Source organism: Thermobia domestica, chromosome 12, assembly GCF_964235325.1.
Source record: "Thermobia domestica chromosome 12, izTheDome1.hap1.1, whole genome shotgun sequence".
In the NCBI taxonomy this organism is placed as follows: domain Eukaryota; kingdom Metazoa; phylum Arthropoda; class Insecta; order Zygentoma; family Lepismatidae; genus Thermobia; species Thermobia domestica.
In genome coordinates this window covers 211,200,952-211,273,040 of record NC_137465.1, presented here as the reverse complement: position 1 = coordinate 211,273,040, position 72,089 = coordinate 211,200,952, and the positions used below count along the sequence as shown (strand labels likewise).

Here is a 72,089-nt window from a genome sequence, read left to right as displayed (position 1 = left end):
TTCGTGGCTGTCTCGTCTCGAAAATGTGCTATACAAATGATGTCTCGACTCGAAAAATGTATATTTCACTATTGGAAGAGCAGTGTCTCGACTCGAATTTTGTCAGGAAAATCCTGTCCCGACTCGTCTCGTGCGCATCCCTAATCCGGACTGTGGGTTATCGAGTGCTGAATTTTAGGGACTCTACAGTATTAGAATAATTTATTGAAATAAAACATCAATTGTTTGATTATTATAAAAATGAACTGAATTTTCCAGTTTTAAGCCCCATGGTTATCTCCTTTAGGCTAAAGAGATGTATAATTAAAGTAAATGAGTTAGTGAAACGAGAATGTATGAGGAAACGGGAGAGCCCGTCGTCTGCCACAAAGTCGCATGACATTGGATTGAACTAGGGACCCCTCATACGAGAAATGAGTACTCTGCCACTGAGCCATCGCCTCCCTCGATTACAAAAATAGTTCTATCAACATTAGTAACTATATTTCTTTTAACAAATAGGAATAAATTTAAAAAAAAAAAACTGTAATTTAAAGATGATATTTTGAATCGCTGGACAATTATAATAATAGCAGTATTTCATATTCGAAACAAAAATTGAGCTGAGTTGATTAAATTATATTTAAATGTAATTAGGCCTATTAATTTCTCAGAATCACATCAAATTTTCTCGCGCTCAAAAACGGTAGTCTCGTTGTCGATATAAAATCCCACAATATATAGTCCCAAAATGAGTTTTTGTAAAGAGAAGACACAGTAAATTCGCTTTCCACACCTGAAATACCTGTACGTAGTAGACTGATTAATTTAGGTTGTTCTATAACACCTACGTTATGAAGGATAAGTATAGTAGAGAAGATCTGCATTGTTGAAGCAAGCGATTCTCCTTCTCATCAGTGGCGTGCCGTGGGGAAGGCGAGCGGGACGACGGCCCCAGGCACCGAAGTAAGGGGGCGCAAAATTCGGGAGAAAAAGAAAAGAAAAGAAGGAAAGAAAAAAGAGAGGAAAAATTACTTGAAATATTAGTAGAATGTAGGCCTACTTAAATCCTCTCCCTGCTTTAGGAAGTAGTCCTATAATGTTACTCATGTTAGGAAAATACATGTGCCTATATACGAAATGCAAGGAAAAAGTAATAAAAAGTGCTCAAAATAAAGGAATAACAGGGTTTATTTTTGAAAATTTACTTGCGCTTTGCGCCAACCATGGTGGCGCTTCGCGCCTGGTCTGTCGACCTCGCTCATATCTACGAGAGCGCCGTCGTATATTCTCTCTTATTCCTCTTCGGTCCGAATATCCGCCTCAGGATTTTGCTCTTAAATACTTTCAATCCGGCTCCCGCCAAGTGAACTTTGTGGTGGACAAACACCGTGTGCGTGGGTTTTCTCGGGATTCTCCCGTTTCCTTTCACTTTCTTCATTCCACCATTTCATTCATTTCTCATAATCACCGTCTCCTTTAGCCTAACCGGCATAACCGTGGGACGTAAAACTCAAAGATTTCATTTCATTCTTTTTTGTCTTATCATAGTGTCAGGAAACACCATCCAAATGTTGTCGGTGTTGTTTTGAAACACCCTGTATACGTATATTATGTCAAAATCGTATACTGCCACGTATACTATGTATAATATTACTGATTTGTCAAAATCGAATATTTCCGTAAGTTAGCATAGAATCTTATGAAAGATACAAGGGATCATACGTATCTTCTTAAACGGTGGAAAAGGGGGAAGAAGGAAATAATTCATAACACGTTAGGAGGCTAAATCCTTAGCTGATTTTATAATTCCATCTACCAGAATTAAGGAAAGAGCCAAAGGAAATATATATTAATACAGGGCTAGCTCTAATGATCTCCCTGATTTCGTTCGCATGTCGTGGTGAAAGTATAAGGCGTAGGATATTGAAACATACAGTATGAAAAGAAAAACTAACTCGCTGAGTTTCGTTTCAGATATTATCAGATGTCTTAGTACACCAGGTTGATACTTAAGAGAAATGGCGGTGACAGGATAAAGAGCGTGCAGATTGCGTTCTTCAATGAAATACAACAAGATTAGTAATCACTGTCCAAAGACATTTCCGTACACAATTTCACAAGGAAGCATCAACTGAATAGATAGCGCTGACTGATATTCCAAATGTACAACAACTGGGTGTCTCTGTAAGAAGAAATTCAGGGAAATCCCATCTGTTTCCGACGAAACCGTTGAGTGTGTAAGAGAATCTTATGTGCGAAGCCCAAGTAAATCGACTGTACAGACATATAGAGAGTTTGGTATACCACAGCGGGCAGTATGAAACATTCTGTGAAAAACACCCTTAATTTTGATAACCTGAAGAATCAGATCCGAGGGGTTATGGGCAGGACTGGATCCAGGATTTTCTGAGGGGGTGCACCAATAACTATCAGTACATTTGAATCAAATTTATTATTTTTAAAAATGCCTTTAGGCATCTGTGATGTGCTTGAGGAACTGACTTAAACTATTGTGTTTAGCAAAACCGCTTTCTTCTAAACCCGAAATGGAAACATGACATTAAATTTTAGGAAAGTATTGCTATTTCCACTGCCAGTTTCTCACTTTAGATAGTGTATATTCAGAGGGGGTGCATCCCCTTAAAGCCGGCCCTGGTTATGGGTATATTTAATGTTTATTTATTTACACACACACACACACACACACACACACACACACACTATATATATATATATATATATATATATATATATATATATATATATATATATGCACTGTATTTTTTTCTTAATTAATAATTCTTTCTCAGTTTCTTTCTCAACTAATATCGATCGTTCTCGATTATTTTTTACAAACCAATCTACTACCAATTTCCCATAAAAGAGAAATGTAAAAAATGCTAGGACATGTTCTGATTGTTTTTAGTAAAGAGTTAATGTACTGAATTTCAGCTCCCTAAGTTGAACGGCTCTTGAGATATTTAATTTTTCGCAAAAATTTGGACCCCCGTTTCCACATTACCTGAAAGCGATATGATAATATCCCAATTGGGATTAAAGCCTAACTATATACCAAAAGTCATTTTATTTGATTGCCCGTGATGATCACGCACACATAGTTACATTAAAATTTTTATGTAATAATTCATATATTACAGGTGATTCAAAAAATATTTTTTTCTCGTAGTTAGCTCTTCTAAAAACTAACAGGCTGTATCTCGAAAGCCAGAAAGTAACTCCTATTGCTATTATTACAATTACAAATATCAATATACAAAGGTACATGAAGCTCTTTTTTTTCACTTAGATATTCTAATCTCAGGTAAGTAAACAGAAACAAATGAGAAAAATGGAGGCCTTGATAGTGAAACGTAGACAAATTCACCAGCGTTCAGAAGATGCTGTCAATAATGCACTGAGTAGAGTGCGTGGATGGGTGCGAGTGAGTCAGTGGATCAGTGGATTAGAATGGGTCACGGTGGGTGGCAGTAGGTTACGTTCTGCTGACTCACTCACAAATCTTGACCCACCGACCCACTTCCCCACTCCATCTCTCCTGACGAATTCAATTTATCTTCTAACACCGTGTGCGTGGGTTTTCTCGGGGTTCTCCCGTTTCCTCCCACTTTCTTCATTCCACCATTTCATTCATTACTCATCATCACCGTCTCCTTTAGCCTAACCGGCATAACCGTGGGACGTAAAACTCAAAGATTTCATTTCAATTTATCTTCTGTTGCTGAGGCGATTCAGGAACTGATGGAGGCAGAGGAACTCCATGTTAATACGTAGTTACAGTGCATATGATGGATATATGAAGAATGAAAGTTCACGTGGCTGGATCGGGATCCATTATAGCATCATCTAAATGCAAATGATATAGAGTCATGAAGTGCTATAGGAGAGTATCGGCGTAAGTTAGTGATGCGTCGTGATCCCAGTCGTATCTCACACGGGAGGGTCCCACAAGTTGTCCCTAAAATCTGATTGCCATATAGCACATCGGATAGAGCATCATGAGAAATGAAAATGAACAAAATTTAAGGTGCTATGGACCAGAAGGATAGGAGCTACGAGGCTTCAAAATTTGAATATTCAAAAAATTATATCATGAAATTATGTACGTTTAAAGAAAATATCTTGAAAACCGGTGAAGCAATCAAAACAAAAGTTGCACAATTTAATGAGAACAAAATGCCCTATCGAAAACCACAAACATTGTTGCTATAGATGAAGCAGTGTTGCTAACTCAGCATAAATATATTTTGTTTCAAATAGTACCATATACAAGTGTTCACAGATTTAAAACGCACTATTATCACTAAACATAATAGTGAAGTGTAGTGGTACAGTGTTAGTCACTGTTGGAGCTACGTATGCTGAAAATGTACAATGGGGAAGTCTGGGTACAATGGCAACACAGGGTAATAAAGGAATGCATTGGAAAAAAGTGACGGATCTGCATTACACTTCCGTAGCCTCAGTGAATAACCAGAAAACCCGTGAAAACATAATGATACCCGTGTTTTCTAATTCTGTAAAATGATTCTCCAGATTATGTTATCAATATTTGGAAGAGTAATTTCTTGGCGTATGTCTTTCGTGCTAAGTGACATACTCTTTTACTTCCTTTCCTGCATACCATATGATTAACTTTGTACACTGTAATATTATCATATTCACATTGGAAATATAATTATTTTATTACTATCTCATTTCGTTTTTAGTCGGCCCGGATAGCGTGTGGTCTACAAGGCTAGACAACCAACCTATTAGGGATGCGGGTTCCAATTCTGCCTCGGACATGTTTTTGTTGTACTTTTCACCTTATATTTCATTGTTATCTTCCTTTGTCATAGTGGTTTGGATCCTATTTTACACTATAGGTCCCGTCCTATATAGCTTCGGAGCTGACACAGGACGTTAAAATGGCATCACTCAATTTCGAATTTCAAATGCATCAATATTTTGTGACACTGCTTACATTTTGCTATGTTATACTATCGGTGTTAGGCATTTGAACTAAATTTATAGTATGAGACCCAGATTCCATTATTGCCATCTGTTGTCACATATCAGACTTTTCCATTGTACATTTTCAGCACACGTAGCTCTAACAGTGTGTAACACTGTACAACTACACTTCACTATTATGCTTAGTGATAATAGTGCGTTTTAAATCTGTGAACACTTTTATATGGTACTATTTGAAACAAAATATTTTTATGCTGAGTTGGCAACACTGCTTCATCTATGGCAACACTGTTTGTGGTTTTCGATTGGGCATTTTGTTCTCATTAAATTGTACAACTTTTGTTTTGATTGCTTTAACGGTTTTCAAGATATTTACTTTAAACGTACATAATTCCATGATATAATTTTTTGGATATTCAAATTTTGAAGCCTCGTAGCTCCTATCCTTCTGGTCCACAGCACCTTAAATTTTGCTCATATTCATTTCTCATGATGCTCTATCAGATGTGCTATACGGCAATCAGATTCTTGCGACAACTTGTGGGACCCTTCCGTGTCAGGATGTCTAGTAATATGGGATGGTGCTGGTCAATGTGTGTCCAAACGTACCGAGTACGAATCTGTTCGGGATGATGCAATAAAGGCGGAAAGTCAATGAGCTCGTAATGTAACCGTGTCGGATACAGTTAGCTGATGCGATGTGTTAAATGTAGAGCATAAACTCAAGAACAGCCAATTTCTGATAGAAGTTTGGCGTTGCGGACGTCCAAGCAGTCTCTCTATATGCTCACGTACTTCGCATAAGGACTCTATATGTATTAAGCACTAAGCACTGTTAATGCTTTTAGTCCTCTGTACCAAATAAGCGATGACATCAAGGTAAGTAAGAGTATTTGATGCCAGGACAGGAAGGATGTATATTTAACCGCCATATATTACACCAGCAAACGAATGCAATTGCTGTTTGCATGGTTTTGCTCATCTATTGCACTGTGTGGGCAGTCGTGAAAAAGCCTGTGTCGTCAGCAAATTGAAATATGTGTTGTTTGAAACTACAAGGTTGGCAACGTAGTATATGTATAATACAGGAGACAGTGACGATCCTCGAGGGACGTCAGATTGTAGGAAGATTGGATGAGAAAGTGTTCCATTAATAGAGATATAAGATAATGTAAGTGTCCTAATAACAAAGAATGGATGAACCGGATATATAAAGATGATATAAGATGGTTATAGAGTTTGTCTAATAAACCAAGTTGCCAGACTGTCAAAAGCTTTTTCCAGATTGAAAGCTATCAAGTAAGAACGAAAATCTGTTATATTGATTATAAACAACCATGGATGGTCGTAATAATTGATCCAGCGTACTAACATGAGGTCCACACCTTTTTGTTCTGTTGAAATTGACACGATTCGATTTTCGATTCCAAGTTGGCAAATCTATTACTCTTATACGACGCGGAATTCGACAATATGCAATAGGTCTTTTTGTCTTCTTTTGATGTCACGAATCACCTTAAGCCAAAGTGGATAGTTGGCGAAATTGTTACTCATTAGTATGTTTACAATTAACGAATTATTTTACTCAGCGAATAGTTTAAATCAGATTTAAGTATGTTAAAAGCAAAGATTGTGAAATGAAAAATATTACATTCGATTTCTGTCATTTTGAAGAAACCCAACTTACTTTTTTTTTTTTTTTAAAAAAAAAAAAAGAAAGTTTCTGTCAGCTGAAAAATGTTATCAGTCATTGAGGTTATTAGTACAAGTTGAACTTGCTAACGAAACGTACTTGAAACATACACAGTTTATCTAGTTTCAGTGAAAAAATCCAAGCTCAAGGAAATCGAATAAAATATCCAGTTCCAAGAAACTAACGCAAAAGTAGGTCGTTGAAAAAGTGATACAGTTGTTAAAAAAAACACTTAAATTCCTAGACGAAATGTTGGTAATAAAATGAAAATTAATATAATTTGATTTTACACAACTTACAATTATTTATTATACCCTCAGACTATATAATAAAGATAAGCCGTACCACTTGTTTGCTTTATGGTTTCACAGTTTGTGATTACAGACAATCAGAAATGCCAATTAAATAGATGAAATAATTCGCTGATAAAAGCGGGAGAAATGGCACAAGCACTTTAAAGTAAACAAACATATAATGAAAAAAATTAGAATTTGTTTCAATCTTTAACTTATTTCAATTTTAAAACTCTCAGAGAAATAAGTACTTTCATATTGTTTTATTGCTTCACCGATCGATTAATGTAAGATGTTACTTCTTATTCTTTTATTTATATGTTAATTTAAAAGAATAGGACATGGAATAAACCAATATACAGGGTGTTAATGAATTCTACCGACAAACTTTAAGAGGCGATTCCTCACATCAAAACAGGAGAAAAAGTTCATATGGACTGATGGCGAAAAGTGAATAGTTTCAGAGCTAAGGTTGTCCAAAGTCGTGAAAAACCCAAAATTTCAAGAGGTTCTATTTCGAATTCGAGGGACTGTGGATGGTGGTCCTTATCAGCGTAAAGAAAGCCACGCATACGCAATCTAAAAATGCATATTGCATTAACGTTCAATGGGTGTACAGATTATTCCCTGCAGGGTGAAATTCCCAGACATGCCATCAATCGAATTTTGAGATATGCCCTGGTTTTATGATTGATCCAAAGTAGCAAACGATAAGCCTTGATAGCAGTGGACACGGAATCGTTTAGCGCGATGTCGGAAGTGTTAAGGATCGTCAGCAGCACGGTCTCTCGTACTCGAGAAAACGCATGGTGCGATGTTTTCTTTCACGCTTATAAGTGAAGAAAACGTGAAATATACCGGGACGAAATACATATCACACGTTATTCCGAACACAAAGAAACATGGAGCTGCCGGTTTCTAACACTTCTGCCTTCCCTCCGAAGCATTGAATGTCCATCGTAGTCAATGTTTACCTTCTGGTTACTTTGGACACTTCTTAAAATCAGGATATATCTGAAAACTCTATTGAAAACATATCTGAGAATTACATCCTGTAGGGAATACCCTCTACACCTATTGACAATTAATGAAATATGCACTTTTGGATTGTATATGCGTGGCTTCCTTTACGCTGGTAAAAATCACTATTCACAGTTTCTGGATTTCGAAATAGGACCTATTGAAATTCGGATTTTTCGCGATTTTTGACAGCCCTAGCTCTGAAAGTATGCACTTTTCGCCATAGGCCCATCTGAACTTTTTCTCTTATTCTGATGTGAGGAATCACCTCTTACAGTTTGTCAGTATAGTTCACTAACAGCGTGTATATTTATTTTCTTTGTGTACGCAATTGTAAGTTATTGGATTTCGAAAACTATCTTAAACTAACTGAAAATGCTTACACAGCGCATTAACACAGAACTTTTTCTAGGAGAGACAAGCGTTAGTATATGGTCCCCGTACAAAACCACGAAGAAGCCATCCTTAGAAAAGTATGAAATAAAGATTTGGAGCCCTTAGAAAAATAAAAATGTACTTTTAGGGCTCTAGAGTCTACAATCTTGCATAATGTGGGTTCTTGTCACCACGGCATGGCGCATCCTCAAATTGTGGATCGAGAAGAAAGCCTCTGCATGTAGGTCTAGAGATAGTTGCGAATATATTGAATAATTGAATAACTAGTCGTGGACAAACGACAAGGGCTGGTCCCCAGCCCCACAGCTTGGAAGTTTGACATGAGACTAACTACGTCATCTTGTTAAAAAAAAAATCCCCAGGAACATTCACAGTTGGGATGGCCTTTTACGAAAAATCTGTTTTTCGATTTTCGGAAATTTCATTTTCCGTTTTTCGCTTTTTCGAAAACTTTTCGTTTCTCGTTTTTCGGATTTTTTTTTTGTTTTTCTAAAATTTTTCGTTTTTCATTTTTCGTTTTTTTTTTCGAAAAATTTTTCATTCGTTTTCCGAGAAAAAATCGTTTTTCGTTTTCTAAATATTCATTTTTCGAAAAAGTATTTTTCGAAAAAATGTGGCCTTCCCTAATTCTCAGAAGTCTCGGGCCAGGACGTAACTTTTGGCACAGTCTCAGCAAAGTAAAATGGACATGAGATATGGAATATGGAATATAATAATCATAAAGACACGCGTACCTTGCCAATCTCGTATTGGTAATTCATTTTTTCCGCAGAAATGAATTGTTGCTTGACACAGAAGTATGTTTTATATTAAGGAACATTTCTCATTCACTAATTTGCTTTTGATGGTGTAAATGGCTTCCCTCTTATGAAGCTGAAACATAGCTCATCCTTGTGAAGCGATGAATGAAACTAAACGCTTAGTTCACTGGATTCACTATTTATCCAGTGAAACATATAATGAGGAATGGTACTTGAGACTGTGACTTCTCATAGGATTGGTTGAGTTTAGAGTTAGCGTTGCGGACTAGGCTGTTTAACTCTAAAAGATTAAAGTAACGATTTGCTAGTTACGGCTGACGATACCAGAGACCGAATTGTCTGAAAGTAAGAAGTCCTCCGTTTATACTAGTGATGACCAAATGGAAGAACAAGACCAAGACCCGGGTGGTCTTGATCTTGGTCTTGGTCTTGGTTTTGCACATTTAGTCTTGATCTTGGTCTTGCACTGGGATCCTTGGTCTTGGTCTTGCACTGGGATCCTTGGTCTTGCTCTTAGTCTTGCACTGGAACTCTTGGTCTTAGTCTTGGTCTTGCACATCCAGTCTTGGTCTTGGTCTTGCACTGGGACCCTTGGTCTTGCACTGGGGCCAATGGTCTTGGTCTTGATCTTGCACATTCAGTCTTGGTCTTGGTCTTGCACATCCAGTTTTGGTCTTGGTCTTGCACTGGGACCCTTGGTCTTGGTCTTGCACAGGAACCCTTGGTCTTAGTCTTGGTCTTGCACATCCAGTCTTGGTCTTGGCCTTGCACTGGGACCCTTGGTCTTGCACATCCAGTCTTGGGTCTTGCTTTTAAGAAGCCTTATGCTTTTCATAGGTAAATTTTACTCTGGATATAATCGATAATAAATTCCGATAATAAATCGATAATAATCGATAATAAAAATCGATAATAAAAATCGATAATAAATGCACCAATAGTAACAGAAATACAATGTATGTCTCTAAATGTAATATAGTTTACCTTCGTGTAAGTATGATGATAGTGTTGAACATAGGCGATGACCTCTATTTCTTTTAATGGGTACCCATGCTTCACTACTTATAAGATCAATCATAACGGTTCGTAATCTTTTTATTTATTTTCTTAACAGATCCAATACTCCAATAGTTCCAAAACTGGAGAGGCTATCCCTGAGACCCATGAAAGAAAATCAAGACGGTACAGAATACTGAATTACAGTTGAAATACCATGAATTGCAAAATTATTTTTACACTCTAAAGGCGTCAGATATTTTTTTTTTTTTTATTTTCAACCACGATTAACATATCTTTGTATTAAACAAACTTCCAATTAAATATTGACATTTTCTTTTACTGATTCCAATATGTACGATATGGGGCAGAAACATGGACATTACGTAAAAGCGATTAAAAAACGGAGGCTTTCGAAACGTTGGCATGGAGAAACAAGAAGAGAGAATTTGCTGGGTTGAATGGAAAACAAATGAGAAACTGTTATAAATAGTAGCATTAGGAAATAAAAGAAGAATTTTAGATGTAATTAAAAGGAGGAAGAGGAACTGGCTGGGATTTAGCTGAGGAGGAACTGTATTATAAGGGACGTGCTAGAGGGTATGGTGGAAGGAAAGAGAGGGAGGGGCAAAGGATATTGTAGTTGAAAGAAGGAATTAAAACAGAAAATTGCTACCAAGACGAGAGACTAGCTGAGGACCACGGTACATCGAAGCTTCTCTGTTACAGCAAGTAACTTGCCGATAATAGCAGGATAGCTATGATGATTATGATGATGACGAGGATGTGTTTAGCAATATTGGCCAAAAAGAGAAAGAAAAATAAAATAATAATGATTATAATCAAAACTTAATATTTTAGAATAATTTGAGTGAAAACTGAAAACGATTCAACTGACTATGTCTTTTGTGTAAACTCAATTTATATAAATACTTTTGACCTATATTAGAAATACAAAATAACGGCATCAAACTCCAAGTTATTTGAAATAACTGTACAAAACCACTCTATTCAAACGAATGTTTGAGCCTTGGAGTTGGCACCTATGGTGCACGGAATTACCGACGTTCAATATTAAATATTTCTTTAGTTTTGGAAGAACACCACTAATATGTTTTGCAATGAAATTAAACATATAGTTTAATTTCCCACGATTATGCACCGAGGCTAAGGGAGACGGTGATGAGAAATGAATGAAATGGTGGAATGAAAAAAGTAGGAGGAAACAGAAGAACCCCGATAAAACCCACGCGCACTGTGTTTGTCCACCAAAAAAAGCTCACATGATGCAAGATGACACCTGTGTGGCTTATACACGAGTAATAACTACAGAAAACTCGAACAACCGATTCAGAAAACGACATACTGCATCTATATGCTACAGAAGCAGATCGACTCACATGGATAGCATAGCTACTGGGAAGACATTTGCTCCGGCGGCATTTTTACTTAAACCAAGAAATTCAAGTGAAAGATGTAATGATTTTTTCTCTTCCTTTTTACGTTCTATAAAAAATCAAGTACCGGTACTCGTGCAAGACTTGCGCAAGAGTTTTGGTCTTGGTCTTGGTCTTGGTCTTGCATGCAAGACTCTTGCACAAACTGCAAGACCAAGACTCTTGTGCTCATTACTAGTTTATACATCACAGAAGATATAGTACTGAAATGTGGAAAAGTAATAAGTAGCATACTAGCTGTGGTGTTTTAAGTTTAAAATCTCGACGTGTGTAGTAAAATGTTAGTTTGAGAAAAATTCACTTATTAGTACTCTAGGAACTAGGAACTGTTTTCAGTTTGTTACAAATTGTTGTATACACAGTTTTACGTGACACGGAAGTTATACAATGGAGATAAAAACATAATTAATATAGACATGCAGGCTCGTATTTATATATTACTCGCCCCTGTGCTCTAAATAATTTGCTGCCATACACACGAACCCTCCCCGCCCCCCGAAAACAACCAATATTAGAGTCGAATTCACAGTTTTTGGAGTCACTGAGATGAATAATGACAGTTTTAATCCAATTCAAGGTCATATTCCACTCCCCAGGGAGGGGCGAGATTTTAAAAGTAATCGAAAACGACAATATTAGTGTTGAGTTCATAGTTTCCGACGTCACTGAGTTTAACGGTATCAGTTTTCATTATGTTCAAGTTTATCCTCACCCCTTGGGATGGGGTGGGAGAGGATGACCTTTTAAAAATAATCAGATAAGCTAGCTAATTAGTAACTACTCTAATTAGAGCGAATTGAATGCATTAATATATTTCTCGCTTTTACGTGAGTCTATGCGGATTGCTAGTTTTAAATATTACTTTATTGTGAATCCTTAAAAAAATTCCAAAATTTTGCTGCCCCTAAATTCTGCCGCCCTGTGCTCGAGCACAGAATAGCACTTACCTAAATACGGGCCTATACACATGACTTTATTCTCTTCCGGCTTGTCTGCACAATTTAATAAGCGGATAGAAAAAAATAATACTAAGAAATCCGTCTGCGTGAAATTAGAATATTGGTTTTTATTTTTACTCTCTAAGTCCACCCCACAGCATACTGAAAAAGATAGTTCTATAGTACTTGACCTAATTACAAAATGTCAATGGACAGATGTTGCCACCGAGAAGAAGCTACCCCCTTATCTCCTCTGGCGTCGCCACTGAGAAGTGTTCATTAATTAACGGTCCACGATGTACTCCGAAGTTTTTCCATTAACAACATCCTGAAATAGCAGTAGCCTACTACTTTTAAACTTATTCCATGCCTCCGATACCCATACATCCTCTAGAATGTCTTTGGCTAAAATGTGTGTTTCTTCACACTGACAGGTAGAGGGGATATACTATATATATATAATTTTTAACATTTTACTTTGACAGTGCAACTTATGGGAGAAGAGACATTTATAAATTATCAAAAATGACTGATATTTGGTGTCGAATCTATAGTTTTCGGGGTCGCTGAGATGAACAATGAAACTTCCGATGCTGTTTCCCAATCCAGCAGCGTAGCTTGGAGAAGGAGGAGGGGAAAATATATAAAAATGATCTAAAATGACCAATATTAGTGTCGAATCCATAGTTTTCCGGGTAGTTGAGTTGAACACTGACACTTCCGATCCCGTTTACGTTCAAATTCACCCCCTCAACTTGGGGGAGGGGAGAGAAATATAAAAATAACTGAAAATAACCGATAGATAGCGCTTTAGTAATAGTAAAAAGTGACTGATTAATGGAATATTTTACTATTTTTTTCTTAATATAACACAATAAAGCGCTAATATATATTAACTATATGCTTGTATATATTAACTATATACTTTATACACAATTTTTAAATAATCACTGGTTTTAAAAGTTCGACTAATGCCGGATTTTGCCCCATGATCACCCTTGTCGGCACACCTGGTACAAACAGGAGCAGATCTAGAAAGGTGCTTGAGAGGGGGGCGGTGAAAGATTCTCACTAGGGATGCGCACGAGTTGAGTCGAGTCGAGATTTAAGCCTGTTTCGACTCGTCTCGATAAACTGTTGTCTCGACTCGAAAAATATGTTTCTGTCTGGACTCGACTCGAATTCGAGACGAGTCGTCTCGAATTCGAGTCGAGACAAAACATACGAGTTAAAATACACGCACACATCAGCCAGGAGTGAAAGTTGAAGTTCAATATCTCATGAACAATCCATATTTCTTTTATGTTGGGAACCACAACCGTAACTACTGTATATAGTTTATTGTTTTATAATTTAGTGTTTACAAAAATCCTACCTATCTATAGAAGTGAAAGTTACCTATCTGTACTAGTTCTTGGCATCCAAGCAGTCCAATTATTGTAATATACGATACTATGTAAAAAGTCTCGTATCATAATATGTGATGTACAACAAATGTTATATTATATATTATCCGTAACTCGTGATATGTTGCAACACATTAAAGCCTCAAAATAGTTGGGGAAGCGAATAATCCAGAAGTTATGTAGCCCTATTGCGTTCATGGGAACGAAAACACAATAATTATAACTATGCTAAATTACTATAGACTGTCAATTACTCATTCAGAGAATTTATGAAGTTCACTTTATCGTAATAGTTTTAGACAAACTAGATTAGGTATAGGTTACGGATAATAGTTTTATACAAACTAGATAATGAAATATTATTATTATTACTATATTTGAAGTACAATCAAATATCACGACATTAATTATTAGTTTTAATTAACTGAATTAAAATGAAAATTAAATTTTGATCTCTAAAGCTTAACTATTAAGTTCATGCGTTCTGTACCTTTCTAAAGTAATAAATGTTGGAATTGGTTTCAAGGCTGTTTCTGAGTGAATACGTTTATTTTGACAGTTGTTAATAAAACTGTGCTCACTACTTACAAATTCCCGCCTTTCCAAGTGTTAGGAGTTGGACAGATAGCTACAACAATATGTGTTCTATACATAGCGAAGAAATTAAAAATTTTGAACTTCCCCGATTTGGGTACGGACACATTTTCCAAAATTTGGCCCCTCCCACTCATATATATCGGGAATATGATCTTTGGGCTTATGAAGTTCACTTTATCGTAATAGTTTTAGACAAACTAGATTAGGTATAGGTTACGGATAATAGTTTTATACAAACTAGATAATGAAATATTATTAATATTACTATATTTGAAGTACAATCAAATATCACAACATTAATTATTAGTTTTAATTAACTGAATTAAGCTGAAAATTAAATTTTGATCTCTAAAGTTTAACTATTAAGTTCATGCGTTCTGTACCTTTCTAAAGTAATAAATGCTGGAATTGGTTTCAAGGCTGTTTCTGAGTGAATACTTTCCTCAAAGTAATATTAAAAATTATAGAAAAATTTTCGAGACATTCGAGGCGAGGCGAGGCGAGATTTTTACGAGCAGTCTCGACTCGAAACATCGAGTCGAGAAATACGTTTGTCTCGACTCGTCTCGAATTTTACAAAGCGTGTGTCGACTCGAATTCGAGTCGAGTCGAAATTCGAGACATGACTCGTGCTCGTCCCTATCTTTCAGACCTAGCTATTGCAGCACTGATGTGTGTGCTACTGGGAGGAGGCTAACAACTCTTCGTTCCTCTTTAATCCTATGGCTACAAAAAATATTAAATTTCCCAGTGGCGTTACTAAAGGCTTGGGGGCCCTCCCGCAGACACCGTAGAGCGGGACCCTTCTCTCTGTCCCACTTTACGATTTGAGGCCCCCCGCAATGCGGGGTCGGCGGGCCCTTATTTACGCCTCTGAAATTTCCCTATGAAATGAAATCTTCCAGTTTAAGGTTCCATGATTATGCTTTTTAGGCTTAGGGAGAAAGATGATTAAGACAAGTGATTAATGATGGAAGAACTAATGAAATGAAAATGTGGGAGGAAACGAGAGTACCCTAGAAAACTCACGAACACAATGTTGTCCCACAAACTTACTTGACAGGGGATCGAACCAGCGATCCCATGCTCCAGAAGTAAGTACTCTACCATGTAAATTTGTTTTGAATTACCTTTCGTATACAAGCACAAATGGGATTGGAACCCATCTAACCTTTATTAAAAGTACTGCTTGTCTAATGTTCGGTCTGTGCGATTTGCGGAGAAAGCAAAGAAAATTTTGTAATAATTAGGGACCCAGAGCACCCAATAATTTGAGGCATATAAAAAGAAAATTTTAAAGTAACTATTGCGGGAAATGAAACTAATGCACTTATTTTTCCCTCCATCAATTTGGGGAAACAATTTGACTTTTCCAGTCCCCTAACCTGGTAACCTTGGAAAATTGGACCTGAATAAATGTATATTCATTGATTTTCCTTCTCACCTTTCCTAATAGAAAAAGTAAACATAAAAGCATTTGACTATCTATATATATAAAAGAGAACGTACAAAATCCTTTGTCCGCTCATCACGCTAATACGGCTGAACCAATTTCTTTCATTTTTGGGGGGTTATTAGGATTTGGACCCTAGATGGTTTTTATCATATCACTTTAATTTTTAATTACCAGTGTCTTGAGATAATTGACCATTCAAGTGTCCATAACGTACAAATCCTTTGTTATTAGTTCATCATAGGTAAAAATAAACGTATTTATATGCAACCCGCATGACCGTGTCACTCGGCGGGTTAACATAAATGACAGGCGATATACAGCGGAAAATAGCTTGAATCTTCTGTTTAAAATTTTTTAATTGATTTGCTTATTTTTACAGACACTTTTACAATATGCCAGCACCGGGATGACCGCAGCGAAGCGGGGCGGGTTAACATAAATGACAGGCGATATAATGTTAAGATTTACTGCAATCTTCTATGGTTTTTATCATATCACTTGAAAGCGAAAAAGTAAAAATTATCTAAGTAACAAAGTTTATTGCGTTCCGGGGTGACCGCAGCGAAGCGGGGTGAACGCTGCTAGTATTGTATATGAACATGATACTGAAGACAAATATAGCAGGCATTTGCTGATATGATATCTCCTTATCCACATATTCCATTTTTAAAAATACTTTCTAGAGTACAGCAAAGATAATAATTATCGCTTGTTTCCTTTATGGGTGCAGAGTTTTGTGATTACAGGCAGTAACAGTCTCAGCGTAGTTTTATTGCTGTTTTCGTGGAAGCAGAATCTGAAAGACCATATATTATTTCCAAGCAGAATTGAAGGTCTTAACATATTAGGCCTCCACTGAAACACGAATTTATTGTAAATATACTATAATTTCCAAGTACTGTATTCTTGTATAAAACAATGGTACGTGTACACGCAATCTGAGATATAAAGATGGTCATACATTCATTAAGCGCTTTTGCCCTTCAGGATGGCCTCCAGCTGTAAGAACGACCTTGCTGGCATGCTCACTGTTTACGAAGCGCTACTGTGGTTGGAGTACAGAAAAGACGAAGACGAAGAAGAAGGTGATCTAATATGCTCAATGATCTTAGGCGGTGTTTGCGATCAAGGCAGGTGCAAAGCGTGAACTGCCGGTTAAGGTGGTGTTTGTACAAAAAGTGAATTGGTTTTAATTAATGTGTACAACTTGTGACGAAAAGTAAAATTTATGCGGGTTGAAAATGCAGTTTTCACATTGCATTGCTGAAGAATCATTAGTGGCTGTGTTGACGTGTTACTTGTAAGTTTTTAGCAATGACTATGGTCGGTGTCAATCTGTATTACAAGATCAAGGAGTGAATTCCTCACTGAGATGACATCCACAAATACTTCCGAGGAAGATGGTTCAGGATCCGGGAGAAAATCCATTTTATTCTGGAGAATATTCTCGGCTTTATTCTACGGTATATCTTCGTTTATTTTGACAGTTGTTAATAAAACTGTGCTCACTACTTACAAATTCCCGTCTTTCCAAGTGTTAGGAGTTGGACAGATAGCTACAACAATATGTGTTCTATACATAGCGAAGAAATTAAAAATTTTGAACTTCCCCGATTTGGGTACGGACACATTTTCCAAAATTTGGCCCCTCCCACTCATATATATCGGGAATATGATCTTTGGGCTGGGAGGAACCAAAGAACTAAGTTTACCAATGTTCAGTGCACTGCGAAGGTTTTCGATATTGATGACAATGATAGCCGAATATTACATATTAAAGGTACATCCTAGTATACCTGTGCAATTGTCTGTTTATGCAATGATCGGAGGTGCCATAATTGCAGCCTTAGATGATTTAGCGTTCAACTTAGAGGGATATGTATTTATTTTCCTAAATGACATTTTCACAGCGACGAACGGAGTTTACATGAAAAAGAAACTCAAATCTAAAGAATTAGGAAAATATGGTCTGTTGTATTATAATTCATTTTTTATGTTTCTGCCAACCATTATATTTGTTTCACTAACTGGGGAAATGGATAAAGCAGTGTCATTCAATAATTGGCACAACCCGATATTTTTGGTGCAATTTTTAATGTCTTGTGCAATGGGTTCTGTCTTGTCGTACAGTGTTATTTTGTGTACGCATTACAATTCTGCTCTCACAACAACCATAATTGGTTGTCTAAAGAATGTGTGTGTAACATATATTGGTATGGTTATCGGCGGTGACTATGTTTTTTCCTGGGTTAATTTCATTGGTATTAACATTAGTATAATGGCGAGTTTAGTTTATACATATGTGACATTCAGAAGTCGGGAAGTACCTTCGGCCGAAAAACCTCTGACTGGTGTTACAGTGACGTAATTTTTCAGATTTTAATTAGAAAGGGCTTGTGTATAGCCCGCTCCCCCCAGTTGTTTATCACCGGAACTGGAAGTCACTACTTCTTCTTCTTCTACTACTACTACTACTACTACTACTACTATACTACTACTTATATCGAGAACAGAACCCAACCAACCCCTGCGGGGCTTCTAACCCGTTCCTACTACTAGTAGTACTATTGCAACTAACTACCGCTACTACTACTACTACTACTACTACTACTACTACTACTACTTATACTAAAGCTTCCTTACCGCAAGATTTACATCTTAAATCTTTAACATGCGATTCCGATTCATTATGAACTGGTATGAATCGTTAGAATCACTATGATTCGTTAAAAATCACTGGGGGGAGCAGGCTATACTCAATCCTTAGAAAGTACCGGTGATTAATTTCAAGTGTTTTGTAGAGAAATTGCTTCCTTTTTTAAAAGTACTTTCATGCTTACCAGTGTTTGTAGATCAAGCATTGAAGGCTAGTGGCTAGATGGAGTAAATTCCCTGATTTTGTTTCATGTTGAGTTCGTCTTAATTGTTAATAATATTTTTTCCACACTTATTAGGATTATCTTTGTTGTAAAAGAAAACAAAATCCCAGTGTACAATGCGTCAGTATGAAAATGCTTCTAATATGTAGCTCCCTAATAACCAGTGATAATGATCCGCTCTATAGATTGTTTGTTCAGGAACATCGTTCACATGTCAGAAACGTAAAATGTTTGTACCGTATTATGTAACATGTTATTTGTGTAGTATTTGATCTGAAATTATTATTATTTTCATTTTGTGGACAGTTTTTTTTATTGAATTTAACTCGACTACTTACGGTATCAAATTCATTACTCTTCACTGCAAGACCGCGCAAAATCTTATGTTTGACAAAACTGTGTTTGAACATTACAGCATACGGATGGCATTTAGAATCTCCTCCAATTCGTTTCATGGCTCCAGAACCGTGTACCTTGGTTTCGTCTAAATTGTGATAAAGGTAGAAAATAACGAGCCATGCGGAACTTGTAACCCATTTCGCTCGCTCAGCTATATTTTGTGAAGGAAGTAATACTGGAGATCTTGTGTGTGCAAGATTGGGGGAGAAACTAAAAGATACTCTTTTTGCAAGTGAAGCGTTACTAGTATAAAATTATGACAAGTGCTATTGAAACTTGTGTCAGTACCGATACCTACTTCTTTTCATTCCCCTCGCGTATGCACACCCACCGTCGCTGACGCGCCTGCTTCATTCGGACTCGCCATTATATCAAGTGAGATATTTTCGTGTTCAACGAAAACCTTTTAAGGGAGAAAAAGAAGAATATTAGTGAAAGAATTATATTTTTTCAACAATTCTTTCTAGTGGTGCGCGAAAAGTAAACTAGTACGTAAACGAGGTCGTTTACAACGGCTCACTACAGGTCACAGTACCCGGCTCCGAAGCCGATGATGGATTTGGAGGAGATATTAAATGCCATCCCAGCATACGTTTTCGGAATCTAGATGAGATATCAGCTTATGGATCAAAATATGCATAAGTTCAGGTTTATACATGGAAAAGAAATACGGTTTGTTTGGTTTCTATAGTTGACATTTTATATGTAATTATTTCTGAGAAAATTGAGTGATGATATGATTTTGAACTGGTAATACTGGAATTAGTATCGTTTTAGTAGGTTATATTTAAACAGAAGCTATTCTTGTGCATTGCAAGGCTGATTTATATCGTATGATTTTCATTGCGATCCGTTTTAAACGATGCTTTTTTATGCGAAGACATACTTTTTTTTCCATATCTTAATAGGCATAAGTTTCGAAGATTATCATCTATATGACGGAGAATTAAATTTCTTTCAAGGATTTACTCTTACGGACCTCAGGTTGGATTAGAGAAGAGTCAATATTTATTGTTGCGTGATGCTTTTCATGTGATTCAGTGGATTATCTTCTTTGGAACTTGATCCGTATTATAAAATTATTTTTGAGTAATGAAAATGACAGTCTTAAAAAAAATGTTTTAATATTAATACGAGAAATGTCGTACGCGAGGTAGTTATTTCTATATTCTATTTTGTATTAAATAAAACTTGCGTAGCATCAAATGTGTAAATGTAATATGAAAATATGTATGTACAGTTTCAAATAATACTTATCCATGAAACACATTTTTACATGCAATAATATATGCATGTTATGTTCCAAACTTGTGATGAATATTGTTTTTTAGCCGAATTTATAGAATGATCTCGATTTTTTTTTTTTCTTCAGAACATCTAAAGAGAAGGGTGCTTGTATCACAATTTTGGAACATTATAAGTATATACTTTTGCATGCAAATGCAGGGTTCCTTCCTCTAGGTAATGAAATCAAATTTTACTCTAAATATTAAAAAGCAAGAAAGAACAAGAAACACGAACTTAAAAATTTCATATCAAAACACAAAAAAACCGAAGTATATTTTAAGTGTTTCCAATAATTCGTATAGCACATATGGAAATTGTATTTCTTAACCTAATATGGCAAGCCCTATTCGAGCTATACGGCTCTCAGTTTTCGAGCTTAAAAAAATTAGAAGAAATTCAAAATCGAACGGGACTTACCAGTCAAGTAGAGGAAGAAGTGCTATATATATATGTACTTAAAAAGTATCCAGAATTGTCCAATTATGTCCTTTAGAAAGCTGTGTTCTAGCAGCCGAACACCGGATATTATTATACTTTGTTCGGGTATTATTTAGTCACTTCCCCAAATCACTTGCTAGTGACTCTGGCTTACTTATCAGTGATTGCGGTTTGTTATTTGTAATTGTGATGAGTATGAATACATTGTTGACGTATAGCAAAAGAACTCTACAGTGCATAAAACACGAATCAACTTGTGCTAGGTGGCCACTAGAAAACACGAATGCTATCTAGCTGAGACAAGGCAGGAGTAGGTGTACCCGAGCGGTAGCGAGGGGGTGCGTCCGTACGGAGCTGACGCTTCAGCGTTGTTGGGTATACGCATAAACGAAGTCGTCTACAGCGGCTTGGTATTAAGTCACAGTATCGGCTCCGGAGCTGTCAATGAATTTGAGGGGGATAATAAATGCCATCCCTTACTTCTAAATAAAGATCTCGATTAGGCAAAAAAAACAACGTTCGTTCGACGATTTAATTCGAGCTGTACGAAAGGGCAGGGCTTTTCAAATAGGTGGGGACTAGCTTTTTTTTTTTTTCAACAAGATTGCACGTCACTTCATTTTTTTCTTAATTCCAGTAGTCTTTCATAGATGGGTACCCAGGTATTCATGTTATATACAGTTACAATATTGTTACTTTTCATAGACACATTTGTTAATGGAGTGAGAAAAAAGAACAGAGTGAAACAAATGGGACGAAGAAACAATGTTTCTTTAATTATTTATTAGTCAGCTATGTAGAATACCAGTTACTTCGTATGAACACGAGTGTATGGGTACAGACAGTGACAAAGGTTCGTTCCGTTTGGTGAAATTAGTTTCATAAATAACTTGAGAATGGAAGGAGAATTTTAGTAATGTTTTCACTAAATTAAAAATAATGTACTTTTCTATACGTTCCAGCCGTACTACCGTGATTTCCAAAATAACGTTTACGTTACAGAAAGAGCTTTTGTCACTGACTGTACAAGGATAATTTTATGAAAGACTACTGAGATTAAGAAAAGTAATCATATTAAGAAGGTACTCAACAGAATATAGTTTTACACACAACGTTAGATGTATGAAATAATTTGTGCTGTGGAAGGATTTTTTTTTTTTTTCGAAACGCACAAAATTGGATAATTCCGGGCACTTTTAGAATAATTTAATTATTTTTCATGAATATTCAATATGCATCCTAAAAATCAAGTATCAATTATTATTATTATTAAAATTCAATATTCCTGTGATGGATTCTATCAATATTTGAGTAATGAAAACGAATTTTCAGATATTCGAATCATAGAAGACAAATTACTCGAATAATGTTAACAGCACAGGTAGTAGTGTCCTTTCTCCGTCTTTGTTAGAAGGAGAATACAGAACTGTCAGACATGTATAATAATCTGAATAGTAAATTGTCAGCGATATTCATTATCAGGTATTCGTTAAGAGCCTGCCTCACTAAAAGTAATACAAGTTTTACCATTTTTCTTTTGCTTTGTTTGTTCATAAGTGAAAGGAGATAATGAAATGCAAGTTACCACAATCATAGAGAATGTTATTCTACAACAAAAAATATGAACCTGAAGAATCTTCAGTGTTGCCATCCATATAAATTATTGTGTTGCTAGAATAACATTTCCCCCAAAATGTAAGTTCAAGCAACGACTAGAGGAATGAACTCAACTGCATTTGATTACGTATCATATTGTCTTGGAAAGTTTTAACATAAAGTTGTTAAAATTAAATAGGAATGTTATTTAAAAAGTAGTTTACAGGATTCCAAAACAACGCCATACATAATAAAATGCAGTTGAGTTCGTTCCTCTAGTCGCTGCCTTAACTTAGATTTTTGGGGAAATGTTATTCTGGCAACACTGTAATTTCTATGGATGGCAACACTGAAAATTCTTCTGGTTCATATTTTCTGTTGCTACTCTCAGTACCACTCAAATAACACTCTCTATGATTGTAATAATTTTCATTTCATTATCTCCTTTCTCTTATAAATAAACTAGCAAAAGAAAAATGGTAAAGTTTGTATTATTTTAGAGTACGTTTGTTTTATCTTGGCACGCTTCCCGCCAATGGACTTAATTGGCTTTTAAGGTACTTTCCGCTAGCACTTACGTGAACGTTTTAATCCAATAAAAATGTCTTATTGGCTTCGTCGTGTAGGTGACGTTAGTTGTCAGCCAGCCCATCAAATGAGATCATTGCTATTTGGCGGGTTGTTGAAGTGCTTAGTTGCCACACGCGAACAATTTTTTTTTCTCGTTAAAATGATGTAATTTTATTTCACTTCAAATTCCAAACAAACTAGCAAGTGGCTCATTTCATGTGTAAAATGAGGGCTTTGAATAACTTGTGGGTATGGAGAAGTATGGAGTAAATTAGGTGGATGAATATTTAAGAAAATGAAAATAAACTGGTTACATCACAGTGACTTGTGAGTGGTGTGGCGTTTTGCTGTCTTTCCTAATGTATTGTAACTCGCAACTTAACTGCGGCGTGGCAAGAACGCGTTGCAGACAGATCTATCTTTTATTGCCAAGATAAAACAAGCGTACTTTAGTAAGTCGGGCTCTTAAGTTGTGACAAAACGACCTTCCAAATAAGTTATTTTATTTTTTTATTACTCCGACTCAAATGTAATATTGTAGCTTATTTTAATGAAGCTAGTCTTATCAGTCAATGTGTATCATATGAAAGCCTATTAATGTGCTTATTGTATGGTAATTCTAGTGCCATTTTCAATACTAGATTTTTTTCATATCTACTTAGAATGGTTGATTTATTAGAATTGAATCATATGTGTGTGTGTGTGTGTGTGTGTGTACATAAGTTGTTAACATGTTAATGTGAAGAACTAGTAATTTTGATGGATTAGTTCTGCATATTTGTGTTGGTTTTAATTTCAGAAATATTATGGTAAATGTTTGTTATGGACAATGAAGTGTGGAACTATGAAATTAAAGTATTTCCCGTTAAGATGAGAACTCTGTTTTTAATTTCCAAGTTAACGCGAAAACCAAGGACAATATCAAGATGTGGGCTTGAGTGCAATCTAAGACTTAAAGAAAGTACAGTGAAATATGTCGATGTTGGCCACCATTAGTTCTATTGAAAACTAACTAATTTATACAAAACAAATGTATTTTGAAGCAAAAACCTATCATAAAATGTAATACTTGTATTTTTAGTGCAAATTAAACATTTCTTTGTGTTTTATAAGTAGTATCCAAACAGACAAAAATCTCTTACTTATAACATGCATAAGGATTAATTTCTCAAACAGTGTCAAGGCCCGCTGTAAAACATTTCATATTATAGATTCGTTATTTTACAAATTTTCAAAATTTAAAGTAGAATTACAGGTTTATGATCAATTTTCGTGATCTTTTCCACTTTTTTTTTTTTTTTTTTTTTTTTAAATATATATCCTGTGATGGAAAATTTATCATAAAGTAATCAGGAAGACATTCTATTTTTAATATTCAGGATTTATCACAAGGAGGAATCTCCATAATATAAAATCAGCTTAGTAGTGGAACTTAACCAGTCAGGCTGAAGAAGAAGTGAGTATCGTTTGAAACAATTCGTTGATTTGATTGAGAGTTTAGCGTCCCTTTCAGTAGCGTAGCTATATGAGACGTGGACCTACAGCTTAATGTGGGACTCGACCCATATAAGCTCCCGCCGGGAATCGAGCCCAGGTTTCCCGCGCCAAAGGCATGTACGCTAACAGTTTAGCCACGAGGGAGCTCTTGAAACTGTTCGTAATGTTAATCTTTGTGGGTGTTCCAGATAAGAGTTTTTGTCCATTTGAATGTGCATTCAATAGTATATTATTATTTTTTTAAAATTATTTTTGCAGCTTTAAGGAAAATAACTATTTATTGGACATTATCTATCTTAGTTTGATATTCGCACGCTGTCTTAAATGTAATTTCAGCATGTAATAATCTGCAAGACGTTACGGTATACATGTTATTCTTTTCTCTCTTCTGCCTACAATGATGGATGTACATAAGATCTTCCAGGGAATTCCATATTGCCGTACAGCTCAAAATAGCGGAGATCCAGCCGCTGGAGCTATGGATTTACTAATTTGCTGGGCGAGATGGTGACTCAGTCATAGAGCGTTTACCTCTGGTGTGTAGGGTCCTTGGTGCAGTCCTCGGTCAAGTAAGTTTGTGGTAGACAATATCGTGTCCATGGGTTTTCTCGGGGTTTTCCCACTTTCTTGTTCCACCAATTCTTCCATTATTCGCTTGCTTGAGTCATCTCCCTTAGCGTAAAGAACATATGCGTGAGACTTTAAGCTAAAATGTATTTTACCAACTTGCTGCTTTCTCCTTTTGGTGGGTATTACAAGCAACTAGCGGGATGATACTTAAGCCTTTTCTTTAAACTCCGATCTTTAAAAACATGAATCCGATCGCCATTTGCTAGTGTGATCACCCTGCAGGGTTTTCTTCAGAAAGAAAATGCACTGAATATGTGCAGAAAACATCTGTCTCACTGGACTACTAAATGATAACGAATATGAATCAGAAGTGTTAATTGAACTTATCTTTTCACAGACTTGTCAGCGTTAGACATAAAAGGCAATCACGTTATATATTTCCTCCCTTTGCCCATTGGGTTTTGACTTTATGAAACATAACACTGAGATTTCTAAGGTCACGTATGTAATCGAATGTACAATTTAGTACTATAGATAACCGTCTACTCCATCTCATAATTGCTAGTTTACCATATCGCCCCAGAAAGGAGAAAGGTGCTAACCGCCATTTTCCTTGATTTCCAACTAAGTGCATATCCTGACTACCCATTTCATGTTTAATATTGTGCAGAAAGGAGACAAGTGGCAGGAGACAATATGAAAGGTCTGCAGGAAAAACTGAATTCTAGAAGAAAGAAAGAATCGGAATTAATTCGTTTTTATTCATCTCCTGAGAAATTTGCATTTTGGCGCTTAGCACCTTTCTGCTTTCTGCGGACGATATCTTTTTTCAACCATAGGGAAAGCAACTGACCGCCCTACGCTTGCTGGCACCACCGAGCTTCGTTAGCATGAGTTGCATTCGGGAAGAACACTAAGATAGATAGACATACAGAGATGAATCGGAATTACGTTGTTTTAATGCGTCAAAAGTCACAAGGAGACAGTGAGGAACTTAGAGAATATTTAAATAATGTATTTCTTGCAAAATAAATAAATAAATAAAAGTAAAATAAAAAAAAAAATAAGAAATGCAGATTCGACAAAGAACGAGGCCTAGTTAACAGGTTTTACTGTTTGTTGTACTATGAAATCGAGGAGCAAGCTTGGAAGTGTTGGATGCCCAATGCAATTCTATCAACAGTAAGTGGTCGATAATAACTCTGTATTGAAATCATTTGAAAATTTAAAGAAGAAAAAAAAATCTTAACTGCTTCCAATATTAAAGAAGATACCACTGGGATTTTATTCTCTCCAACTAAGGAGATGTGAATATTCAAGAAGAAGCTGCTAGATTTCATTTTTAAAGTGGGACTTTTAAATAAAATTAGATAAAATAAGACTTACTCTTTACCAAGGTTCAACTATGCGCTTTAGGATAAAGGAGACGAGAATGATAATGAAATAATTTTTGAGAGGAAACTGGGGAAAACACACACACACACACACACACACACACACACACACACACACACACACACACACACACACACACACACACACACACACACACACACACACACACACACACACACACACACACACACACACACACACACACACACACACACACACACACACACACACACACACACACACACACACACACACACACACACACACACACACACACACACACACACACACACACACACACAAAAACCGGACACAGCAATGATTTCAGATTTTCTATACAGGGGAAGGGGGGAGTGAAAGTAGTGCTGCGAAAGTACTCGTAACCGATGCTGCACACGATCAGAGATATCCCTCGGAGGGGGAAATTTCCCTACCGGGCCACTCCTTGAAATCATTGCATCGACACGATATTGTACATCATATACTCGCTTGGCTTGTGATCGAACGATGTACCATTAATACCAGAGTTAAACGCACTACCACAGTGCGTCCTAAGTACACGCTCAAGTGCAAGTTGGCATGGTGAGAAGTGAAAGGATCCGCCAATAAGTTACCCAGCTGTACTGAAGAAGCTAGCAGGACCTATCGAAACCGTTTGGAATAGAAATACAACAAGAAATTACTGCTAAAGTTTTTTTTTTTTTTTTTTTTCAATCCCTACTATGAACAACGTCTATTTATCATGTTAAACAAGTAATAACATTATTTTAATGCTTTTCGTAAGTCAAAACCCATTCTTGTTGATCATTTTTGTGAACTAAATGATTAGCATAACTCTTTTTGTGCTTATATGGTACACAGTACTTGCTGTACGTGTGTAAGAATTTATTGTTTAAAGTTCTTTCATTGTGCAGAAATAGATTACATTTTCCAGAACAATATGATAAACCATCAGCAAAATAGCAAGTTTATTTTAAAATACAGTAATACCTCGATTTACAGATAAAATCATTCTAGGAAGTTGCTTGCCTCATGAAAATTTCGTTATCCCGAATCGAATGTCCTATGTGAAAAAATGGAGATCTCGTTATTTCGCTCCATCCCGAAAAATATTAACGTGAACATGACATTTAATGCAGAAGTAACGTAATTTCCTGTCAAATAATAATAAATACTGCACAATAATAGAAAAAGCAAATGAATGAAATAAGTTAAAGTATAATGTAGAATCTATTCCAATCTATTTTCATTTTCTTTTAAGAAGGAAAGTAATTATGTATGATTGAAGTTATTGACGTATGCTTATAAAAGCGGAGGGGACAAAAGAGACAGTTCCATCTTACGATAGTGACGCATTCATCTCTGGTGCGTGGGATCCCTGGTTCGATTCCAGCTCGCGCCAAGTGGGCTTAGTGGTTTTCTTGGGATTCTTCCGTTTTCTCCCAATATTCATTCCACCATTTTCCTTAATTTCTCATCATACCGTTTCCTTTAGCCCACACGGCATAACCATGGGACGTAAAACTCAAGATTTCATTTTCTTGTAGTTGGCTTGCACACTACGTATTCTTCCGCTACGCGCAACCAAACTAGCTTCGGACGTAGTACGTAAGTACAGCGCTAAGAACGTAAAATCGAAACACTGACGTCTCAATTTTGTGAAATTTGACAGTAAGTTTGGTGAACTATAAACGTCGTATGTAGAGACTATCGTAACAGGAGTACACTTTGTAAGGCATGCTAAAAGTAAAATTTGGCATTGCTGCGAGAGCAATTTTTGAACACAAAATTTCATCATTCTTGTCAGAATATTGGCTTACAAGACGGCGCATTCACATTTTAAATTGGGTTTCGAGTAGATCGAGGTATCACTGTCCAAATGAGCATTTATAAGGGAGTTATGAGCTTGGATTTTAAATAATAATTTTAATCAATAACATGAACCCTGCTGTGATGATTCGTGCTGGAGAAATTATGGAATGTCCGTGAAAAGATTATGTATATGAGTCCTAAATAAGAAGATATGGCTGTGTTTGCATAGTTCCCAATGTGTGTGATGAAACTGAACAGGTGGCAAACTTAACGCTTTCTCCAGTATAGACACATGTGTTTGGAACATATTGATGGCCAAAATAGGAAAAGTGTCATATGTTTATATTTTCTTTCTGGAGTAAATACCTTTGGCACTGATTAAACGTAATTATAAATATTACAATAATTTATATGAAATCTGTGGTACTTCTAAGGTCACATAGAATTACGAACAAAATTTGTTCTATTTAAAAACAAAACAAAACAAATTTTGAATAAAATGCTGGTTGTTGAAAACGCAAGATGTAAACTATGAACATGCTTATAAACTCTCGTCATATAAATATGTAATGACGATTATGCAGGATTTTTTAAAAGGAGACAACCATGATGATATCTGTAAATATAAGACTTATTTTTACAGATTATGTTGTATAGAACTCAATGTATGCGACTGTATGTTTTTAAAGCTGTTTTCAGAACAACAGAACAGAATAAAGCATTGCCTGTATTTTATATAGAACTGTTTTCTTTACTATTTTTCCTCCTTAAAGGTAGTTTTATCTATACAAAGCACACACACACACATATATATATATATATATCGGATGTTCCATAAAAAAAAACAATTTTTGAGATGCCCATTTCTGTTCTAGAAGTTGGCAACACTGAACCTTACACGATTTTCAACTGTTGTCTTCGTAGTTACTAGTCACGGGTCGCCGAATAGCGCATGATCATTATTTGTTTGTACGGATAGGAATGCAGCATTTCTCGACGGAGTAGTGTTTGTCATAGTGAAAACTTATTACAAATGAGGTGAATGTAATGCAGAATGGTTATGCAGAGACTGTTTCCAAACTTCGTGGAATGTTTGGTCAGAATCCTCACAGTCGACTTATTTGGTGCATTACGTTGAAGAAACATTCCACAGACTTTTGCGAACGTTGAACAAACATTCCACAGAGTTTTGCGAACGTTGAACAAACATTTCACAGAATTTTGCGAACGTTGAACAAACATTTCACAGTTTTGCGAACGTTGAACAAATATTCCACAGTTTTGCGAACGTTGAACAAACATTCCCCACAGTTTTGCGAACGTTGAACAAACATTCCACAGTTTTGCGAACGTTGAACAAACATTTCACAGAGTTTTGCGAACGTTGAACAAACATTTCACAGAATTTTGCGAACTTTGAACAAACATTTCACAGAGTTTTGCGAACAGTCTGTGTACAGCATTCACCACATTTGTAGTAAGTTTTCACTGTGATAACATGCTGTTCCCTCGTGAGGCGCTCCATTCGTACCCGTAAAGAAAAAAAGAATGATTATGTGCTGTTGGTGCTCCGTGACTACTAACCATAAAAAGAACAGATGAAAATCGTGTAATATTCAGTGTTGCCAACATAGAACATAAATGGCAGGTATTTTAGAAGTTGCGTTCTTTATAGGACTCCTTTTATAACCGGAAGCAAATTATCTATGAATCCTAAAAAACAAACCAACAGCAAAAACGAATGGTTAAATTCTAGACTTGTAAACTCTGCTAAGTATCGAACTGTTTGTCATACGGTAAATGAAAGTTACGAAATGATTTTTCGCCATAGATTCAGCGCTCCCGTCCCCTGTCCTTACTCTGTATTGATGAAAAGAAAAAAAAAAACTGTAATTACCACTTTTGCTTTCAATGTTGGATTCCCATAGCATAAACGGTAAGATACCGACATTTATAAAAAAGAATATATATAAATTCAGCGTCCGAAGAGTAGCTTGCAACTCAGATCATATCTCTCTATATTGAAACCAGAAGTGTTCTTATTTACTATTAAAACTAAGAGCGGTAGATCTTCCGGTTTGAATTTCTAATCTTCATAGTTTGAAAGTCTTGATTTTTAAATACGAGACAGAACACATTTGTTTCAAGACAAATTTCATGAGGATCGTGAACTGATTTGAGTTTCACGAGCTAGTCCTAGTGTTTGAGAAGTGCAGTTCTGTTTGGTATATTATTACTGGGTACTCACTGATCTGGAAAAGTCAGGGAATTCAGCGTACTCGTAAAAAGTGATGGAATTTCATGAAAAGCACAAAAAACCTGGAAAAGTCAAGGAATTTTAAGTACGGATTTTTACTTCTCATTTCTGTTTTTATCTTGCTTGTCTATTTGGTAGGGAGTGTTCTATAAAATAAATTAGTTCGTTTTGCAAGATCTCTACTTACACACTTTATACAAATGCACACTTCTCCAAAACATAATTTCACGTGTAAATTTTTATAAGTCCCTTAAAGTTATCAGTTTGGGAACAATGCATTCCAAGTAATAGGAGGGGAAGTGACGGGGAAAAAATAACGAGACTTCCGAACACAGCTCACAATTTGATGTGTGAAATTAATAGGTTTTTTTTTTTTTTTTTTTTTGTTACTTAACGTAATGATACTTTTGGAACAAAATAGTACCTTGGCAAATGCAGAATAGCTTGTTAAAGAAATGCACACGCAGTCACAAGTGGCAAGGATATGGACGTCGTGAAGAGGGCATTACTACTGACAAAGAAGCAGCAGCAGCAGCTGATACATCAGAAACGTTAAATGACAATTTGAACTACATTTTTCTGGGGGGGAAAAATCTGATTGAGTTAAAAGCAATCGATTCTCTATATTTGAATATTCCATCAAAATGATTGGAATTCAGTTCAATATTAAGCAAGTCAAATTTATCCAATTTCTTATTTTCTACAATACATATAGGATTCTTCAGTATACCATTGCATTTAAAAGGTAATATATCAATAGTTTACAGTACCTGCGTTTTTTTTTTTTTTTTTTTTTCCAACCGTATTTATGCTCGTTTTCGCAGCCGCTAAAATTCTGCTTAAGTGAAAGAGAAATGCTTCATGGTTTCCATGAGTATCTTTAAGGAAATAAAGTGCCTGTCATACTATTTTCTCTAAAGCAGCCTTGTCAAACTCGCGGCGGCCTTTGACTCATTTTTCTCCGGCCTTGGTTCGTACCAACAAAATAGCATATATAATTTACATATTTACAAAACTGTACTGATATTGAGCAAGTGTCAGTCCATTTACAATTGGAATTAATAGAAATTCAATTCTATTCAACTCTAAAACAAAAATTCTGTGATATGGATATTTCCGAATTTTGCAAATACTTCCTCGAGCTGTTCCTAGAAACCCGTACATTTGCATCTTACGTGATTTCCGTGTTCGGTAGTGTCAGTGTGAACAATTCTTTTCCCGTATGTAAAGGAACAAATACCCATAAGGATTCTGCTTCACACACATTCATCTGACCTCTTGTTCTGAAAATCGCTAGCGAAAGCAACATGTTATCTTATTTATCTGAAAGCTGGTTGCAGGAAGATCATGTCAAGTTTCAGGAAAGAAACTAAGTTTCAAATCTATTACCTGGATTTCGTTATGTTCCTTCGTATTTTCAAAGGAATGTAGTATGCTGTTATGCTTATTAATATTTTATGTAGGCTATTTAGTTACTTTTTAAATAATACATCTTTAAGTAAGAAAAATGGCTTTTTTTTCCGGACCGCCCAATTCTACAGTGTTGGCTCTATGGACCACTGAGTTTGACTATCTACTCTAAAGCATACTTTGGTCACAATTGCAGTACCTTCCAGCTGAGTGGAAGGGGATTCTCTCACAAGGTACATTTGCAAAGTGTCCCTCGGGATTCGTGTAAAATTGATTTAAATGCAGTTTTCCGCGGCCCAATATGTATTGTACTAATTTTAGCGGCCCATACCAGTAATTTGCACATTTATGAGCCTTCATATATCCGGAATTCGATCTTGCAGTACTATAACGCTGGGACGCATAGTTGCTTTTAGTTTCTTTAGATGTAACTCGACATGAATGTGGGCATATGCAAAACAAATTGGATCAAGTACTGCTTCTCTGACACATGTTACTACTCCGGCCGCCATATTGCATTCAACTTTCGGTTTTTCATATGGGAACACGTGCAAGTGATACATCAAATTCATGTACAATTTTCTCGGAAATTAATTGGTGTAGTGAAGTTTACCGTAGTTTGTGCCATTTGGAAGGTACTGCATGTTAAATCCCTCCACGCACTTTGCGAATAGACTTTACAGAGTAATATTAGTTAGGCATACATTTTTGATGCTGAAAATCAAAACAATTTCTAACTGCAAAATTACTGTAGGTATAAACAAACTCTTTACAACACTGGTGTCATAATCTTATTACATTTCTGTGAGTAATTGTTATTACTTCCATGTTATACTATAACAAGGAAGTATTGTACAGTCAAAATGCCTAATGGAAATCCAAATACGACCAGCTTTGGGTGAAGACCTACCATTTCCGTATTTTGACGTCTGTGTGTCTGTATGTATGTAAGTTCAGAGAATATTTCGTGAACGATAAATCGCGTAAAAGATTGTATATACACACGGGGCCCTGCACAACTTTCTGTTTGGTTCAGTATTCGGCTGCTCGGAAGTCGTTATTTTGTAGTTGATGCAAAGAGATCGGGTGATGAGGAAACTGTGTTGAAATTGCTGTAATAACATCTTCACGAAGAGTACTCACATCCTTAGTTGTACTGGGTAGTAAGTGCGTACTCAACATGTTGACAAGGCCTCGTATATATATATATATATAGCATGGCGCTAAATTCGTTGTACAAAAGCAGAGGAGTGATTCCTGAGAGTAAAACAAACAAAGTTCCAAAAAACATAGGGCGAAAACCTCATCGTTTACGTGTTATAGGCTGCGGAAAACATGAAAAAATGAATTTCAAAGGTTCATAGCTCCAAAACTATGGAACCTACCGTAGTCGGGTCAAGACTTCACTTAGGAACTAATATGTGCTCTATCCAAAAATACATGTTTTAGAATCCTAAAGTACTCACGCAACAATTTTTATGGAGGTAGTTGGAGAGTACTTTATATCATATGCCCGTAGTCAAACTCCCTCTTAAAAATTGTTGTGGAAAAACCTCAGTATTCTGAAACACGCATTTTTGGATAGGGCACATATATACAAGTAGCAGTGTGTCGTGTACATCCTGTGAAGGAGTTCGGTTTGTATAGTGTGATACTTCCTCGATGTCGATACCGGAAGTGGTAGATTTCTACCACTTCCGGTTTTGGTAGAGAAAAGTGAAGATAGAATATTGTAAAATGCTGTTTTTCTGGGTAGAGCTAAAAGTGGTACACGGGATTTTTATTTTGGACTTTCCCAATCAAAATTATTCTTATATATAGTAGTAATAATAATTACAGTTCAATGTTGAGTTTGTAGGATCCCAGAGACGATGCGCCCTTGGGTGACAGGATTCAAGGCACTTTGCGTCAAGGAGTGTGTATGGGTACCTCTCAAGAGACCAGACGTTCTAGAGAGCACATGTAAAACCTTGCAATATATATTTGGCGCGCTTAATTGAACGTGAAGACCATTTCACACTGTTACAAGTGGTTTTTTAACTCTATAACGATTAACGTTAAAATCAGAAGTGGTTGGTTTGTGCCACGGTATCTATTCTTAGAACGCTAAATAGCTTCCAAAAATGAAACACCTTTTCGCTATCTCTTTTTGTTTTTGCCTTATGTACATGAATATTGAAACCAGAAGTTGCAGTGAATTTCTATCACTATCGGTTTTAGTAGCGAGTTGAGGGCAGTGTTGCCAGATTGGGCTACAAGTAGCGGATTGCGCGATATTTTAAGTGCCCTCGTTATCAAAATTACAAATTGGGCGACATGCAACTTTAAATTATTTGAGAGCTATAACTCTTAAGAATGCGATACTTTTTTGTTTTCATATATAAAATCCTAAAACATTAAAGTTTTGTTATTCGCAATGAAAATAGTTTTACTAAAACTAATACGTTCAATACTAGTACAATTCTTATTTTAGGACATTTTAACCTTCAGATCTGACAACACTGGAATTTTTGTTGAATTCCCGCTGTTGGAGTATCACTGACCATGTTACTGTCTTAGTTAATACGTAGGCCTACTATTATAGTTGAACGGTACTGTATGAACGTGAACATTGTAAATTTAATTATGTTACTGTATTATCCGTATTAACCTAATGAGGAAAGTACAACTAAAACTCCCAAAATTTATCGCTCCCAAGTAAAAAATTTACCAAATAAATTAAAGAAGTGGGGAATAATAGTGAAAACGCATACTGCAGACTTTGTAGAGTATCTCAGAACCTACAAAACTGACTTAAGCAAACGTGTATTTCCCTGGAAATCAGAAAGATTACTCATTTTACACTATCGCAGTCTGCTCCTTTATTGCATAATCTTGTTTCTCATGTTGTACGGAGTTTGCCCTAACAGAGAACCGCCAATAGCCTGGAGCTACGGTCGCCGTCAGACCGTTGCCAACCCAGGCATCTGACGTACTTCCAACTGCAGGTGTTTCTATTAAATCGATAAGGAAACATATCATTAGTAAACCTGAATAGTTGCAAAATTTGTTTTGTCTACAAATATTCAAATCCGCTATTTTTCAAGCACATCCTCGCTACTTTTTTTAAACATCTTCAGATCTGGCAACACTGGTTGAGGAAATGGTTGGTTTTTTACCACTTTTAGATTGAATATTACCTCTTCCACCGAACTCGATTCCGACCTTTTAACCCTCTATACCAGCGTTTCCCAACCGGTATGCCGCGGCACACTGGTGTGCCGCGGAGGAAATCTGAACAAAATTATTAATTCTATAGCAACCAAATTGCAAGACATAGGAAAAAATGTATATTTTAGTATTTCACATTACTATGAATTTCTACCATGGAAAAAAATTACTTTAATTATAATATATTATTCTACATCTATTACTGTGTAGCAGACAGTATTTCGGCTCGTGCACATTTCCACGGTTAGCTGCTGTGTTACGCTTCAATTGAGAGTCATACTAACACAGAGAAATGAAAGTATTTGTACGGTACGCGTCAAATGAACGTTTGTAGAACACACATTCGCACGTGAATGACAGAACAACACTTTGTTCAACAGCTGTGTTTTGACTTCCACGCATCGCAAGCTGTGTGATTGCAGTAATAATATGTACCGGTTTTGGTTAAAACAGCAAAGTTAAAAGTACAAAATCAGGGTTGGCAAAAACCATGGTTTTTATTAAAAAAACCAAAAAAAACGGTTTTTTTGGTTTAAACCAGGTTTTAATGGTTTAAATAATTTGCTCTATATATTCATATCATATATGGACAGAAATAAGTTTGTTTCGCCTTGGTGTTATTATGCAACAACCGGGTTATGCTGGAAGGGGTCACATAAGCTTAAAGCGGAATAATATAAGGACAGAAATAAGTTTGTTTCGCCTTGGTGTTATTATGGACAGAAATAAGTTTGTTTCGCCTTGGTGTTACTATGCAACAACCAGGTTATGCTGGAAGGGGTCACATAAGCTTAAAGCGGAATAAAAACCGCTTCTCGAGTTATATCCGAGAGAAATTGTCCTCCATTTGAACTCGGACCAGGACTAATTGGCCACAAATGCGATACGTCTGCCGACTCACTCACGAAGGAATCCTGATAAAAAAAAACACGTTGTACTGATCTTTACATGCTTCTTAATATAACTGTCAAGAGTCATTTCAGAAGGACAAAAAGATAAACAGTTGCACAAGTGAAACCATTACACAGAATTACATCTGAACAATTTCAAAGTACTACGGAGTACAGAAGAACGAATTTAGTTCAAGTTAGTTAACAACGACTTTTAATGGTCCAAATTAAAGAAATACACCGACTTAATCTGCATATCAATAAGAAAAGTGAATAAAGATACGAATTATTTGAGTCCACTTTGGCTCAGACTCATTTAAACATAAATAGATACCAAAGATACTTATTTCACTAAATGCCTCTCGTGGGGTCTGTATGACCCCCCCTCCCCCCACACACAAAAAGTACGGCATTTTCGATGTATTTTATCAATAGTAAACATTGAAACGAAACAATATTTAGAATTTTTCTTCGATTGCAATTACATAACAATAATAACAACTACAAAATATCACAAAATAAACATTTATAAACTTATAAAAAAAGTTGCTTTTGTAGTATAATCTTTTTGAGTAATGAATGGGGAATTTAGGTCTGAATATAATACGAATAATATACGGGAGTGAAACGTGATAACCCACAAATGTGTGTTCATCAAGATTTTACAAACACTTACACTTTTACGAACATTTTTTTGTTTTTTGGTTTAAACCAGTTGGTTCTTTTGAAAAAACCAGCTGGTTTAAACCTTGGTTTAAACCACCTTGGTTTAAACCAGCCAACCCTGTACAAAATATTTAGTGATCTTCGTTCTTAGGGAAAGGTTTATACAGTTTTCGAAAAAGAAAGCGTATTTTTAAAAATCTGAGTCCTATATTTCATTGCAATTGTTTTCTATTTTAAAATTAGAATAAAAAATAAGCAAAATGAATTAGCATAGGGGAAAACCAGTGATCGAGCATTAATCTCTGGGAGAAGGAGATCAGAAATCACAGAAAAAAATTACCATGGTATTTTATATTTGCAAATACAAATAATAATAATAATAATAATAATAATAATAATATCTATGAGTGTGCAGCGAGAATTCAAGTTACACCCGTACTGTGCCGCAAGTTGAAAAAGGTTGGGAAACGCTGCTCTATACGCTCACCAAATTTGGCGCTGATCCATCAAAGAGTTCTTGAGACTTTTTTTGGTCTCCCGAACGGATACACGGACAGGGCAAATATACGAGGGGTGTCTAATAAGTTATCTACTTAGAGAGAAAGGGAAGGGCGGAGCATAATGACGCCAAGGCCATTGCAAGGAACCCGCTGCGCAATTTGAGGTCAGTCGGAGCAACACAGTGGCTGTGAACACAGTGTTTGTGTTACGCCGCGAACAATACATTTGCAGCTGGTGAGAGGGGACGAAACCTGGATCCACCATTGGGATCCTGAGAGCAAGCAGGAGAGCATGCAGCGGAAACACATGCGGGCTGACAAAGTTTTTCGTCAAGACAACGCCGTCCAACAGGGTTTCCCAGAGGTTTGCAGATCATGACAGGTCATATTCTCTGGGATTTCTTCACTGCTCACAAAATGGCGACGGTGCATAGACCTCTATGAGGACTATATCGAAAAACAGTGATGACCAGATGAGTCTATCTGCATTCCTTTCTGTCTAGGTAGATAGCTTATTGGACACCCCTCGTACACAGTAATTTTGGTAAACCAAGCACCTTAAAAAGGGACAGGCTGTAAAATATTTCACTGCAATAATGATAAAAATTGTAAAATATTTCACTGTAATAATAATAATAATAATAAAGTACAGCACTGCAACATTACGTCAATATATTATATCACAGTACAATGAAACAATACAGGAGGAAAAATAACCCAAAAATGTAAAATAAATTCACTTACAAAATAATCTCTTGTATTTCATAAACTTTGTTAATCTATTCTAATCATAAAAATATCAATCATTATTATGCATTCGTTTTTATATATAAAGTATTAAGGCACTAACATTACTGCGTCACAACAATAACAACATTAATACAAACATTTTGTCATAGTCCCTAATAAGTACAATATATAATAATGAACATAAATAACTTATTATAAATAGTATATCAAAAAGTAAGGTTATAATTGTCAATTAAAATTAAAGGTCTTCTTTACATTCATCACGTCATTAAAAAAATCCTTTGCAAAACGAAAACGATTTTTAAAAAACTTCAAAATTGTATTATGATAAACTGGGAAAATATTTGAAATTTCATACTTATGGAGCAATATTTGTCAAGTAGAGGCCACTTTTATTAGTCAGAATATTGTTTGAATCATCCTACTCTTATATCGAAAATGAATTTATTTTATTTGTATGTTTTGAGCATATACCAGTATACTTATATTTAAAACATAGTATTAATTAACAATTTAATCGACAAGCATTGAGAAATTATTGTAAAAAGGTTCTGATTTCGTTTTTATGGTTGAAACATTGTTCCTAAAATCTCTGAAAGATCATTACGTACATCTTCTACTATTGTATGATAATGATTTCATTATTTTTGTTAAGCATAATTATAATGCCCTCCTACAGTAAACCTGTATCAAGAAAGAATGCTAGGTTGCTTGCAGGTAGTAAGAGTCGATTTTATCGAAATTGTTTATGAAACATCTATTTTTAATCTGCACAAAGTATCCTGAGAAAAATTCTAAATAAACCTCGACAACGGTCTATTCTCGACACTTACCTAGAAACCAAGCCAACGGTGTGGAAACGACAAACATTCAGACACACTAGCCTTTTTCTAGCTGGGGCTCTGACCCCAGTCCCCCGCGTTTGTTCTCAATATTTCCTGAATTTGGCCAGTTGGGTGCTTTGCTTCCTGACCCCTGCATTTGCTTAGCCTACGGCCTCACATGTCTTAAACGCAATTCTGCTGAATTTCAAGTTTCTTTTCCTATTTCAACTATCTAAAAGATAAGATTTTGTATGCCAAGAAAACACCCTTTAAATAACATGGGAATTTCTTCATTCCCCTTTAGACCCTTTACAAACTAAAAATATTCTATTTTGGTAATTTTCCTGTCAGTTAGTCCCAAAAAGCTACAATCATGCCAAATTTAATAATTGTAGCCCTACAGGAAGTGCTCAATAATTTTGAGGTGTAAAAGGTATGAAATACGGGGAGGATTTTTCAGTTCCCCATAAAACCACTCAAAAATTGGAAATTTTTATTCTTAGTTATTTTGTTACATAATCCTATGGAAAACGTACAAGCATACCGAATTTGAAGTTTTTATTCCAACTCCAAGTACCTAAAACATGAGATTATAGGTCCAAAAAAGGCCGATATAAATAACATGGGGAATTTCTTCATCCCCTCTTTAGACCCCCTACAAACTAAAAATATTCACTCTGGCTACTTCCCTGTGTGTTAGTCCCAAAAAGCTACAATTCTGTCAAATTTCAAATTTCCACGTCAACCGGAAGTATACGTTATTTTATGTCAGTGATTGAGTTCATGTAGTTTTATGTATAGTTAGGATAGGATATGCAAATTTTAAAAGTGAAATCGGTTATGTCAACAGTGAGTAAAGAACGCTTATTTTGTGTTTAACGATCCTCTTCACCACCTCGGAGCTTAATATGAAACTTGGGACTTTCAATTTAACGTGAAATCAAAACCACACAGGGGCTGGTATTCACGCAGGAATCAGACTGGTTGTCTGCACCAAAGCAAGCAAACAGTAAAAATCAAATTAGCTACCAGAGGGCTTTAGAAGTAAACATTTAAAAAATATATCAATCCCTTTTTGAGTTCTTGCTATGTATCAAAGAAACATGCATATTCTACATGTATTGTACTTACATTTACGAAAGTTCGTTTAACTTAACAGTGCTTTCAAGGTTAGAAGAACTACAAGTGACTTACTTGTCGTGAATGATAGTAACGAAATTTTTGCACTACAAAAAAAATACATTCATTTAATCAACTTGTTTCACGTGAATATTCCGTTTTAAAAGCAAATTCTAGTCCATTTATCTAAGTGGGCTATTTACTCCGGTCACCTCCTCAGCATTTTATTACGTAAACCACCGCTTTTCATAAGGAATGTGATATTTTCCCCCTTTTTTCAATAAAGTGTTGACTGTAAAGAAGAGCCTTCAGGTAAAATATTTATACATAATTTAGATAATAATAATAAGAATAACTTTCAATACAATAGTAATGAAAATAAATATATAATCACTGGCAAATTTGATTCTTGAGTCCATGCTTCATTAAAAACCTTAATTCACTTCATTCAAAAAACAATAGAGAGATTCAAAAAGTATATTAACGCATAGTGCTTTAGGTGCTTATCACTAACATGGTTTAGACTAGATAGCTGACAGTTTAAGCCATATCACCCTTCCACTATTATTAAGACAACTACCGTGTTTTGTATATAACATGCTACGTGAAGATTAAGATATTCTGAGACTTCCCGGGGATTTGATCAACAGCTCAATATCTCATCTTCTGCCTGTTTTTTTAGCTCATAGTACAATGACTATACTAATAATTAATTCTATGTCGAGTACGTGGAAGGAGGTATCGCAGCCAACGATTTATGAGCTGCCAAGTTAGTTAAGGCAATTAAGAGGAAGAATTAAACCAGAGTTAGGTGAGTTTTGGCTACCTGCACACAGAGGTCTCAAATAAATGTATACGCTCTGTAAAACAGAATACTTCACTAATGAAAACAGGTATATAATTTCTGTAATGTTGTGCACCTCAAGGATGTAAATGTTTTCTGAAAATGAAAATGGGTACTAACTTCAATAAAGTGGAGCGCTACTCCACTTCCATCTCGATGTAAGGAATTCTCTCGATTGCACATTCTCTGAGAGATGGATAGGACGAAGAGGACGTGATGCAGATCTCCGGGATTAAACCCCTAGATATCTTTCTTTGAGGGACTGTGCAAGCTGACACGGAAAACCACTAACACGGAAATATCTAAGACAGCAAACTGAACAAGCTTGTGATGCTATACCATTAGAAATAATAAAATCGGTATGACCCGTTGCTGTACGTCATTGTCGACGATGTATTGAGGCGGCGGGTGCCCATTTGAATATTTACGTCCTTACGGTACATCACACCACGAAAATTGTACCTGCTTTAATTAGTGAGAAGATATTTTGTTTTAAAGAGTGTACATCTCAATTTGAGATTCTCATCCTGAAAGATACATTACTATCATAAAAAAAAAATAAATAAATAAAAAATAAACATCTTCCTATTACTTAAACATAACAAATTGTGAAAAACTGAGAATGACGGAACCCTTAAACTACTTTTTGAATTTTATGTTTACCAAAATTATACGACCGAGGTCAACGATATAACATCAAGATCAGGGCACCAGAGCCCTTTGTAAATGCTTACAGTTGTGCTTTGTAAATGCTTACATTCTGTGAGAGAAACTTCAAATTCAATTCCAGATTAAAATAGTAAAATGAACAGGCAGGTAATTTTTAACATAAAAATTAATAACAAGCTTTTATATGCAATTTATGAAAAAAAGTAATAATAAAAAATAAATAAATAAAGCACAACCTGTAAGAATATTGTATCAAGTGGAATATACACGCCTTTCATGGGCCTAAATATGTATTTATGGGAACAATAGAGTTTTATTAATCTTTCCAGAACCTCTAAGACCATACACAAACACTACAGTGAAAATACAAAAATCACTCTTTAACCAATAATTTCTTCATATCATTCTAAAACAATCAGTTGTCCGAAACGACATGTTTATTCTTGCAAATTTTATAGGAAAATATAACATAAAAAACAAACATTAAAAACCATGAATTGCACGGAAGTGATCTATTATTTTACTTTCACGTCATGTACATTTATCTTCATGTTTTAAAATACATCGGTTACTGGTGTAAAATATAATTTTTAACCTCATAAGTGGTTATAACGTGTGTTAACGCCGTAGCTCAGTTCTTCAACAGAGTTAGTTATTTAATTTTGAAAGTAGTGCTGTTTCTTGTACACCTTTTAAAATTTAACTGAGCTGAAGAAGGCAGCATGAAGATTAAATACCAATTGCAGCATTGCTAGCAAGCGAGAAAAGCTACCACCTGAGAGGTTGCGTAACAATTATTATTTTGTACATTACATTTTGGTAATATTAATTTCTTTTCATTAGCGTATGCACTGTTTCTGATAAGGTGTATGGATTATGTATGACTCAACAGATACATTGCTCTAACTGCAACTGCTTTTACTGCTTTTGACAGCAATGAATTGCAGGATATGGTTCATAAAATAATAGTAATTCTACGTGAGTTCTGGTTGTTGTTATGGAGAAAAAAAAAAAAAAAAAAAAAGATTAATAAACATTTTCAAAAGCAAGAGACTGGATACGCAAAATACACAGTGCATCAAAACAACAGACCCAATTTCATAGCTCTGTAATCACGAGTCGACCATGACTGACATGCATATCACTTGAAAAGGTACGTCATTCTAATGACCTGTGCTAGATGTCTCTGAGAATGAAACAATAGCTGAATAACCGAACGCAACAATTGCCGATAAATTCTTATTGAACTAAAATCTAAACGGTTTTGTTGAGTAAAAAGGAAAAATTTTGTGTGTAAAATGTTGACTCCATAACTTCAATGCAGCTTGCATTTAGGAATTACTCCGCCTACAGCTAAGAGCATTCCAAGAACAACTCTTGGAAACATGCTGTTCATGTGAGGAGTAAAGATCAGGCAGGCCATGCACTTTCCCTCTAAGTGATTAATTTTCCAGCAGAGCATCATCATATTGACATCTGCAGATTCGAAAGTTAAGTGACATACTGTCTCAACGTTGGATAGGTCGCACGGGGCCTGAAGACTTAGCATTACACTCTTGGCCCCCAAGGTCCCCAAACATTACACCGTGTGACGACTTCTTGTGAGGCTACGAGAAATACTGTTTTTGTATCTCCATTACCAATTGACACGCGTGATTTCAGAAACAGAATCATTGCGTCAGTGAATCCAATGGAAGAAGGCACTCTCCAGAGAGTCTGGGAAGAATTCAATTATCGCCCCGTGTTGTCCGTGAAGTAGATGGAGGACACATGGAGAAATTATAACATGCTGAATGAAACTTAAAGATTCATTAAACTATTTGCAATTTATTATAATAATTAAAACTAATCTCAATAATTAGAAAAAATGTAAGTGAAAGGCTAATAGTCACCACAAGAAACAAATCACATCACTAGAAAGTAGTTTCGAAGAACATCGCCTTCATCTTCAGAGTAGGCACACTTCGAAAAGGAATCATAAATAATATTATTCTACAACAGAAAATATGAACCTGGACAATTTTCAGTGTTGCCATCTAGAAACTAGTGTTGCCAGAATAATATTTCACCCAAAATCTAAGTTAAGGTAGCGACAAGAGAAACGAATTCAACTGCATTTGATTACATATTATGTTGTCTTGGAATCCTGTGAACTACTTTTTAAATAATAGTTGTATTTAGTTTGTAATAAACAAAAATAGTTTTAACATGCAGTTATTAAAATTAAATAAAAATGTTATTTAAAAAGTAGTTCAGAGAATTCCAAAACACCACGATACGTAATCAAATGCAGTTGAGTTCACTTTTCTAATCGCTGCCTTAACCTAGATTTTGGTAATTCATATTCTGGCCACAATGTAATTTCTATGGATGGCAACACTGAAAATTCTTCAGGTTCATATTTTCTGTTGTAGAATAACATTATCTATGACTGTAGTAAGTTGCATTTCATTATCTCCTTTCACTTATGAAAAGCAAGTAAAAGAAAAATGGTAAATTTTGTGTTATTTTTAGTATGTCAGGCTCTTGAGTTTAGCCTGAATAGTTTACAACTTTGATTAATTGAGACACGAAGAATTATAACGACTATAATAAAATAAATAGTAATTGATCATTTGCAGGCGACTCTCTTTTCTCCCCTCCCATTCGTAGGCTAACACATGAGCAAGGCTCGTTCCGTAGCTTGCAGGCGACTCTCTTTTCTCCCCTCCCATTCGTAGGCTAACACATGAGCAAGGCTCGTTCCGTAGCGATAAAAGTCAACTAATACATTCTGCCAAAACGAGTTAAATTTCAGGTGGCTGAGCCAACTGACATTATTCAATATGGACCAACTACTTCAGCTGGAAAGAATGGTCCCACTTCTTCTGCTTTGTGATATTAATCGAATTTTAAACGAACTTCACGCAACATTATGAAACGTAGAATTAATTATGCTTTGCTATGTCACACTTTAATGGAGATTCCTTAAGCTTAAGGTCCCTTAGCGCATTAATAACAGTGTCTGGTGAATTATTGTTATTTGTAAAATGTAAGAATGCAAACCCTTTGGCGCCTTTCCAAGTGATATCAACAGGTCTTACTCCACGTTCAATTAAAACGTCTTTTAATTCTCTAACTCTAGCATTTGATGGTATCCCACCTACATGAATACTAAATCCCTCCTCCTCGTTATGCTTTGGGTTTCGAAATGAGTTCGTTTGTTGTTTGGGTCTTCCTCTCCAATTGTCTTGTTGTCCCGCAGAATCCCTCAAACCTTCAGAGCTGTCTTCGTGGCTTACTGTTACTTTTCGTCGCGTGATTCTGTTCCGCCTGTCGACGTTAAAAGTGATTTTGAGATTCTCTGCAGCTGTCGAGGTTTCTGATTTTGGCTCTCTTGAAATTCCTTTAGAATATGTTTTGGATACCTCCTCCTCTTCACCATCTTTCAATGTTACATCTTTTCCTAGGCTGTAAAAAGAAAGAAAGAAAAAAAAAAGGATAACTATCATAGAATTCCAAGTACTTTATTTACGGTACAGTCCACTTTTACACAGTAATTCATTTAAGCAAGAATCCAATAATACACGATCCTACATCACTATCTTCTTTGTACGGGAGTAAACGTAGTTTCTTCAATATTTCAGCTGAAAATCATCGGTCTTGATTCTTCAACCGAAATACTAAAGAACTCGGACTCACTTATGTGCAAGGAATATAATAAAGTTATCATTTTTCAATTGGTCCTGCATCTCCATACATATTATGAAGACATCGTTGGAGAAAGTAGTACCGTACAGATTTTGGTAATAAGATTACCTGATAAAAATGTATTTCTAAATTTACCTTACATACTAGTGAATTTCACTAATATACTAATGAAAGAAAGAAACAACCGATTTTTTTTACTTTACAGACCAAATCCTCTATAGCTGCGAATTCTAACGCAAAAATGAAAACGTGACTAACTGGACCGGGACTCGAACCTGGGACCTTTAGTATACCATGCCGATGCGTTAACCAGTATGTCATCCAGTCCGCTTCCCAGAACAGCTATTTACTCTTTTGCAGCAGATCCTTTGTTCGAGTCTCGATCCAGTTAGTCACTTTTTCGCTCTTTGCGTTAGAATTCGCACCTATAGAGGATTTGGTGTGTAAAATTAAAAAAAAAGATTGTTTCTTTCTTTCTTTAGTATATATCAGTGGTTCTCAACCTAATTTCTATCACGGACCCCCCGCCCCCCAATTTTATCACATCCTCTTGACAGCGCAATCCCCTTATAACTTCTGGTTTGTAATAAGCTTGTGTGGGATTTTTAATATACCTATTGCGGAGATCTCACGATATCCATCTATTTCTATAGTAGAATCCATTTCTTGTATATAGTGGATGCAGTAACTTCCCTAAAAACGAATATATTAAAACCAAATTCGGTCAGTTCATTCATATTGCAAATATCGAAATCGATCCGTCATACTGTTTCAAAATGAAGGCCGTTTGAAAATTTTAAAACTTCGTAACTCCCTTAATTTTGGGTCGTATGATAAAAAATAAATAAAGGGATTTCCAATTTTGGTTTAAAAAGCTTGATAACTATTAAAGAAGTTATTGACTATTTTAAATGATTTGATAATGTGCGTCACGAAGATTGAACCGGAGATTGCCGCACTAGCGAAATCACACATCCTCAGTATTTCATTATCTTTCGATATTAATTGTATTTCAATATGTAGTTTCTATATATATGTATCGTACCTCTTTCATTTAAATTGATTTTAAAACAACTCTGCACCTGTTGAAAATGTTTAGTAGATTTTTTTGTTCTTAACAATATGTATAAAAATAAAAATAATAAAAATATGCGTATCAGAACAACATTCAAAATAATATTTAAAAATATTTTCCGGTATTAGATTCTAATTCTCTATTCCGCATATCTTCGTGAAACTCATGAAACCCTCTCGCGACCCCTAGGGGTCCCGAGCCCCACGTTGAGAAACTCTGGTATATATGAAATCATAACCGTCATAAGGTGCTCAGTATATGGAGACAGGATTGTTCAATCACAGCACGCGGCTGTAGTACAAGTCACGTGTTCCGAGATGAGAGCACCGACCACGAGAGTGAGTAGCTATTCTGGGATGAGGACTGGGTGGCGTAGTGGTTAACGGATCCGCACTGTATGCTGGAAGTCCTCATTTCGAAATGAAATCTTTGAATTTTATGTTTCGTAATTATGCCGACTAGGCTAAAGGAGACGGTGATGATGAGAAATGAATGAAATGGTGGAATGAAGAAATTGGGAGGAAACGGGAGAACCCCGAGGAAACCCACGCACACGGTGTTGGTCCACCACGAAGTTCATTCTTTGCGTTACAATTTCACTAAGTTTTCAGGAATCATTGAACAAATTGTTGAGGAATTCAAGGAGAGAGAATTATAAAAATAATTATCAGAAAGACAGCTCATTAGTACAATGAATGGATAAATAAATAAGTGAATGGTATTCCTTCCTGGCTGAATGACTAACCTGGTCTTTTCAGCGTGTAGTCTCGGGTTCAAACCTAAAGGGATTACCTGTCCGTGTAGTGATCGCAATTCCATCTACGGTATGTCTTGTCTCACATACCTCCGATGCTGAAACGGGAGGTTAAAATTCAAGAAACCATCCAAATTAAACTAATAAAGAAGAAGAAGAATGAAAGAAAATTTTGTGGATCTATTCTCTTTTACAGGCTTTCTCTCAGAACGGCAAGAAAAGTAACCTGAGTATGTGCATGAAGTCCTAATTCCTATGGTTCTTATTCTCATCAAGCTTTGAGCAGTGTGGCTATATGAGACGTGGACCTATAGCTTAACGTGGGATCCCAACCATATGAGCTCCCACCGGGAATGGAACCCGGGTTTCCCACGTCAAAAGCACGTATTTTAACTACTTGTCCACGAGGGAGCTCTTCAGCCCAGGCCTATGTCTTTGTTCATCGTAATCAATAGTTAGAAATTTAAGAAAATAAATAAAAGCTTTAAACAAAATACATGTGAATTAAAAATGAAAAATAATAACTCAGCAGCAGGGTTGGCAAAACCCATGGTTTTTATTGAAAAAAAACAAGAAAACAGTTTTTGTTGTTTAAACCCGGTTTTTTTGGTTTAAATTATTTACTCTATGTATTTATATTAGATATGGACAGAAATTAGTTTGTTTCGCCTTGGTGTTATTATGCAACAACGGGGTTATGCTGGAAGGGGTCACATAAGCTTAAAGCGGAATCCAAACCGCTTCTCGACTTACATCCAAGAGAAATTGTCCATTTAGACACGAAACCGTGACTAATTGGTCACAAATCCAATTGCCGACTCACTCACGAAGGACTCCTGATAAAAATACCTTGTACTGATCTTTACATAGGCGTACTTGTTAAAATAATTGTCAAGAGTCATTTCAAAAGGACAAAAAGATAAACAGTTACACAAGTAGAATTATATATAAATCGAGAAACTCGCGCCTTAGCCATTGGGAAAATTCTGTTATTACTTTAAATGTATTTGTATGTAAAATTTTAAGGTCAACATATCATAATCACTACGCTAAAACTGAGGTATTAAATTACAAATTTGGTTCGTAGATATTATTCAATAAAATTAAAACAAAGTCAAATCCAAGTTGATGTTGGAAGCTACGTAGGCAGTTGATAAATTTTGCTAATTTCTATCAATAAGAGGCAAGCTTAGTTTCTTTATAAAACAATAGGCATTCATTCAAGTAGAAATATATAATTTGGTTTCATTTCGTATGTTTAGGCTTAACATCCTTATGAAATACCAAGGTTATCACGGAGAAGACTTTCGCTTAAAGGGACACCTCGAATCGCTACTTGGTTTACACTTGAAAGATGGGTTGTAGTTCGACCGAGAATTGAACACGGGACCCCTTGATTAAAAGGTGAAAAGTAGATAAACGTAATGCGGATAGTTTGATATGTGGAAACGTCACCATTAAGTTCACACGATTTAAAGCTTTTTTTCAGTTTTTTTTTTTCTTTCTTTTCTTTTTGAAAACCCAGCTGGTTTAAACCAGCAGGGTGAGCAAAGAAACGAAGTATCTATATCCAAGTTTTGGACCAGTTGCAAAACATGTACAAATAGCTGAATATGGAATCTCACTGCCTTGAGATACCAGGCTCTTGTCGCTTTAGGTAAAATTTGAAACTAATTCAACAACCACAACTCTTATGGCAAGATTCTACTGCAAAATGATTACTTAAGAATATGCATGTTTATAATAATTTGTTAACTTCTTCTCTTTTTTTGACCGTCTCTAATATTTAATGTACCATATCAGTGTTCCCTGACACCTTTCTCAGCAGACAACTCCAACAGCACCATTAAACATGACGCTGGAATTTGAAGAAACAACAGGTACACGAAAAATATATGATTTACTTTAAGGAAGCAATCTAAGAATCCTCAATATGAATAGAATACACATTATCTGGATAATAATAATAATAAAAACCTAAATTCTAAGTCATTAACGCAAGAAAAGAACAATCCTTTGCATAGAATGAAGAAGGCTAAATTACGTCTTTGGTACAAGAAAACTTGGGTTCGATTGCCAGTGGGGGAGCACCGAACACACAACAGCGGTTTCCCTCGCTCTTTATAGTTTGTCCTACACAGTGTGTCTACTAAATTTCAAGACTGGCAACACTGTAAGATAAAACCGATGGAGTCAACAAGTGGTTACTGTATGTAGCTTTTAGTGCCAAGTGTGTTGTGCATTGCGTGAAGAATTCACGAATTTATGTTCCGAATTTTATGAATTACAGTGATTTCAGTGAACTGCGTTTTCTTTGTCTTTCTCATGGACAGGAAAATGGAGGCAAGAGTAGCCATTAAGTTTTGTATAAACCAGCCACGGAGACCGTGGACATGATTTAAACAGCTTACAACAATGATGCTCATTCTCGAGTGAACATCTTTGTGTGGCATCGTCGTTTTCGTGAGGGTTGGGAGGCGGTCATGTACGATCTTAGATCTGGCCGTCCAGTAATTGTTCGAACTGACAAAAATGTTGAAAAGTGCGGGAAAAGCTGAGTGGAAATAGTTGTCAGATCCTCAGGATGATAGTGGAGGACTTGAACATTGGTAAGGCTACTGTTCGGAAGATTGTAGAACATGATGGTTCATTCGGGTGACTGGTTCTTTTTGCACGTGAATGCACCGTGCCACAAAGCCACTAAAGTACAGACATTTTTTACCCCCCCCCTCCCAAATAAACAACATATTCACCTAACCTGGCCCCAGCAGATTATTTCTTCTTTCCAAAGGTCAAAATGACGTTGAGAAATACATTTTGACTCAATTTTGGACATCAAAAGGGCTGTGACGAAGGAACTCAACACTGTCGGATAAGAGGACTTTCCGAAAGAAATTCAGAAACTATACAGCCATGCAACTGTCTATATTGAAGATTAGTACCTAATCAAGGTAATTCTCTTCTGCATTAATTTCTGAGAATTCCAGTCTTAAAATTTAGTACACACACTATGTATATGACCTTACTACTGACAAAGGACGTAAGCATAAATCAATAAATTTTACTCAATCAATTAATTTTAGGAGCACATCTATACTTTCTAATCTTTTAAAAATAACGTACCTATGTTCTTTGGCACGTAAGGTCCGTAAAATGGGAATTTCGCTTAGTTTCTTTGCTGTCAACTGATGCCATAGAATGCCCTTTGGTTTCGGAAGACGAGGCACGACTTCAATTATTTGCGTCGGAGTGACAATGTAGTCCACGGGAACGTCATGTTCTTCAAACAACTCGGGAGGCAAGTTGTCGAATACCTGTGAACAGAATGGAACTAATTAATGTATAGCGCTATGATTTGACAAATTATAATTTATCAATAAAAATAGCCATAGGTCGCTTCTGATCTAATTATAGCGTCTTTTTCTATACGTCTAAGGCATTAAACAACTTCTAGAACATACAATCTACTGATAATTATATTCTACGTTTATTTCAACCAAATCGAGTACTGTTCCACCATTTGGAGTATGGCTAGCGTATCAAATCTCTCTCGCATTGACTCAGTTCTAAATTTCTTTCTTGCCATTGTCAGGAAAAGAATACCTTTTGTACGCTGTTTAAGTAAACCTGAATTGTTGACTGTTCTTGGCATCCGTACACCTTCATTTCGTCACATGCTACTTGATATGATGTTTCTTCATAGAATTCTAAATGGAAAACTTAGAACTGAAGAACTAATCTCTAAATTTAATATTCGGGTACCTGCAAGAAGAACTAGAAATAGTGAACTACTTCATTGCAACACGCCTCGATTATCAATTATTCAGCGTTTATTGTTCCATAGACTGGCTTCTGCATTTAACTCCATTGCTTCTGACGTGGATATTTTTAAATCTGAGAATGTATTCCGACGGGAACCTATTGCTACAGTTATTTATTTCAATTTGTTATTGCTACACTTATGGACCTTTATATAGCTTTTTGTTTACACTTGTTATTGTTAATTTCATATTCTATGTTATATAGTTTTATTGTAAAATGGCTGCCTTGCTGTATCTGGAACTTTGGCAATAAAATAAATAATTATCAAAATAATGGGAACACATGTAGTTCGCAATTTGGAAAATGAGAGAGGTGAGGAGGATAATGTGAAGCACCTGACCATATTTTTAGTAGTATGTTATTAGGTGGTTCTCTTTTGTACCTCAGGCCGGATAGAAAGGAGGCGTATGTTGAAGCAAGCAGATAGCAGTGATGCAAAATGGAAGATTGCTCTGTGTCAAGAGGCCAAATTGTGGGTACGCGTTACTTACCTCAAGACTGCAGGGTATCCCGGGAGGACATTGATAATTGTAGGACGGGTGACTCCTGTTCTTATGTACAAAAAATCCTGTTCTTAACAGGACGTGTTCCGTCGGTTGAGATTCGACTGCAATTTCATGACGCAAGGTTTGCAATTTCATAACGCGCTCTTTTAATAACAATGTTTGTGATCATAACAACAGGGAAATGGAACAATGATTTGAGGAAACCAGGAATTAACTTAAGAACAATTAGAAAACAAATTCAAAATTTATGTTTCTATATATTCAAAAGGTATTTTTCATTGAAGAGCATCCGTGTGATAAAAGGAACATTTATTCAGTGTGAATCAATCCCTTAAGCTGAGAAACGCATTGGGAAGTTATTTACATACATTATTTCGTTAGGTAACACAATATGAAGTTCAGGGATGTCTTCAACCACGACCGCATTTTTGTAAACAGGCAGGTTTTGAGACACTATTTTACAGAACATCACAAGAACATCAGGATTGTAACTCTGTGATGGTGTGTTCCTGTTGTCGAAAATGAGCTTTAAGCATAGGCATACGTTGACCAATTTTCTTTCGATAACAATTCCTCAGGAAGCCATGGAAATCAATCACAATCTTTTTCCTTGTAGATGATTCTGACTTCTTTCTGAATGGATACAGCTTATTGTTAGTTCTTTTGTCGCAGGTAAGTAAGTACCAATGACCTTGCATCCCGCTCTCATAGTGTGGATGGTATGACATCAAACTTGAGCAGTGGTGTATGCAATGGGGGGATTCGAGGTTTTACACCATTTGAACAGGATATTATGCAAAAATAAGCCTTTGCCATATTAAGGCATGTATACAAACACCTGAAATTTATTAACTTTACAGGTCGAACCTCTCTCCTGTTGACGAACGTCTACGTACATCACTGCAGTTAAGTATTCCGTCAAGGTTTTGAAAATTTCAGTCTTCGTTAACCAAATAATCCTGAGAAGTGGATGTACACGAATGTAAAACATCAATATTGACTGAGGCTGTCACTTGTAACATGATACCATAACAATCAACAACTGAGTTCTCAGTGAATGTGCCGATAGTGATTAATTCGTGAAAACGGAAAGAAGTCACAACGTCAATGTACCCAGGAGATTTTCGAATTCCTTTAAAACCATCTCCTGAAGTTGCTATGAGCTACGGAGAATTCCTTTATCTCCCGTGACTGTTATGAACGAAAGAATTATCCTCGATTCCTGGCTACGAGTTAAAGACAACTGAACCTTTATTCCGAGACTTCATTCGTGTGACAAGGATCTTTACTGAACTCTGGAAACATTTGGAGACTTACAAGAACTTTAAAAAGGTGATGGGTTTAAATCCCGGTTTCGTTATTTAAGATTCTAATAAGCTGAACATTACAATATAAAGATTTTTTTTTTTTTTTGGTAAACCCGTGTCCATGTTTCTTTGGTACATCCTGGAGCAGACGTGTAATATCGAGATGGCGCTTACAAGGGTATTGACTTTAAGATGGAAACCACGGTCACTGCACAACTTCTACCTATTTCACATGAGTACAATAGTGTCTGTAAGAAGGACAACAGAGTAACCCATGCTGATGTGATATTTAAATGGTATTGAGACCAACCTGACAATCGTGAACAGTGGATACAACGATGGTTTCATCCGTAACAGCACCCATTCCAACCATCATGGCATATTCCAAATCAGCATAGCCTTCTCCTTTGCCGATTCGATAGCCTGAAAAGTACATTCACATGCATTGGATTTTTAAAACAAATCGTACTGTTTTCTTACAAATAATTTCTTTCTTTCTTTCTGAGCGTGTCAGTCAATCTACGTGAAGGGAAATTTCAGACTCATTCGCTTTTAGTAATAAATACTTCCCATGCAAATAGTATATAAATCAACATAAACAAAATTCATATTGTTTACAATTGTAGTTATTAAAGTTAATTGCTACTGTACGTGCCTGCATTGTTCTCATCAACAGAGCAAAAGAGTTTTACGTCCCACGGTTATGCCGGTTAGGCTAAAGGAGACGATGATGGTGAGAAATACATGAAATGGTGGAATGAAGAAAGTGGGAGAAAACGGGAGAACCCCGAGAAAACCCACGAGCACGGTGTTTGTCCACCAAAAGTCCACACGGCGCGAGCTGGGATCGAACAAGGGACCCCAAGCACCGCAGATGAACGCTCTACCACTGAGCCACCGCGCCCCCCTCATCAACAGAGCAGTTAAAATAAGGATGAGTAAAGAAATTTAGACATTACAAATGGTCTATTGAATAAGCATGGATAGCTCCTACTTTGACGTAATAATCTACTTTTAAAAAAAAAAAAAACCTCAGCACTAACAAAGCTTGTATTATTAAAAAAAAAAAAAAAAAAAAAGCGACATCATCAACTCCATTGATTGTTTCTGTAAGTTTTCCTGAACGGTTTCAATCACTAATTCCGTAGCCTTGTTTACATGAAATCTTTCAGTTGATTTTCTCACTATTATGCCTGCTAGACTGAGAGAGTAAATGATAAAGCAAGTGAGTGATGATGGAAGAATTGGTGGAATCAGAATGTCGGAGGAAATGGGAGGCACTCCAAGAAACCTCCACAACCTTACTTTATCGGGAATCGAACCAGGGACCCCACGTACCAGAGGTAAGCACTTTTCTACAGCCATAGTGCCCCCACATTTTAATTTTGATTTCAAGTTTAGCATTCCTTTCAGCAGCGAGGCTATATACGACTTGGACCTACAGCTTAACGTGGGATCTGAGCAACATGAGGTCCCGCCGGGAATTGAGCATGAGGTCTCCCCAATATTTCTCACGACGGGTCAATGTTATTAAGCCGTACAATTTGTCAGAAAAGTGACTTACCATGTGCCTCCGTGTTTGTTACTGCGCCACTGGATTTTTACCTTTACATCTCCTATTTTACTTTTGCATCAATTACTTCGTGGGCTTCATTTCGATTTTTGATTACATCTGACTTTTGTTCCTGTACTTAATAGTCCACTCGCTGTTTTTATAAACGAACTATTCCAAAATGAAATTTTTAAGTTTTATGTCCCATGTTTATGCCAGCTAGGCTAAGAACATGGTGATAACTAGTAATGAATGAAAGGGAAGAACCCTGAGAAAATTCACGCATACAGTGTTAGTCCACCACAAAGCTCACTTGGTGCGAGCTGGGATCAAACCAAGGACACCATGCACCAGAGGTGAACGCTCTACAGCTGAGCAACCGCAACGATTGTTCTAATTAATAACTTAAGTTAAATTCTAAAAACCTAATATTCACAATAATTGCAAAGTGTTAATCTGCCAGGGAAAAAACTGTTCACAACTGTTAGAAGTTGAAAAAGTGTTATAATTAACTTGCTAATTGTTCACTTACTTCTCATTGTTTCTTAAAATCTATTATACGAACTATCTTTGTATACGCTTTTCATACTTCAAATCAAAATAAACTAAAATCGCGTTTATTTTATGTATTCACATAAGATCTCCTCGATACATTCCCAATCCATAATTTTCATATTCCATCTAGAAACGAATCAACAACAAATTGCTACTTATTAATACGAGGGATGATCGGAAAATAGCCTGCAGTGAAAAGTATATATACTACTTCTACAACCAATACAACCAACAGATAGTACATACATTAGGTTGTTTTTCGACATAGTCTCCATATCGCTTCAGGCACTTATCACATCGTGGGATTAGTATGAAGATTCCTTCCTGGTGAAAATCCTGTCCTCGCGTGTTCAGCCACGTTGTCATGAAGTGTTTCATCTCCTCATCTGAAGCGAAACGACGGCCTCCTAGGCGCTCCTTCAAGTGCAGTAACAGGTAAAAGTGGCTTGGAGTAAGGTCCGGGCTGTAAGGAGAGTGGTCGATGATGTCCCAGCAAAACTACTTCAACAGCGTGGTGGTCATCTGGGCCGTACGCAAACAGTCCTATCAGCCGCAAACTTTCGACACCATTCCGCGATATGCTGACAGGACATTCAAGTCTCTCTGTAAACCTCTACAAGCTGCCGGTGAATTTCAGCCGCGGTTACATGTTTTGCCTACAGAAATCGAATAACAGCAGACTTTTTCACGAGACCAGTTTTCCATACGAGTCGCCATTTGTGTTTACCTACAACTAGTGCTCTAGGTAGTCGGTGGATGAAATTGCACAGTTGCCAACTCTATATATTAAAATTACTGCACACTCCTCATTCCTTTATACAGACGAAACTCCAGAAATGTCGGCTTTGTAACCTTAGCTTCTGATCTTCCCTCGTAACTTCTTCTTCGTCAACCATCACATTGCCTAATACCTTTCCTTTATTCCCAATGATAATACCTACTAACAAAACATTTTATAATTCCCAACAACAATCACCTCAAAAAGTGAATTTTAATGGCAACTACATTAGAACAGTAAACTAAAATATTGTGGAGTGTCACTAGAACAATAGTTCGTTCAATAAAACAGTGAGTGGACTATGAACTATGGAGACAAAAATCAGGGGTAATCACAAACCGAAATCAAATCCACAGAATAATCGGTGCAAATTGTTCTTTATATGAAAATTTAAAGTACAATAGGATTTGTGAAGGTACGGATCTGGTGACGCAGTAATAAAACTAGTGCTGACGATGTTCCAGTAAGGACAGAAATATACAATTATAGTAACGAACAGGAAGGCAGAAAGTAAGACACTTTCCTTACGAAATGTGCCCTATAGCTTCTATCAGGAGACATATAGTTAATTTTAACGTCTAAAATATTTGTTAAAGAAAGTAAATGAAATCTTTTAGTTTAACGTCCCACGATTATACCATTTAGGCTACGGGACATGGATAATTAAGACAAGTGAATTATGATGGAAAAATTGGTAGGACCAGAATAAGGGATGAAACGGGAGTACCCCGAAAAGAAATGAAATGAAATCTTTAAGTTTTACGTCCTACGGTTATGGCAACTAGGCTAAAGAAGACAGTGATGATGAGAAAAGAATGAAATGAAAGTGGGAGGAATGGGTGAACACAGAGAAAACCCACGCACATGGTATTTATCCACTACAAAGTTAACTTTGCGCGAGCTCGGATCGAACCAAGGACCCCATGCACCAGAGGTGAACGCTCTACAACTGAGCCACTGTGCTTCCTCTCTCCTCCCAATATTTGATACAAATTACACTGTCTTTAAGTTTTACGTCCCACGTTTATGCCGGTTAGGCTAAAGGAGACGGTGATGATGAGAGATGAGTGAAATGGTGGAATGAAGAAAGTGGGAGAACCCCGAGAAAACCCACGAGCACGGTGTTTGTCCACCAGAAAGCCAACACGGCGCGAGCTGGGATCGAACCAGGGACCCCAAGCACTGGAGGTGAACGCTGTACCACTGAGCCACCGCGCCCCCACAAAATAAACTGTATTGCAATCATTTTCAAATGGTATAACCCGTGTACACGACGGAACCAATAGTGTGCTAACAGAAAGTTGAAACATTTATAAAGACAGGTAATGTTTCTTTACGTTCAAAAATACAAGTAACTTGGCATTAGCTATATATATATATATACAGGAAAAAATATACGTACGTTAAATCTCTATAGATAAGCCGAACGATTTTAAATTATACAGTTAGTTTGCCAAAAACTGAAGAAGATTTAAATACACTGCTGTATTGTACATTGTTCAGTTTCCAAAAGCATTTGTTACCTATTACTATGACACTACTTACCACTTAGAGAAACAGCTACTGACCCCAGAACAACTAAATCCACCTTCACTTTTGCGTCTAATCCAAGAGGTCGACCCCACTTCTCCAAACCCTGTCGCGAAGCACCAATCTTCAGCTCCTGCTTACTGCTGCCAGGAGGCACTACCACATGCTGAAACAAACCATTCCGTAGTCGAGGAATAGGGACCAGCAACATTTTATTTGCCTGGAAGGGAATGAATGCAATCAACAGGTCGTCAACAAAATCTGAAATATACGGAAAACACCGAACCAAAACATAAAGGCAAACACTTTCAATATAGAGACTGGTTAATATATATAGTATCTAAATAAATAAAAAATAAATAAATAAGAACTTGTCACTGTACTTTTACAAATGTATTCAATACAAAATTATACTGTGCTAAGATATTATAACAACTTCTCATTTAAATGCTCTTCCAAACCAGAGAAATAAATAACGTCAACAAGAAATTGTTCATGCCTGAAGTACCTAAACAGAATCTTTTCTCAGCGTATTAAGCTATTATTTACTTACTGTTGTTCTCTTGTAAATACGAACATACATACTAATGTCATATTGAGGCAAGCTTAGCGAGCTTCTATCATTCGAATAAACAAGCACACTTGTGTTTCTATCCACCTGTCTGTTCTATGATATTTTCTAAAGGCTTAAGGCTTAGCCTATTAGGTTGAATACTGAGTAAAAGTGGATAGAAATAGACTTGGTGACAACGCCCACTCATTAAAAGTGTGTCTAATATGTGCCGAAACGCCCAGTGCGGAGTAAAAGGTGTCAATTGAAAAAGAAATCACTTGGAGTGCAAAAACACCCAGTGTGAAGTAAAAGATGTCAACTGAGAAAGAAATCACTTGGAGTGCAAAAACACCCAGTGCGAAGTAAAAGGTGTCAACTGAGAAAGAAATGACTTGGAGTGCAAAAACACCCAGTGTGAAATAAAAGCTGCCAATTGAGAAAGAAATCACTTGGAGTACAAAAACGTCCACCCAGCTTGGGAGATGACAAGGAACATTAACACGAAAATGAAATCTTTCAGTTTAACCTCCCAGGATTATGACCTTTAGGCTAAGGGAGACGGATAATTAAGGCAAGTGAATGATGATGGAAGGAAACAGGTGTACTCTGACAAAACCCATGGACATGACGTTATCCAACATAAACTTACTTGGCTGGGAATCGAATCAAGGGCTCCATGCACCGAAAGGTAAGCGCTATACCACTGAGCCACTGTAATCTCCGGAACATCAACATGAAATCCGATAAATTAATTAATGAGAAATGGAAAGTAATATTCTAGTTCTTTAAGAAAACTTCTTTAAAATAAGTTATTCTATCAACTTAGTTCCTCTGTAACGTACTAGCACCGTAAACGATATAGTTATAATTAATCATTCCTATACTTGACAAACACAAAAAAAGAGTTAGGAAATGAAGTACACGGATACCTGGGGTTATTTCTCAGTTTGGGACCACAATCATCCCCGTTCGTAATTGAATATGATTCCAAAAGACCGCTTATGTCACGTCGGTATCGAGTTTGTCTTGTTAATTAATTATAAATACATAATCCCATATAAAATGAAATCTTTGTTTAACGTCCCACGATTATGACTGTTAGGCTAAGGGAGATCCACAGAGTTTCAAAAACAAAGAGTTTATATACATAACTCATCTCATGATATAGTGCAGCATGTCTTCCTTAATTATATCAATCCCTCAAAGAGCCTATCTTATAAAATACAGCATTGTCATCAGAAATTAAAGTTACTCTACTTGTTAGTTACTAAGCAAGTAAATTGTATTTTCATCAGATGTATACAGGGTGTTTCAGAACAACACCAACAACATTTGGGAGGTGATTCCTGATACCAAGATAAGGCAAAAAGTATAGACCAACTTGGGTGCACAAATGCTTCCTATCGGAGTTATAGGCTACCGAAAAGATGAAAAAATGAACTTTAAAGGTCCATACCTCCAAAACTATGGGACCTACCGAAGTCGGGTCAAGACTTCACTTAGGAACTAGTATGTGCCCTATGCAAATATCCAAGTTTCAGAATCCTGTGGTACTTCCGCAACAATTTTTATAGAGGGAGTTTAGCTACGGGCATATAATTTGAAGTACTCATCAACTACCTCTATAAAAATTGTTGCGAAGTACCATAGGATTCTGAAACACATATTTGGATAGGGCGCATACTAGTTCCTAAGTGAAGTGTTGACCCGACTATGGTAGATCCCATAGTATTGGAGCTCCTTTGAAGTTCATTTTTTCGATTTCGGCAGCCTATAACTCCGAAAGGAATCATTTGTGCACCCAGGTTGGTCTATACTTTTTGTCTTATCTTGGTGTCAGGGATCACCTCCCAAATATTATCGGTGGTGTTTTGAAACACACTGTATATAACATTTTAATCAAACATGGCGTGGCTTCGCTTTCAAGCATAAAGTGTTAATGCTATTAGTTGAGGATAAAAATGTCTTTTTTTAAAATTTCTCCTGCTCCCTTATACTGAGCACAGCATCACTACTGAAAATAATCCTTACTCCCTAATAATGTAGAACTAATCAATAACAAAAACAAAACTTAACCTCTAAAGTAAGCAGCCTAACTGTTTCTTGTGGTTTGTCAGGATTTACTTTCACAGTTTTCGCCGCTTTGAATATATCCAAAGGAGCTAACTGATAGGCAGCCTCTGACGCACCTTTGAAATTTGGGATTCGGTTGTAGACAGGCCGAGGGAAATTGGCAATGTTCTCTTGTTCCAAGTACGTCCATACCTTTTGTCTGATATATTCCTTTGTCACCTCTGTAAGTAAAATCACGTATCATCAATTAAGCATTAATATCACTTAGATGGAAACAATGCGTATATATAATAATGAAAAGTTTTAGTACGGAAATACAGAACAATAACGAAATAAACATTTTGGACATATAACAACAACTAACCTGAATAATGTTCTTTTTTTCATGTATTTTAGCCGATATTTCGAGTACTTCCCATGGGTACTCTTTATCATGGCTATTGGGCTATGACTTAAGAATCTCCTCTATGCTGCCCTTCACATATTTTTGTTGTAACAAATAGTAGTGTGAAAAACATATACAAACTCTTCATATACTATAATAGTGCACTAATCCTAATTGGCAATGCAGTTAGGTGCAGCGTACTGTGGTAATCGTAGTTGGCGGCCAAGTACTTTATCGACATCTCTCCGTGATCCACGCGTACAGTACTTTAGAGGCTATCCGATATATTTTTAAATTTAATAATCGTTTCTTCAATTGTCGAAGATATTAATCAAATTGTTAATTACTAAGTTTATTTATCATACGCTTCATTTGTTTATTTTGTATTACTTTTGAAGTGTAGTTTATTTCACATTTAGCGTAACTGATGACACCATATTCAATTGTACATTTTTTACTACATTCGCTGAATTACTTAATAAGTTTTGAAGTATGTTCATTTGTTGTTTTTGAACAAGTTTTGCCTAGTCTTATGATTACGGGGAGATGCAGTCTATAAAATGTTGGCAGCCAACTACGATTGCTACTGTAGGCTGCACTTAATTGCACTGCCAAGGTGATTTATATCTGAGTATTTGACACTAATTTATCAAACAGTTCTACCAAATATAACTTAATTAACACAGTAGTAACAAACTTTTCCTGCCTTAAAATGTGTTACTGAACAAGGGGAAGTTCATTATGCACGCTGTCACTAAGCTACAAGAGGTGTACGTTCAATGTAACCGGCGTACCCACTAAGTCAACTTTTATAATATTCCATTTTTTTAGTCTCTCAACGTAGCTTAAAGGAGGAGTACATGAAGGACTGCGTAGAGTTCTCCGTGGCTGAATAGATAAAGTCATGGTTCGATAGCTAAGAGGTTCGTGGCTCGAAACCCGTCTCGGACGCTGAAGATTTTTTAAAATTAATTCCGGAGGTCTTACGATCTTTCTTTCCCTTCGTAATCATCTGATGCTCTAAAAAGAGTTCTCCACCTTAATTCGACAATTGCCTGATGGGAACCTAGCAGTTCGGAAACTTCCCTTCTTATGTTTTACAAAATCACAAATTTCGTCACAATATGGATGCTGTCCGATCACTTTTTTTCTACTTCTAAATTTGTATATGTAAATTATCCCCCTCTGTCTCCATATTTAGTCTCTCTCTCAATGTCGTCCACTATGAACGCACATGGTTTGCGATTAAACCTTCGACCCTTAAAACCAAATGTAAGTGCTCTAACAATAACTCTCTAGGTTTGTTGCTAAAAGCACCATCATTGTAGATTTTGTTCGGGGGGTTCTGTGTCGACATAAGACTTTCCCTTTTTATATCAGTGTTCTACTATACATTTGATCAAACAATGTGTTTATCAAACTCAAAAATGAAATCTTTGAGTTTTACGTCCCACGCTTATGCCGGTTAGGCTAAAGGAGACGGTGATTATGAGAGATGAGTGAAATGGTGGAATGAAGAAAGTGGGAGGAAACGGGAGAACCCCGAGAAAACCCACGAGCACGGTGTTTGTCCACCACAAAGTTCACTTGGCGGGGGCTGGGATCGAACCCGGGACCCCAAGCACCAGAGGTGAACGCTCTACCACTGAGCCACCGCGCCCCCTTATCAAACTCAAGTAAGGGGGGATACACCCTCCTGTCCTGCCCTAATGATGCCCCTGGAATATTTGCTTGCAATTACTGGGAAACAAAATGAAATTAATCACTGAATAACACCCATTTCTGTCAGTAGTTTTAGAGCTCTGCGCTGCATTACAGACTTTGGGTCAATTTCCATAGATTTCACAAGAAGCGTCTTCCTTGCTTCATGTGATATGCAGTCTTTGAAGAAGGGAAAGAATGCAAATAAAGGCGTTTATGAAACTATGGGAGCATTTTGTGACACTTTTTATTCAGACTAAAAACGTGCTTCAGAACAAACGAATGAAAGAGATGGTTTTAGACCTACAAAAAACATGGTTCCTGTTTTTTCCCGTCTGAATAAAAAGAGTATGATACGTCACACAGACTGTTTTCCACAAAGAGAGGAGGAAAAGGGCGAGTTGGATTGAACATCAGGATCAGTTAGTCGATCGAGACGTGTGTTTCTGAATGTATATGTAGACCTACACGGCGCAAGAGTTTGTTAGTAATCTGGACTTAAACTGTTTGCAATACTTTCATTGCTTCGATTTGTATAATGTTGTTATATTAAACACTGTTGCTAATTATTGAACAAACTCAATCCTAATCCTGTAAATCTTATGAATACATAATAATATATTTACAGTCTTCATTTTTGTTTTTATTGATGTAGTTTGTAATGAAAGTATCCCAGTCTCTCTCACGGTTTCCTTCTTCAACCCTCAAAAATGGATATTTTTTGTCCTAATAAGCTTGATATTCGTTCTTTCAAAGTTGTCGGTGGCCTGATGCAACATTTATACCTTTTGTACTGAGTGTTTTGTACTTGAAGATGTTTTGATAGGCTCGAAATAGCTTCCTTATTCTCGAGCGACTCGCTAATGTGTTCCTTTAATCTAATGTCAATATTTCTTTTAGTCATTCGAACATAGGAAGCATCACAAGTTCAATAAGCCCAATATATATATCACTTAGGTTGTTTTGTCTACGAAATAAAGTTTGTACTAACTTAAAAGTGTTTTCCATGTACTAACTTTAAGATTGTGTGTTTTAGCTATGCTCTTTAGGTTGTGAGATATTGCTGGATGCAATGGAAATGAGACCTACGGGAGAACATCTTGATTATGAATTTTTTCAGACTCATTTTCCCACGTCTTAAAAATATAGTAGCTTTTAATTGTTTTCACGCTTCCATTATAACGGAACTAGCAGACGAAAAGCATATTCACGAAGAAATTGAATGTTGACTAAAAGCAGGGAATTCGTGTTACTATTCGGTTCAAAATCTCTTGTCGCGAATTTTTCGAGGAATTTGGAGTTTAAAATATATAAAACGATAATCATGCCTGTTGTTCTGTATAGTTGCGAAACATGGTCTCTTATTCTGAGGGAAGAACATAGACTGAAAGTATTTGAGAACAAGATCCTGAGACGAATATTCGGACCCAAGAGGAACGGGAATGGGGAATGGCGGAAACTTCATAACGAGGAACTACATAATTTATACGGTTTACCCAACATTGTTAGGGTCATCAAGTCCAGAAGGTTAAGGTGGGCAGGTCATGTAGATAGAATGGAAGAAAGTAGAAACGCTTTCAAAGTCTTGACTGGAAGACCAATCGGAAAACGATCATTAGGAAGAGCTAGGCGCAGATGGGAGGACAATATTAAGATGGATCTCGCAGAGATAGGAATACAAATAGAAACTGGATCCAATTGGCTTAGCTTTTGTGAATGCGGCATTGAACCTCCGGGTTCCATAGGCCATAGAAATGAAATGAAATCTTTAAGTTTAACGTCCCACGATTATGCCGGCTAGGCTAAAGGAGACGGTGATATTGAGAAATGAGTGAAATGAAGAAAGTGGGAGGAAACAGGAGAACTCCGAGAAAACCCACGAGCACGGTGTTCGTTCACCACAAAGTCCACATGGCGCGAGCGGGGATCGAACCAGGGACCCCAAGCACCGGAGGTGAACGCTCTATCACTGAGCCACCGCCCCCCCCCCATATGACATAGAGTTAGTACTCACTAATAGATCCTAGATTTGATATTCTATTTAATTCTTCATCGAAATCTTCCTGAAGTTGAGCCGATTTTGGGTTTAACGTCCCTTTCAGCAGTGAGGCTATATGAGACATGAACCCACTGATTAACGTGGAATCCGAACCACAGGAGCTCCCACGGGAAATAGAAAAATCTTCCTGAAGTGTTACCAATCTGAAAGCCCTCTAGCTTTTGTCTGCCACGAGTGTCTTGAATTCCTTCTTATGAATATATTACTTCCTAGAGGTTTCTATAGGGATTTATTGAATTTTCTGAAAAAAAAAAAAAAAAAAAAGTAACGTCCAAAAAATTATAGTTGTTACTCTCCTTTTCCATCGTAAATTTTATCTTAGTATCAATACTCTTTAATTTCCAATTGTTTTTAATTTTTGATACCACCATGGTGTCATCTGCAAAACGAGAACATTTTATGGATTTTCTAAAATTTTCGTTTCGAAATGGTTTAATACTATATTCCCCAACACCGGTGATAAGGGATTTTCAATGGCTAATTCAACGTATTGCCAATAGATGCGATCCTCAAATTTAAAGAAGCTATTAAGGAAGCATACTTCTAACATTTTGGTTAACTTTCAAGGCTATTCTGTTTATGCAATCTGAGTCATTTCTGAAGACAAAGGGCAGCTAAATTTATAGATATGGATGGAAACATATCGACAATGCCTCTTGATTCTAGTTTTATTGTTCCGCAGATATTGCTTCCTGTACATCTGAACTATTGTTAACACAAATATGCTAGAAATAAAAACATACCAGAATATTACCAATAAAGTCTGTAGTAATGTAAGAATACATGATTTAACGCGTAAGGTAAGTGATTTTATGCCATTTACAGTGGTTTGCGCTATCCTCGTTTATATGTATATCCACCTTCGGTGACCCCCTCCCCCTTGTTACCAGTAGGGGATTAATTTCCAAAGTTGGTCTTTCGTTTCTAGAGAAATTTTGAAAATTTACAGGAATAATTTGCTTGTTTGTGTGTTTGATAATATATAAGGAGAGCGAAAGTTGTGTTTATTTATTTTATTATTATTGTATACACGGTTCTAAACATGGAACTATTTGGCAAGCGGAGGGAACTTCTTGGCGCAAGGTTACTACATGGTAGGATTGTGGGAATGTAATGAGCATTTGTTTTGTAAACACTGCTGCAGGTATACAGACACGCAGCCCTGGATGTGAGGTAAAGTATTACAGTTTGTGAAACAATAAAGTGATAATCAGAAAAATCTGTTAGAAGTAAGTTAAAGTCCTGGTTTACTGTAGAAAATGCGGTAAGAAATAACTGCAAAGAAACGTGGAAAAAGTTTACTTTCCAGTGTAACGGTATCATAATTAACCTGGCTAGTACCGGTAACCCGCCTTCATTCACTACCGTTCGCTCGGCATTACTATGTGTATTAAGTATTGAGCTTTGATGAAGTAAATAAAACTAAAAATAGATGATTTGCACATTTTCGTAACTTTTATTACGCTTTTGGCCAAAAACTAGGGGGACAACCAACTATGGAATAAATACCCCACTAGGGCCTCCTTGCTACGCTCCTGCTCTGACTGTTAGATAGCATTCGTGCTTTTGAGTGTCCACTTAGCACAAGTTCGTTAGTATTTTGCACAATAGTTCTTACCGTGTTAGTACATTGCAGCTCTCCTGAAATAAATATGTGCAGAAGAATGCAAGTTCACACCTCAGGAATAATCGTTTAAGATAGAAAAAGTCGATTTAGTGAAAAAGATGTATAGGATTCAATGAATGTATGTATGGATCCGTACAATAAATCTACACCTTTTCGGTGAAACAAACTTGGGGTAAACTTTACAATGCCCACTCCAGTTAGTATCCACGGCGACACGAGTAATCTTATTAGTTTAGTTTTAAAATGGGTCCAAACTTCTCTAAGATACCCCGACCCTACTTATTCCTACCCTATTCTACTATATCCTTTTAAGGCGGTCCTACTTATCGATACGCAGCCCAAGCGTAACTGTAAATTTGACCCCACATTAATTTTACGTATTCACGAACTATATAGTTTAACAGTGCAATAATAGCTTAATATACTACCTGGCGATTCCAAGATAGAAATAGCACAAGTCTGACCAACATACGATTTGAAAGGCATGGCTCTTGAACTTCTCAGAATTTGTATTATGCTGAAGGTTAATTTAAGTTACTGACAAGTTACATTCTTAAGAGAACACTGTCAATACAAAAACAATCCATTCTGAAGTCCATTGCCACCTACATAGCAGGCGACACGATAAGAGTAAACAGACCCGAATGAACATATTTCTTTTTCATGCTTCTCAGATAATTTTACAGACTGGAGTTTTTGGACTATCAGCCTTATTCCATTGTGGTCTGTGTGAAGGCAAGTTTTGCCTTTCAGATTACATTAGTCGACATAGTGCCCCATTTCGTATCCTCGCTAAATTCTTTTGGATCTTAACGAAAGGAAAAAGTTGAAAAAACGCACAGTTTTACTATACGGAACCATAGATTGTAAAATGTACACAAAAATCTGGGAAAGTCTTTAATTTGCGTAGTTCATGTCGAGAACGATGTATATCGAAAAGCAGTGTACTTCATTCCACGACTTTTGCTTAGAGTTTTTCAAGCTCATTAGGAGAAATCAAGGTAAAAGAGAATAATTCTCTCTTAGCTTGATTTTTCCTAAAGGAAAAAAATACTGAATTACTATGTCAAGTGTCAAACAGCTTTTGAATGCTTCTATCATGAAGAATCATGTCTTAACAAAGTAGATACACAAGTTCAGTTCATCATGGCTTTCCTATGGGGTATTAGTTGATTAGAAGCCTACACTTTGGATTTCATTTTGGAACATTATTATACATATGAAGAGATAAGATTCCCATATATTTTGATTATTTGCACATTCCTCTTCGGCAGGGCCGGTTCTAAAATAAACATTTCTTACCTGTAAAGCAATATTTAGGGGCCCCCATCTAAATGATAATAACAAGTAGACATTTATAATTGCCAAAAATTCTTCAAGTACGGTAATGGTTACAATTTCAAATTTCTTCAATATGTAGTCTCCCTGTGAATATTAACGAAAATGGCTAAATTATAACAGACTTTAGATGAATACTGAACTTAGTTCCAACTTTAATAATAGCATTTTTTAAAATTAAATAAGCACAAGACACAACTAAGATAAATTGTATTTTGACAAGTACAATTGAAACATAATAAAGTACAGTCAAAACAGGACAAATCTCATGAACTTTAAGTCTAGCATTAACACTGGTTTGATTTTGAGAAATATGTATGCTCTTATGTTTCATTAAAAGCATGTTTAGATAGTCTTTTCTAGTGATACGATCATGATAATTAGCTTAATTTCTCATTTCCTTTGTTACTGAAAAGATCATATTAGAAAGAGTTTTCTGGCTCAATTTGGCAAAATCTCTTATTATTGCATCTATTATCTTTTCATGGTTCCTTAGGCCTATAAAAGAATTCAATCCTTTCATGTTTCTTTCCAACATAGACATTTGAAACCAGGAAATGAGTAACATAATGTAAACACAAACAGTAGCGCACCTAAGCTACCTTATTGGATCCGAAGATTTTTCGGAGTAATCTACAAAATGCAAATAATTTTGTGTATTTGCTCCCTGAAATTGTGCTAATTTTTCAAAAATTAAAAGTTGTGGGGAATCCAGACTCTCGGGCGACCTCCATTGGTGCATCCCTGAACACAAGTAACTAATAATTAAAACTCTACTTTGCATTAGAACTATTACTAAACAGTGTTCGAAGTGGAAAAAATCAGAGGCAGTATGTTTTATTACTATTTTGACTCGACATTACCGGCTATCTAAATGTTGAAATACAGTGATGGTATGTTGCCTAAAAGATCGCATTTCTATTTAAATCATGACTGAAAACCACTGCAGAGCTTCTCTTTAGTTACGGGGTAGGCGGAGGTGCAGACATTTTGATCCTACGCCAACAACTTTAGTTGTATTATAGAGAATTATACACGAAAATGCTCAAAAGGCAGCTTTTTACGAGGGTTATTTAACTCGAAGTGGCAACATAGTTGCGAAATGGAATGTAGTGAATCACTCACCTCAAGAAGCTTACAGTCCTTCGATGTAGTCTCCGCCAGCCTGTTGAACCCTTGACCAGATGTCTAGTAACCGTTGAATACCTGTCAAAGCCCCACTTTGTGAGAGGGTGTTGACAGTACGGCCTAAGGCACGAACAATGCTGAGAATGTCTCGGAAACGTTTACCCCTGAGAGGTTCTTTTATTTTTGGGAAAAGATCAAAATTGCAGGTGCTCATATCCGGGGAGTCTGGCGGGTGCTCCAGTACCTCTCACCTCTATCGTCGTAACAGAGTCTGTACTGAATTGGCTGTATGGCATCTGGCATTGTCGTGTAGGAGAATTGGTCCAGACTCCAGAAGGTGTGGACGTTTGCGCCGCAATGCTGGTCGCAAATGGTGACTGAGGTATGAAGCATAGTACACAGCACTGACGGTAACGCCCGCTGGAACTTGATGTGACAGGATAATGCCTTCGTGGTTGTATGACATTATCATCACCATCTTCAAGTTTGCTGGCTCTTGTCTAAGCTTTTTCGGTCGTGCAGATTCTGGGTGGTGCCATTCACTCGACTGACGTTTCAATTCAGGCTCGTAGGATCTTTTCCACGTTTAATCACTTGCAATAATGCGGTGCAAGAAGTAATTACCTTCCTCATTGTAATGTTGAATGTGTATGCGCGCACATTCCGACCCATGCAACTTTTGAACCTCAGTCAGAGTATGGGGTACCTATCCGACCGCAATTTTCCGCAAGTCAGGATCTTGTGTTAGCATGCGAAACGTTGATCCGGAAGAAATGTTCAGCTCCTGCGCCAATTCACTATAAGTCCAGCGTCGATCGCCGTCAAGCAGTGTCCGTAGTCTTGCAAGATGAATTCGTGCGTAGCCGTTCGAATATGCCTTCCACTGTGCATTTTGTCTTTCGACTGTCATCCCGCCTGAAATGCTACAACCCATGTCGCCATTATCCGGTAGAGCAGCTTCACCACAGGCCTCTACTATTCCTCTGTGAATCGTCCTGGCATTATGCCCTCGTGCCACCTGGAATTTCATAAACACACGTTGTTCTGCACGCGTGAACATTTTATCGGTATTTCACACAACAATCACTTTAACAATGTCTACTCGCAACACACACCGTAATATGGGACCGCAGAAAAGTTGAACTGACTCGTACACATCCTCGGAACAGGACTAGCTCGGGAGAGTAATGCTCCCGGAAGTAGAAACGAGAAACACAGTTCTGATTGGTTGGCGTTATCCACTTCTTGCCACGTTGCATTAAAATATCAGAAAACAAACGCTTGCTGCTGTCGGCCTTCGTGGCGGAGTAAGCTAGCGCTATACGCTAGTAATAAAAGTCTCTTTCGGCGCGAGTTCGAACCCGGCCTGAGGAAAGTTTTTTTTACATTTGTTAAATTTTTATAACACTTATTAAATTAAAATAATATGAAAATAATACTTAGAAAAATGATTTATTTATTTTTGTGTAGATAAGTAGTTGTAGTACTTATACTCTTGTACTTCATGATATAGGGCTCGTTTTGTTCCCCTTGTACTTCATGATATAAATTTTGTGACCAACTTAAAACAACTGGCTAGGATAGCGCGTAAAACAGCTGGCTAGAGTAGCGCGCGGAAAAACGTACTTCCGGGAGTATTACTCTCCCGAGCGGGTCGTCTCGGAACACACTACGTTTGTCATTTGTCTCTTGCCCACACGACATTCCAACCGTAGCAGTGTTGCCAGTTCGAGTTAAATGACCCTCGTATATTAACAATTTCATGTGGAAAAACTCTCAGAACCCTACTCGACTGAGGGGTATTCGAAACCCCCGTAAGATCCATCCCGCACAGCAGACAACCTCTAAATGCGTCCATGCTCAAAACGCAACTTTTATATGCATTAGGGCAAGAAGACACCACACACACATACATACGAAAGAACCAAATTCAATATGACACATCAAAATATAAATTAGATAAACTTCTTTGAAGACACCTCATTAGGAAACAAAATTTAGGAAAAAGATAACAAAAATGTCGTTGTTGTCGACTTGGAAGTTATTTCTACATAAGGAATAAAATCTTTCTACTTGCAAAGTTATTCTTCGATTACTATGTATAAAAATGGATTTATTAAAGGTATATCCCCCAGTGACGGTATGTCTGGATCACTGAAAACCAGAGGTGGTATGCCTTCATAACTGAAAAACCAGAGGTGGTATGACATACCAACGCATACCGTCTCACTTCGACCACTTCTACTAAATGTTTAAAAATATCGCTCCATCTAAATTTAATACGAGAATGGGTTGCTAATGGATTTGTTACAATGTTATAATACAACGAGTGTATGTATACCCTGCTTTGATTGAGAATGAGAGTTCCGAAAAAAGTGTTACTTATAATCCTAATGACTTTTCAATTACATTTTCGATTTCAATTCTAATTACCATTTCGAGTTATATACGCATATACTGGGTGAAAAGTAATTGTATTCAAACAAATTTTGAAATAAATTTAACTCAGATCCATTACCGAAGAGGCCGTATCCATTCCGTTTTAATTCAGCAATTAAATTACAGCAATCAAATAAAATAAATTCTAACAGTTTCAGAAGTTTCTCGACTTGCAAATGCTTTTTGTTCGGAAGTTCAAAAAAACTTTTTTAAAGCCTTCGCTTGCCTCTCATCTTCTTTCAAGTTTCGTAGCTTTCTTTTCAGAGAAAATGCTCACATGTTACAATATATACTGAGCTTGGTTAGCTGGAGGCTTCGCCCCAGACCCCGAATACGCTCGGCCTACGGTCTCGCATTTCTTATATATCGGCCTTTGCACCAACAGTGAATTTCGTGAACTTGCTGTTCATATTTCCTGAATCTGCCCATCTGGGGGCTTTGCCCCCACACACTGTCTTTGCTGGCCTACGGCCTCGCACCTCTTGAACCCACAATTCTATCATTTCTTTTCCTATTTCAACTATCTAAAAGATAAGATTTTCAATCCTAAGAAAACACCCATTTAAATGGCATGGGAATTTCTTCATCCCCCTTTAGACCCCTAAAAAATGAAAAATATTCACTTTTGGCAATTTTCTTGTCGGTTAGTCCTGGAAGGCTACAATCATGCCAAATTTCATCATTCTAATCCTGCCGGAAGTGCCTAAATACTTTGGGGTGTAGAAGACGTCCAATATAAATAACATGGGAAAGATTTTTCAGTTCCCCATAAACCACTCTACGGATATATCGTTGGCCATTATAATTACATGAAAAACAAAGTACTATTGAAAAGTGAAAACACACATTAGTATAAATTAAAAAAACAAAAAAACGACAAAGGGTAGAAACGAAAATGTTGACGAATGACAAATGGACTAATAGACATTAACGAAGTGAGCATTAAGCAGTGGGCAGCGATTGTGTCACTGATATTAGGAAATTAAGTTAAAATTTCCCTCAGAAATGATCAAAAATTCCATTTGTACCGCCCTTCTTTCCCTAGTATTTGCCCCCTTCCCTGGACCAATGGACAACAAAAGCTTGAACTTCGAATAATGTACATTTCATTTACGCTGACCTTTCTCACCCCTTAACTGTGGTTATTGAACCGAAGAACTATGGCGGACACAGTTTATTACAAGGCGAAGCACTCTTGAAAACATTTCTTTCTACTGTGATAATGCCACCCAATCCATAAGCAACACGTGCAGTTGACTTCCTTTTGTTTGTTGATCCATCCCCTTTTCAAAGACATATTTAGCAAAGCCGCAGAAGGGTTGTTGGGAGAGGAATTAAGAGTTTGTTATACAATATTTGTATTGTGCATATGGTGGAATTGTGGAAAGAATCCGGCTCTCATTAGTTGTACTTCTGTAGTGTTTAATGTAACATCTATTGAAAAGCTAAATTCCCTACATTTTTGTCTCATATTCGTAAAATCTCCCTTTTCCCCCCTCTTTAGATTTTTTTCCTAAATCTCCTTGCGCACCGGGAAATTTTCCACAAACTAGATTTACTTGAGAATGAGACATTGGCGCCAATTCATGCAGAGTTCATTTCAATTGTAAAGATTTCTTTTACAGAAAACCACGCAAAGATTAAACTTTATTGTCGTTTTTATGTA

The 72,089-nt window shown here is 36.5% G+C and overlaps 2 protein-coding genes across 3 annotated transcripts; one reads left to right on the top strand and one right to left on the bottom strand.

The window, feature by feature from the left end:
* Window positions 1–16,731: 16,731 nt before the first annotated feature.
* Window positions 16,732–26,915, top strand: frc (UDP-sugar transporter UST74c fringe connection). The gene has a single exon (XM_081734714.1). It carries the CDS (start codon window positions 17,342–17,344, stop codon window positions 18,335–18,337), a length of 996 nt encoding a protein of 331 aa, XP_081590840.1. The 5' UTR covers window positions 16,732–17,341; the 3' UTR covers window positions 18,338–26,915.
* A 10,498-nt stretch (window positions 26,916–37,413) lies between these two features.
* Window positions 37,414–66,272, bottom strand: lost (methenyltetrahydrofolate synthase domain-containing protein lost). Of its 2 annotated transcripts, none has more exons than XM_081734713.1 (6): window positions 65,947–66,272; window positions 59,863–59,967; window positions 57,136–57,381; window positions 53,016–53,128; window positions 50,194–50,384; window positions 37,414–45,001 (listed from the first exon to the last, which is right to left on the bottom strand). In XM_081734713.1, the coding sequence occupies exons 1-6, from the start codon at window positions 66,002–66,004 to the stop codon at window positions 44,479–44,481; spliced, it is 1,236 nt and encodes a 411-aa protein (XP_081590839.1). In that variant the 5' UTR covers window positions 66,005–66,272; the 3' UTR covers window positions 37,414–44,478. The 2 variants fall into 2 exon arrangements, with proteins under 2 accessions (XP_081590839.1, XP_081590838.1); XM_081734712.1 differs by having other exon boundaries at window positions 37,420–45,001; window positions 57,136–57,340; window positions 59,750–59,967; window positions 65,947–66,268.
* Between the last annotated feature and the right edge of the window lie 5,817 nt (window positions 66,273–72,089).

Excerpts from the sequence above, each read along its gene's own strand:
- frc (XM_081734714.1), top strand. The coding sequence starts at position 17,342 with ATGACATCCACAAATACTTCCGAGGAAGATGGTTCAGGATCCGGGAGA.
- lost (XM_081734712.1), bottom strand. The coding sequence starts at position 66,004 with ATGCCTTTCAAATCGTATGTTGGTCAGACTTGTGCTATTTCTATCTTG. Across the intron at positions 57,341-59,749 it reads TTAGGCTGCTTACTTTAGAG|GCAAATAAAATGTTGCTGGT; the intron begins GTTAAGTTTTGT and ends ATTCCCTTCCAG. Across the intron at positions 50,385-53,015 it reads CCACTGTTCACGATTGTCAG|GTATTCGACAACTTGCCTCC; the intron begins GTTGGTCTCAAT and ends TTCTGTTCACAG.